We start from the raw sequence: 68388 nt of genomic DNA on the forward strand, positions 1-68388 counted from the left end.
CATTTTAAATTCTTATAAATGCAACTATTGTACTCCTGATAAATGCCAAACAGGGGGACTTAAATTGTGATGTATTGTCCAGCACAAACACGTAATATTTACATTAATCAAGAATTCAAACTTACACTTTCCGTGCACGCGCGCACACACACACACACACACACACACACACACACACACACACACACACACACACACACACACTGTCTCACATTCCCAGCGGTGTGACAGATGGAGGGAGGGGTGGGAGGAAGGGGAGAGGGGTGCCTCCGTTGTGCAGGAGGTGCGCTGTAAGTTTATCCTCTACTAATTGCCATAGTCGTTCAAACACAAAGTCTCCCTCTGAAATCCAAACCCTGCCGCCGTTGTACAGTGAGTAACGTTCACAATGTGTAACATTTTCTACCCCCCCGGCAAGAAAACGGACAAAACATGGCTGATGGAGGACGAGGGGGGGGGAGGAGGGGGGATTGGTGTGTGTAAAAAGTGCAGAGAAACAGAGGAAGGTGTGGAGTAGAGCCGGCGACATGGAAGAAGTAACTGTAAATAGATCATTCTGTATTTAGGCTGCAGGTCTAACCTGCGGGGTGGAGGGTGGGGGGCGATGAAAGCGTAGCCGCCTTAGGTGGATGGAGTCCCGTAAAGGGACACCGAGGAGTCGCCGCAGAGAAGGAGACAAGGAGGAGTGATTGAGAGGTGATCCGGGACGAGAGAGAGGGAAGTGTGCTGTAAGAGGAGGAGAGGGACCAGACGATGTAAACAAGACGAGCAGAGAGGGGGTTGGGGGGGGGGGGCGTGCACGGCACGTCTCCATACACCGACAGTGACCCGGCATGTAACACGCGTAAAAAAATAAATAACCCCTGAACAGGCAGACTGTGGACGCGGGGTGAGGGGGATGGAGGAGGGGTGGTGGTGGTGGTGGGGGGAGGGGGGAGGGCGGAGGGGGGGGTCGGCTACGTAACGCAGCGCCAGTCTGCGTTTTTTTTTCTGTTGCACCCATTTGAACCTGTTTCTAATTACGCATCAAACTGAATCGCCAGAACGAGTTTCTCCTTTAATGAGACGGAGGTCGACATTCCACACGCTCACTTTCAGGCAGGAAAGACTTGTAGCCGCATGTGTTGTTTGTTTGTGTCGGTATGGAAAGGTAAATGTGTGCGTGCGTGTGTGTGTGTGTGTGTGTGTGTGGCGTGTGGCCTCCAGCTCCTGTCACTCATCACCTTTGACGCTGAAAAGTTTTATTTCAGGTCTTGTGTTGCTTTTTTGTCCTCCTCAATCCTCCACCTGTGCCAGATATGTAGATATGTCGCTGGGGAAGTTGGACAGGAGGTGAGTATCATCAGAGAGTCTGACCCCCCCCCCACCTCCCTTCACCCACCCCTCTGAATGACCTCACCTTTGACCTGTTACCTCCTCGGTGACGGGGGGAGGGGGGGGGGGGGGCTTTTCCAGGAGGCTTTTGGGGCTAATTGGGTCAGATTGCGGAGAAAAGAGGATTACGCCTGAAAATTGGAAACATATGCGGAATGTATGTGTGTGGTCATGGTGGCAATGGAGGGGAGGGTTTATAGGGGGGAGGGGGAGGAGGAGGAGGAGATGATGAAGGGAGGAGGAGGTGGGAGAGGAGGAGGAGGAGATGATGAATGATGGGGGAGGAGGATGAGATGGAGATGATGAAGGGAGGAGAAGGAGAAGGAGGAGGAGATGATGAAGGGAGGAGCAGGAGAAGAGAAGGAGGAGGAGGAGATGATGAAGGGAGGAGGAGATGAAGGGAGGAGAGGGAGAAGGAGGAGGAGATGATGACTGAAGGAAGGAGAAGGAGGAGGAGGAGGAGATGATGACTGAAGGGAGGAGAAGAGAAGGAGGAGGAGGAGGAGGAGGAGGAGGCGATGATGACTGAAGGGAGGAGAAGAGAAGGAGGAGGAGGAGGAGATGATGAAGGGAGGAGAAGGAGGAGAAGAGGAGGAGGAGGAGATGATGAAGGGAGGAGAAGGAGGAGGAGGAGATGATGACTGAAGGGAGGAGAAGAGGAGGAGCAGGAGGAGGAGATGATGACTGAAGGGAGGAGAAGAGGAGGAGCAGGAGGAGAAGATGAAGGGAGGAGGAGGAGGAGGAGAAGGAGATGATGAAGGGAGGAGAAGGAGGAGGAGGAGGAGATGATGAAGGTGTGACAGCAGTGTGTTGGCGTCTCCTCGTCCTGACAGCTCGGCTATTTGCTGTAATGAGCGTAATAACTTTCCTCCAATTAGATCAGAACACAGCTGGACATGAAGGAGACGAGTTGATGAGATCAGAGAGGCCGAAGGAAGTGAAAGTGACATCTGGAAACTTCAGACTGACTGTGTGTGTGTGTGTGTGTGTGTGTGTGTGTGTGTGTGTGTGTGTGTGTGTGTGTGTGTGTGTGTGTGTGTAAGAGAGCAAGATCTAAAGCAAACGCCTCCCTGCTCATCTTTGTTTGACCGCCACTTCGTCCACACTCACTTTCCCTCCCTCTCTCCTCTCCCTCCCTCCCTCCCCCTCCTCTCCTCTCCTCTCCTCCCCTCCTCTCTGAAACTCTCCCTGATGTGCAGCCCTGAAGGCTGAAATGTCTAAATGCACGCAGGACAAGTTGAGACAAAGAAGGAGAGAATGGTGGGAGGGTTGTGGGGATTTAAAGTGACTGACAGTAAATGCAAAGAGGGAGGAATGCCACCATGGAGAGAGTGCGTGGTGTGTGTGTGTGTGTGTGTGTGTGTGTGTGTGTGTGTGTGTGTGTGTGTGTGTGTGTGTGTGTGTGTGTGTGTGTGTGTGTGTGTGTTGGGCAATTGCTGCTAAAGTGGTACAAGCGGAAGATTCCCTGAAATCTACTTGTCGTGCTTCTACTGTACAGGTGGATCAGACAGGGTGTGTGTGTGTGTGTGTGTGTGTGTGTGTGTGTGTGTGTGTGTGTGTGTGTGTGTGTGTGTGTGTGTGTGTGTGCGTGTGCGCCAGTCAGTGGGTGCATGTCCACGGTTGCTGCCGGGACGTCTGAGGGTCCCGACGGTGTTAAATGAGTGAAGACTCTCAGACTGCCTCTCTGTACAGAAGTGACCCGTTTTAGCAGCTTGGGAGTTTAAAAAAAACAAAAAAAAAACCTCTTTTCATCCCCCCCCTCCCCCCCTCCCCTCCTTTCCGCCCCCTCTCCTTTCGCCTGCCTGTCTCTTTCTGTGACTCCTCTCCGGTCCCTATCTGTCCCATCCCCTGAAACAGCTTTCATGGGCAGTCTCCCAGGGCAGGGTGGCTGTAACACAACCTGACGCCTTTTGTCTCCATTCTTTTTCTTATCCTTTCATCTTTTTAAACGTTCGGGGGGGGGGGGGGGGGGGACGATGGAAACCAACCAACTTGGTAAAGGAAAGAAAGAGATAGCATGTGAGAGAGCGAGAGAGGTGGTGGTGGTGGTGGTGGTGGGAGGCAGAGTCCCCCCCCACCCCTTCCTCCACCATCCCCACCTCATCCACCAATTTATGGTCCTCCTTTTCAACAAGGCCATTGAAGGCGGGTCTGTATGGGGGGAGACTTATCTGTCTGTGTGTCCTCCATAGACCTCCATTGTGTGTGTCGTCGTCGCCCCCCCCCCCCCCCCCCCTCCGGAAGACCTGAGAGCGGACAGAGCGTTCAGTGACCGAGCTCCCGTTTCAAGCCGAACCTCGTGGATATTATGCATAAAATTATTATTATTATTTTTTTAAACGCCGCAGCTTCAAACCACGACGGCTGTCGATGGAAACATCTGCGATTTCTCCGTAATTCAAGTGTTCATGAAAATTTTCAGGTTTGGAAGCAAATAGCCACAATTAACTTTTACAGCCAAACAATGGGAGCGTCTCTGTTGACGCAAGATAAACGATGCGATGAAATATGCTGACAGCTCAATAAAAAAATTAAAAAAAACGTCCGAGTGTAACGTTTTATACGTATCAGCGACTTGTGATCGTGACTCACCGGTGCGGAGGAAATGCGAGGATTATACGACCATTATATGGTGAAAGCTACCGAAGCACGATCCAACCCGCAGGTAAATAAACACAGGTAGAAAACATACCTGCAATCCAGACGGGAGGGAGGAGGTGGGGGTGGCAGACTAACCACTGCCCAGGGCCCTCGAATCAGTAGGTCCACCCCTGCAAAAAATAAATAAATAAATAAACATGTTGGATTATATTGTGCAGTAATGCCTATTTATTGTAACCAAAATAATATGTGCATGTGCGTGCGTGTAATATATGAAAGCACAAACTAACCTGTGACCTATGACCTATGACCTGAGACAAACACTGGAAAAAAAAAAAAAAAAAAAGAGACAGCAAGCTGGCACCAGCTGACAGGAAGCAGTCTGACAGCAGAGTCGGTAACATGAGGTCACATCCTCAGGTCGGTTTGAGTCAAACCGGATCACGTTGCACTTTTAAACTCTACAAGACTGGCAACAGCTTGTTTTGTAATAATTTGCACCGGTACCAGCCTATAATTAACCCCCACATGGACCCGCCCCGGCACCGCTCATTTACCAAACTGTCTTCTTGGGAAATATAAGGCCAATAAAAATAAATAAATCAATTAATAAAAAAAAAAAAAGGGGGAAAGGTAACGGTAACTACATCTCAGTCACGCACGTTCATTTGAAAGCGTCAAATCGAGCTCGCGAGGGAATGTGACCGGTTTTTTGTGTTTTTTTTGCCGACTTAATCCTGAAATACTGTTTTATATTAAATGTATTTGAGAGGCGGTTCTTTTGATCCATCTGCTCTCGCAGATGTTACTAGTTTCATTTTTTTTTTTTTTTTTTTTTTTAAAAACCTCTTTTCAATTTACTAACCTCCTAAAGAAAAGAATAAAAAGAAGAAAGAAAAAAAAAAAAAAAAAAAAGTTTCGCCTCGTCTCTGCGCTTCTCGTGAGAAACCGGAGTCGCTAGCTGCGTCGAGCTAACAGCTGCTAGCGAGGAGCTCGCGCCGGAAGTAGCCGGGTTTGCCCCGAAAAGTAAAAAGCGTTCCGGCGCCCGCGACGTTCTGTCACGACGCAGGTTTCCCGAAGGGGGCTTTTATTTTGAAAGAGACAACCGGAAGTCGCATTCCCAGCTCGCGCTAGGTTCAACCGGCCGTCCCGACTTCGACTTCAACGCGTTTCAGGCGGAGTTGAGATCTTAAAAACTTCTCCACCGCTCCACTTCGTCCTTCACGTTTGGAGCTGACAGATCTCTCTCAGCGGAGGAAGCTCACCGCTCACGGAACATGTCGATTTGGGAGGCGCGGAGACGTTTCTGACACCATTTGTTTTGGTTTTTTTTGGTCCTCCGTAGTGGAAGAAGCGCTCCTCGGACGGGACTCTCTCTTCTGCTTTACTTTAAAACTTAACTTTTTTTTTGTTCTTTTCTTTTTTTTTTGGGGGGGGGTGGTGGTGGTGGTGGTGGTGGTGGGTGGTGGGAGGGTGAGGAGGGGGGGGTGGTGCAGACACATGCGATGTCACGGACTATTAAAAGAAGAAGGACCGTTTTTGTGATTAGTTTTGTCTTTAATTTAGGGGATATTTTTTGAACCAGTTTGAGCGACTGGATTTGATAATCAATGCGGTGTCAGCTGGAGGGACGCGGGGTCCGGATCTCACCTCAACGGTACGGACCTCCCACTCTCAACACCCCTTCCAGGATTACACAAGGATTAATTAATACACACATATTTATGGGTTTATGAAGGTTTTCAGTCACTTCAGACAGACTTCTAGTTACATAATGAGAGCAGCGACCACAGAGTTATTTAATTAGGGCAGTTCATGCAAAAAAAAAATTGATTTATTGACGTGTTTATCAGCTAATCACTTTAATTCATGCATGTACAGTTTAAAAAAAAAAAACATTACATCTTTTTTTTTTTACTATTATTATTATTATTATTTTTTTAATCTTTATGATTTCACCTCTTCTCTCAGTTCAAAGCACTTCACTCAGTCCTGTATGACGCTGCGTGCTTCTGCACTTGTAGGATATATTTTACATTTAGTTTTCGTTGGCAGTCACTCAGGTGTGTTAGGAGCTACCGAGACACGATCCCAACCCCGCAGGTAGATCACGCGGGCTAGAAAACATAACTGCGGCTCATCCTTTTAATTCCTCCCTGTCGACCCCGTGGGCGGGTTTTTTTTTTTTTTTGTGTGTGTGTGGTTTGGTTGAAAGTGCAAGTGAGACGATCACAGAAGGAGAATATGAATTCATTCATCGCATTCTTTATACAAACTGAACCTGGAGTCAGATTTCACGCGCTGCGTGTTTGGTCACGTCACCAAACCAGGTTTAAAAGAAAAAGGGTTGTCGGGATCCTTAGTGTCATCTCAGGTGTGTTTTTCTGTTTAAGAAACAGAGCTGGGAGAGTTGGAGCCCTTCATAGGGAGTCATGGTTACAGGGAGGAGGTGGAGGTGTGTGTGTGTGTGGTGAGGGTGGTGGTGGTGGAGGAGGGGGGGGGTCCTTCCTGCAGGCCGAGCATGCTGCCAAACAATCACAGACCTGGAATTAATGGGTTTGTTTGCAGTGGGACAGCAGGGCAATGTAAATGAGCACACATGTGAGGCTTTTAGTTTACTCTCTCTCGCTCACGCACACACACGCACACACACACACACACACACACACACACACACACACACACACACACAGAGAGAGAGAGGGAGGACCAACATTTACCTGCCTGTCGGTGTCACAGCCACTCCTGTTGTTTCTGATGCATATCAGAGGACTTAGTCAGACAGATGTGATGAAAGAAAACTGTTTACAGGGTAAAATTTTCCAAAATCAGATTACTCTGGTAGCCCAGTAGCTGCTGCCAGGTGCCCCCCCTCCCTCCATCCCCTCCCACCACACACACATACGCACACACACACACACACACACACACACCCCGGGTTCACACTGGCAGCCCTCCAAACAGGAGTCAGACCATTTTGCCAGGCGCCAGATTTACTTTCATAAAACGCTTTCCTTTATTGTTTAAACTGTGTCTCTGCACAGCAACGGGTGGGGAGGTGGGGTGGGGGGGGGGGGGGGGTTGGGTTTATGGCTTTAAGCATTATATATTAACACAATTTTTAATGTTGTCGATTATATTGCAATCGATTGCCAAACATTCAAGCAACTTCTTGCATCTCTTCAGAACATTTTTCTGGCTTTAAGCCGGTCGGTGGAGCAAAATGAGAAAAGTGATGACATTTCACAGTTTTATAGATCTAATATTTACCTTAATGATAATAATAATAAAAAGAACCAGCAGATGCCAGGAAAATTAAAATCAAACATCAGCAGCCTATTTTGGAGTCCAAAATGCAGCTCAAAGTCCTGTTTATGATGACAAGAAGAAACAAACCCCGGATATGATTAAGATAAAAAAAAATAAACAATAAAATAGCTGAAAACAACGTGACGTTTCAAAGTGACGTCTTCTGGGAAACGCGTTGCCACAGTTTCAGGAAAACGAGCTTCTTCTGACGGTGTTTGTGAACACGCGATAAGACGCGCGGAGGATCCGAGCGAGCGTTAACGAGAAGGCCTCTGAGAGTCGAGTGTGTTTATTCTGGGATGTTTGCTGGATGAGCTGTTCGGTTTCCTTTCTTTTCGCTCCTTCGGGGCTGCGGAGATGATGAACATCGGCGTGGCGTTGAGCTGTCTTACTGTACTAGAGAGGGAGGAGGGAGAGGGGGGAGGGAGGCTGAGAGTGCTTGGGTCTGGTCCAGAGAGGGGCGGGGGAGGGAGGGAGGGGGAGGGAGGGAGGGGGGTTGTCTGCGGGCCTCGCTGGAGCCCAAACGATGCGTGCCATTGTGGCAGATGGAGCGTCGCCACCGCTGCTGTTTTACATAAACTCAGTCAGACGGCCGCTCGGCTGCCGAAGTCCCGAGGAACAAACCGGTAACTCGCACAGAACAAACGGTTCCCCTGTGGCTCCGCCTCTCTCCGCCTCGCTCCGCCTCTCTCCCGCTGCGTTGACCTCAGATGAAACACTTGTTGGCTTTGTTTCTGGTCTGGAGCGGACCCTTTCGAAGGGCGTGTTGAACACTCTGATTTACCGTTTTAATAAAAAAATAAACACAAAATAAAACCCCGCGGCAGGAACCGGTGCACGGATCGGATCGGATCGGATCGGATCGCCTGAGCTGTGGTGGCTCTTTTGATGTGATTTATCGTCGGCATGACAAAGCAGGTCCCGTCAGAGCGCCTCGGGGCGACCACGAACCCGGTCGGCTCCTTTGGCGGGCTCAGCATTGTGTCCAGGGTGTGGCGCCCCCCCCCCCTCCCCTTCTCACTCCTCCTCCCCCGGCTGACTACAGGTCCTGTCACAGGAAGGATCTTGTTTTGTCACTTGCTGATGGCCGCTGCTGACACACACACACACACACACACACACACACACACACACACACACACACACACACACACACACACACACACACACACACACACACACCTACCTCACACACACACACACACACACCTCACACACACCTACCTCACACACAACACACACACACACACACACACACACACACACACACACACACACACACACACACACACACACACACACACACCTCTCCGTGTTACCCTGCGTGTTTTCTTCATCATCTTCTTCTTCTTCGCCCTGAGGACACCGTGAAGGTGCATTACTGCATTCTGATCATTCCTCCCGGTTTAACTCTTTCCAGGTGACCTTCCTCCCTCCTCCTCCCCCCTCCTCCTCCTCCCTCCCAGACAGGTAGCTGAGTGCTCCTGGTCTGTACCTGCTCCACATGGACGGAGGGTGACTGCAACACTTGAGCTCGTTAGTCACTCTGAAACACGTGTGAATCACCTCCCGCTTGACTCAGCTACTTTTTTTTTTTTTTTTTGGTGTTGTTTTTGTTAACTGAAGCCGGACGAATAACGAAGCAGAAAAAGTCGTCCGCGTGCCGTTTTGTTATCATAATGACTCCGCGGTTCATCACGACTCACCAAACAAAAGAGAAAGAATGACTCAACGAGCGAGAGATCACGGACCGCAGGTGAAACGGCACCAACGGACTCCTTTAACTTTCATTATTTCAATTCATTTTTACAGAATCAGGCTGCGACTTCAAAAAAAATGAGATTTCTTTCAATCAATTAACAGTTCGGCCATTTGAAACAGAAACACCGTTAAAGAAAAGAGAGGAAAAAAAAAAGGTCTATATCTCATTTTAAAGTGCCTTGTTTTGTCCGATTATCAGTCCAAAACCCAAAGACGCACATTTTTACATATATTATGACTCATAAGACGAAGAATCACATCAGATATTTACTATATTAAATTTTTTTTTTTTTTTCGCTTGCCGAAAATTGCTGCCGACTTATTTTCTTGTGGGTCAACTAATCAATAATTAATAGCTGCGGCTCCAAAATACACTTTTAATAACATTAACCTGCTGTTTCTTTGCTCCTTTGGGAGGATTTCTGTGCGTTTTGTTCCGCAAATTTTATTTTGCGGCGTCCAGGACGAGGAGCCGAACGTAAAAAGTTCAGCTGGTGCCGGATGTTTTTCCTGAGCCGTCTCGTCCGGGGGTCGCCAGGTTGGTTCCCCTCAGGTGTGTGCAGGGACGCCACCCGAGGTTAAATCCTCTCGGAGGCGAAGGCACTCTTCGGATCTGAGAAAAGCTTTTAGCGGCGCTCGGGTCTGTTTCCTTTCGGTCTCCAGAACCTGCGAGCTCGGCTCCGCCGCCAAGAAAAACGGAGGGTCGACCCCGCTCGTGTTCGTTTCACCGCTTTTCCGCGAGATCCGCTGAGATCTCGAAGCCGCACGTCGGCCGTTTAGACGTCGTAAAAAGCCGCCAGTAAAACCTCCACTGGTCCGTTTATTTTTTTTGTAAAACTGTGTCTTGATTGAACCGTATGGGAGCGTTGTATGAAGTAACTCTGTCTTACCCTCCCTCCCTCCCCACCCCCCCTTTTTTTTTTCTGACCGCCAGCTGATACGTCCTGGGAGTGATGCACTGGCTTCCCCTGGTTGCCATGGTGATTGCCTCGGCCCTGCCCTTCCCTCACAACCCCGCGTCCAGGATTGCAGCCGCCGCCGCCCGCGGAGCGCAGCGTCATGAGCCAGCGGCGCGCCTCGACGCGGCCGCCGCACCGACCCGGCGCCGCCCTCGGGACCGCGAGGATTGCCCCACGTCCTCCCGCGCGGAGAATCAAGGAACGCACCGATCGGACGGCGACTCGGCCGGCGACGAGCGAAGCAGCGTCGGGTCGGACGTTCCCGTGGGAGGACGAACCTTCAGGACCGAGGACGTTCCCCGGGACGCTTCCCCACCGAAGGACTACGCGCCCGACGGCGGCCGGCGACATCGCTCCGGCGCCGCGGACTTTTCCCAGAAGGACGCCGCTCAGGAGTCCAAACGCAGACCGGCGCAGGTTTCCGTTGCCACGCCGACGGCTCCTTCGGGGAGCCGGCGGACGGGAGGAGGTCTGACGGAGGCGGGTCCGGGTCTGGACGGCCTCCTCGGAGGGGACGAGATGTTCCTGGACGCGCATCCCCGAGTCCTGTTCTCGCCGTCGCCGTCGCCGCCGGACGTCCCGCCCCTCCTGCTGCTGCTGGAGACCGGCCCGCCGGAGGACGACGGCGACGGGGAGGAGCGGGAGGACGCGGACGGACGCGTCGAGGGCCACGGCGACCGCGCCACCGACAGGAGCGCCGCGCCGCGCCGGGCCGGCTCGTCCGGGGCGGCCGGCGAGGCGGCCCGGCCCGTCAAAAGGGACAAACGCTCGCACCTGGGCGACAAGAGGAGGGGGGAGAAGTCGGTGTGCGAGGCGGAGAGCGTTTGGATCACGAACAAGACGACGGCCACCGACTCCCACGGACAGAAGGTCACCATCCTGCAGGAGATCCAGACTCAGACGGGACCGCTCAAACAGTACTTCTACGAGACACGATGCCGCCAGGCCGAGCCTCCGAGCGGGGCGAGGGGCGGCGGCACGGCGGCGAGGTCCGCGGGGACGGGCGTGGACGGCGCCGGGTGCCTCGGCGTGGATAAGAAACAGTGGCGGAGCGAGTGCAAGGCCAAGCAGTCGTACGTGCGAGCGCTCACCAAGGACGCCAACAACCGGGTCGGCTGGAGGTGGATCCGGATCGACTCGTCCTGCGTCTGCGTGCTGCTGTCCAGGACGAGTCAGCCGGCGGGGAGGGAGGTCTTGACGGGGAAGGGGCGGGGCTAAGAAAGAGAGCGAGAGAGAGAGAGAGAGAGAGAGAGGAAGTAGTTGTCTCTCTCTCTCGCTTTTTTTTTTTTTTCTTCCCTCCAACACGACTTTAAAAAAACAAAAAACAAGAAGACCTCATGTTTAGATTTTTAGGGAAAATTGTCCCATATAGATTTCACTGTAAGATGTTTTTGTATGATTTATCTTTCATAATCTAAGTTATTGTCGACTAGTACGTAAGCATGTGTATGTCTTTGATATTAATATATTCCTTTTTATATATATACACATACATATATATATATATACATATATATATATATATGTATGTGTACGAGATGTGTATGTACGAGATGACACCAGTATACCTTTATGTATGAAGCTCTGTATATCTGTGTGTATTTATAGAAGAAGTCTCTCCAGTGTCTGATGATAATTCCAGCCTCCGGTTCTGCTCTGGAGTTGTAAAGAGGGAAGCAGCGCCACCTACTGAGGCTCCGCGTCACTGCTCCGACCTCTGAATGTGTCAAGCAGAGAGTCGTTCAGACAGTCCGACATCGTAATAAAGGATCTTTGTACTCAGTATTTTTTTTTTTGTATTTTACAAATTTGAATTTGTAAATTTCATGTTTTTTACCGGTAAGAAGCAGGTTTTTTTTTTTTTTCCGAAGAAGTGTTATAGTTATTATTTGCCGTAATTTATAATTCCTCCAGTAAAAGTTGTGCATATTTTCTGTGAAAAATCAGCTGTCGGCTGTAAGAAAAAAAACACACAAAAAACCCCACAATATTTGCCTCAGAAATGAATAAAAAATTGTATATAAAGTAACGTAAAATTGTAATAATTAAGTATAAAGCTGTAAATTATGATTAATAATAGTTTTTGAGTAAAAATGGACAAAAACAGTTTTCAATGATCAGCAGATCCACCTGGACCGCTTTATTATTCTTTTATTTTACATCACCATTTTCATTATCGTCATCATTACTCTTAATTTTCCAGATGATATTTTTCAATTTGTATTACTATCACTTTTTTTTTTTTTTTTTTTTTTTTTAATCATGAGAAAATCTGTTAAATTGTTGCACAATTTGTTCTCAAAATGTACACATACAGTACGGGTAGCGTATTTGAATGTTGTTTCATATTTACTTTTTAAAACTAGTTCAAATGAAGCCAAGAAGGAACGGAACGTGTACGTACATTTATCCAATACATACCTAAAGAAAATAAATAGTTATCGTAAAAAAAGCAAAAATACAACTGAAAAAAATACACACATTTTACAAATTGATCCCCCAGGCTGCCCCCCCTCCCCCCTCCCCCGTAGGTTTATCATACAGATATATATTTTTATTTTTTTTGAACGACACCTCATATCATCTTCACTACCAAAAAAATGTTTGTAGGTCGTTGTCGTTTATTGGACATGCATCGTAAACACAGAGGCTAAAGGTTTTGTTTCCCGGGGTTTCCTCGGCCTGTCCCCCCCCCCCCCCGGCCACTTTCTGAATCCCCACCCCCCCACCCCCCCTCCCTAGAGAGCTCTTAGTTTCTGTTATGGCTTGTGTGTGCAGTAAAATGACCGGCTTCTGTCTGTCCCCCTTTTTTTTAAATTTTTTTTTAATTTCGGTATCTTTCCATCTTGAGTTGCTGTTTGGTCTCTTTGTCGCCTCTCCTGTCATCGTCATGGTAACCCGGTAGGACATCGAGCTGATGGTTTACGAGTCACGAAGCGCCCGGTGACGCCGTTGATTTTCAGACTTAGGGTACCACTTTCTAGTCAGGCACGTGTCATAAAAGGGCTTTTATTTTGAAATGATCTGTGTTATTTTTTTTCCTGTTTAAGATAAACAACAACAATAGTTTAGAGGCCAGTAAAAGCTGCTGTCTCACTAACTTTATAACTTCTGGGTTGCCATGTTGTAAAAAAAAAAAAAAAAAAAATCCACTTTTCTGGTCTGGTCTCTTCCAGACTTTTTCTTTTAATCTCACCAGAAAGATTTTCTTAATTTATTAACATTTAAAATTCCACACAGGATGAATTACTGCAGTGAAAGAAGTCTTTATTCTTATTGACTAAAACGACACTTTTCCACCACAGAATTAATGTTTATTTGCAAGTCAGAAAATGTTTTGCTTGAAATAGCTCAGCTACCAAGTCTGCAGTTATGAATATTTTTCACTTATTGATAAGTGTTGTATTCGTGTAACTGTTTAAACAGTCGATTGCCAAAGAAGGATTTTTTTTTTCCTACAACATGGGGAATGTGCTGAATCATTCATAACATGATTAGAGATTAAAAAAAAAATTTAAAAAAAAATGATATCGTAGTAACGGCACTACGTTTACTACTATGTGTAACTTAGCAACAAGCCACGCCCCTATAAAGAACAGGAATCTCGTTACTGTCTACGAACTAAAGACCTGAGAGATAACTTTACTTTTTTACTGAATATTTGATGTCAAACTAAAACTAATTGTGACATTTTTCAGTATTTTGTTAAGAACATCGTAATCGTCGCCAGAACTGAACAATAAAGCTCACATGACGTACGTCAAACAGTTGCTCTCAAGCTATTTCGTATTAGTTCGTGGTCAAATCGGAGGCAACTGTATCCCGACTCTACGTCTCCAGTTTGGATTTCCTGCCACTGACATCATGAAATTGTGGGACGCAATGAGGACCCCCCCCCTTCCCCCAACCCCACCCCTTGAACCTGGCCCCGCCCCCCTTGACCTGGCTCCGCCTTCCGGCTTTTAAGGTGCTAACGGACAACGTGTGAGGACCTGTGATGTAATCCGAGCTAAACGGCGGTCCGGGACGTGTTTTACAGACGGCGACGGCCCGACACCGGACGCCGTTTAGTTTCTGATATCGTTTGTCGTTTCCCGCCGGCGCTGTTGGAAATCCCGACTCGGCGAGGCGGACGTCCGTTATCGGCTGTAAGGCGACGTGTCGAGCTGTTTTCGGACGGTTGAGTGGCAGCGAGTTGTTTCCCTCTGAAGGGAGGAAGGAAAAAAAAAAAAAAAAGAAAGAAGGAGCTCTGATTACGGAGGAGAGTCTGCAGAGAGCGAGCCGGACCGACACCGGCGAGAGGAAGAGACAGAGAGACAAACAGCTGATCCCGTTCAACCCTTCCTTGTCTGCTGGGAAAATATATTCATACATTCTTCATGTCCTTTTCCCTCCTTCGCACTTCCTTTTTGCTTCTGTTATTGCAGAACGGTCGGACCGAGAGGTTTTTTTTTTTCTTATTTGAAGTTAAGTGGTTAAATTCATTGCTTCTTTCTTCATTGATTCGTCCCCGATCCCGTCCGTCCGTCCGTCCGTCAGTCAGTCAGTCGGCACCCTGAGGGGAAAGAAGAAAAGAAAAAAAAAAAACGCCGTTGGCCCCGACTCGACTCCCACCGACCCCCCCGCCAAAAAAAACCCCCCAAAACGACCACTTTAAAAGAAGCCGAGAGGAACTACAGACACGAAGAAAGAAAAAGCAGACGAGCTTCAGAGAAGTCGTGGGACGAGACAAAAACAACGCCGACGCTTCAAGTGTCAATGGACTCACCTCGGGGAGGGGGAGGGGGGGCCCTCAGCAGGAGTACGTCCTCACCGAAGTAGACTCGCCCCGGGCCCCGGAGCTGGCTGAGAGAGCAGACGGAGGGGGGGGGGGGGGGTTATCATCCTAACTCCAGAGGGATAATACAGCGTTTCTTTAAACTACTCAACAGTTAAAAAAAAAAAAAAAATCCACTGGCGACTTGACAGCAGCGAGAAAACAACAACTGGTGATTGTGGTTTGTGGTGGTGGTGGTGGTGGAGGTGGGGGGGGGGGTGCTCACCGTCGCTCTGGACCTTTCTCAGGGTCACGGAGGGCGTGGCGATGGCTGAGGCACGGAAGTTGGCAGGCAGGGTCTCGGCGGAGTCGGAGGTGACGCCCCGGAGGTCCTTTTCCCGGAACATCTTCCTCCAGGAGGGCGAGCGGCTGAACGTCTTCGTCCCGTCCTGCCCCCCCCCAAAAAAATAAATACAAATAAAATAAAACGTGAAAAACACGCCGTCAAACCTGCGTTCGTCGTTTTTTTTTAAATTTAATTGCTGTCGTTGTCGTTGTTGTTGTTTTTCCGCGTGCTGACCTCATCGGGTCGTCTCTCGGTTCCCATGGAGATGAGGGAGTTGTACTCTTGATCCAGGAGCTGCCGGGCCTGCGGGACAGGAAGGAGGTGACGGAGAGCTTTAATGAGAGCCCCTTCAAAATAAAAGGAATAACCGTTGCGAGACGTTGACTCGCGCTGACTTGAAATCATCTTCCAGTGAAAACAAACGTGTTTTTCGTGTCGTTTGAAAAAAAAAAATCTCTCCCGTCTTTTTCTTTTAAATCTCATTTCATCGGTTCCACTTAAATTCACATCAGGGTTTTTTGTTTTTTTTTGTAACGAAGGAGACATCTGGTCACAGAGAAGAAAAAGCATCATATTAATCAATACAGCCCGTCATATTAACGCAAATGTTCATTTTAGGCCCGGCGCCAATTACGTACGTTAGATTCTGGATGCGCTTTCAAGTACTTTAAACCAGTTAACTGGACTTTTTGGTGAAAGAAAAAAAAAAAAAAAAAAAGTCATTTTATTTGTGGTAAAAACACATCTGGAGCAGTTTACGATTCAGAACCACGTGAAGCGGTGTTATTTAGCGGTGAGAGACGGACGGCTCTCGCCGAACCCGGTCCGGTACCTGCGTGTTCTGGTTGGGGATCTGCAGCAGCAGCGCCAGGTCGGTGTAGTCGAAGGTGTCGTCTAAAGCCAGCAGAGCTCCGTGGACGCCGCTCTCCCGCAGGTTGTCTCCGTACTCCTTCAGCCCGATCGTCTGCACCCAGCACATCACGCGCTCGTTGGACCACACCATCACATCTGTTCGGGGGTGGTGGGGGGGGGAGGTGGAGGGGTCGAGAGCATAAACACAGCAGGTCTGCTCAGCTTTTATTTTGAAAGGATTCCATCAGCTGCTCAGAAATGTAAAAGTTTTTTGTTTTTTTCGGACGGAGTGTAAATGGACGCCGTGCGACCGCCGGCGCCGAGACGCGGGTTCGTTTTAACGACCCGACTTGTTGACATTTATGGAACCGCGACCCAGCCGACGAGAACGCTGCGGCCCGTAATGTCTTCCGAGTTTCTAAAAAAACACAACCAAAACTAACAATAAGCGACGGGTGGTCCGAGGAAATCAAAGGAAATGTTGGCTTTAGTTTCAACTTTATTTGACATGGGAAAAGCTGATGTCAGAAAGTACTTTGGAACTTTTTCTTTTTCTCTTTTTATGGCGACTTGATTTGAAGAGATTTTGTTTAAAGGCAAACGCAGTAAACCGACTTCCTTTATTAAATTAAAGACGACAGGACCAACAGTGTTCCCTAGTTGATTTATACCAAAGTGAAAATGATCCTCAGGAGAGGCTTAATTGGGTTTGAAAAAGTTTTACCTTCAGTCCCGGTTTAAAGTTTCCGTCTCATCCAGGCCGATATAAATATTAAGATAAACCGTTAATCAGAGTATTCATGTTTTAGCGATCAGTGTCAGCTGGAAAATACATTGATATTATATTGATATCGTCCCATAACGTCCCTGAAACGGTGTTTCACTCGTGTTGTCAGAGAACCGGGGTTACCTCTGTAACCTAAAGTTTTACAGTGACGTCATATTTTAAGGTTATTTACTTTATTTACTTGAATTTCGTCATTGTTTCCACTTTACTGATGATTATTTATCCAAAATGCGGTTGTTGTAAATATTTAGCGAAACGATAGTGAGGCATCGGAAAACAATGTCATGTTTTATTTCGTCCTTTTGCAGTAGATCTTATTCTGCTCTATTATTCTTATTTATAGCAGACGAAGACTAATTGGGAGGTTTTGTTGTTGTTGTATTTCCACATAACCAGGAAAAAAAAAGAAAAAAGAAAAAGGGCAGGCGACAGGAACAACCTTTTGTATTTTATTATAAAAGGTTTGACTCAGGAGTTCGTGATGATTTAAACGTTTGTTTTGCTGTTTTTAAACGTGGCGTCTGCGGCTCAGATGGCAGAGAACGGTTTTGGCCTCTTAATCGTCAGGTTGGCGGTTCGATCCCGGGCTCCTCCCGACTACGTGGCCGCACGCTGAACTCGGTGGAAAGCAATACAAAAGTGCTCAAGAAACTCCTGAAGTTAACAAAACGCAGATTATTTAACTGAATAATGTGAGAAAAATCAGGTCTGCACCTGAAACCTGAACAATAAATGTGAGTTACACCTTTATATAGTAATTACTGAGGTATGCTTTGAACAGGGACAACAGCTCGGACTAACGAGCTGGGGGGGACGGAGGGGACGGGGTCACCTTTGTTATGGTGGACGCTCTCCTCTCGCCTCCTCTCCAGCTCCTTGCGATCGTAGTTCAGACGCTTCAGGCACATGATGCCGTAGTGCAAGCTGACCCTGGGAGAGGTCAAAGGTCAAATCAAGGGCGTGTTGGCACTTTTCACGTGTCCTCAGAGCAGCGTGAACGATCCAGCCAACAACACACCCGCACGCACGCACACACACACACACACACACACACACACACACACACACACACACACACACACACACACACACACACACACACAGGGAGTCAGAGGTGACGACAGAGTTATTCAGGAAATCCTAATAATAATTAAACGCAAACTCAAACACGTTTTTTTGGAAAATTTACGCTATTTTTCCGCAAAAAAAAGGTCGTTAAAAGAAGCTTTGTCTTTTTGAAACCAAAACTTTCTTTACTAAGACAAATAACTCCTCACAACCCCCCCCCCCTCCCTCCCACAGCCGCGTGCCTGACGTCTAACCTGTGGAAGCTGTCCACCATCTTGAGCTGCCCTCTCAGCTCCTTCTTGGTCAGGTGGTCCAGCATGCGGGCGTCCACCAGCGACTCCATGAAGTAGCTGCGGTACTGCGGCAGGCCCAGGCTGGGCAGCCAGTCGTTGCCCACCCACTCGTGGTTCATGTCGCCGTAGGCCAGTATCTGGAGGGGGGAGGAGGGTGTGAGGGAGGGGGATGGGGGGGGGGGGGTTTGGAGATGACTCACCTCCGTCAAGGCCTCCGCTCGACACGAAATCACTGGCAGAGATATGTTGCGTTTAAGTCCGACTTTCTTACCTGATCCCAGCTGAACTCCTTCAGCTCCTGCAGAGGAGAGGCGGACAGGGAAGGGAGGTGGAGGTGGCGGAGGGGGTGGGGGGGGGGAGCAGGATGGATGGAGAGATGGACGGATGATGGAGGAGAAGCAAGAGGAGGAGGAGGGGGAAGAGGAGGAGGAGGAGGAGGAAGAGGAGGGAGCAGCAGCAGGAAAGGAGGACAAGAAAGGGAGGAACAGTGTGTTAGTGAACGGGTAATTAGTCGGAAGCAGTTCACACTGAAACAGAGACCACAGGGAGAGAAGAAGATGCTCGACACTACGGCCCACCAGAGAGGAGTACAAAAAGAAATACAGAGGAGGAGGGGGAGGAGGAGGAGAAGGAGGAGGAGGAAGGGAAGGAGGAGGAAGAGGAGAAGGAGAGGAGGAGGAAGGGGAGAGACTCATCAACGTGATTCAGACCAGACGAAACGTTAAAGTAAATAAACAATCATAAAAAGCGGGAGGTGGGGGGGCAGAGACCGGAAAGGGGGGGGGGGGGCACTAACCGGAGGCTTGGTGGCGGCGTTCAGTGACTCCATCTCCGCGTGGGTCATCCACACGTTACTGGTGGACTGAAATCAGGAGAACAAAAGAGAGGGGAAGCTGTGAGAAATATAATACAGATATATATATATAAATATATATATATATATATATATATTTATATATATATATATATTTATATACTGCCATGTCTGTGTGTGTCGGGTGCTGAGTCAGCGCTGGTAGATTTCCACCGTGCGGCCATAAAAAGCCACAATAAAGAAGAACGGCTCGCTTTCTCGTTGCCGTGGCGATTTCAACGAAGAACAACAACAACAAAAAAGTGTCCGAGCGTGAACTGATGTTTGATAAATCTGTCGGGCAGGATTGATTGATTGATTGATTGATCGATCGATTAATCGATCGCTCCACATCCCGTCGACGATATTCGTCCTGTAAAGAAACAAACCGAGATCCTGCGTTTGTTCGGACCGCCGAGTCGCTTCAGACTTTATCTTGAAACGTGCGTGCGATCCTTTTACGACTTTACTCGACATCTGGTTTTGTCCTTTTTCGCCACGTTTGGAAAAAAAAAAGTGGGTTCTGGTTTCCAGCTCTGATCTCCAGGCAGAACTTTTATCAGCTTTCACTCATCACGTCTGACTTTTATCATGTTCCTCGTTTTCTTCCTCCCGGTAACTTTAAACTTCTGCTCTCGTTCTTTTCTGCTTTTCCCGCCTTTTTATTTCAACGTCATCACTCTCGCAATTACGTTTTGCTTACTTACTTACTGAATTTGTGTATTTTAAGCATGAAGAATATTCATATTAATGCGTAAATCAACATTAAAAAAAAACAAAAAAACTGTTTAATCTGTTTTTCTGGACTGATGAAGAATCCGAATTTTAAAACCATTTGATTTGGTTTTTATTTATACGTGCAGCCGTCACAGTCACTGTGTAATTTGTTGTTTTATTTTGGCGGGGTCCACGTTGGCGTCGCTGCTTCCTGTCGTGTTTCACAGCCGATCAGAAGAAGACGGACAGTTGACGGTATTTTTATAGTTTCTGCTGAAAAAGCAGATTCCAATTAACCCTTTGAACCAATTTGACGACCTTCACGTCTGAGCTCACGTCGTGGTCTTCATGGTGGTGGTGGTGGGTGGGGTGGGGGAGGGGGGTGTCTCACCGAGCGAGTGCTGGCCGGGGCGGACGGGCTGGTGAGCGACACCATCTCCTGGATGGCCAGACGCAGCTTGAGGCGGTGCAGCGGGTTGCTGATGCCGATCTCCCTCTGGATCTCCGTGTCGGACAGGTTGGCCATGATGGCGCCGCTCTTCACGTTGGCGCGGCAGGCGGCGACGTACCAGGCCGGCATGCCCACCCACAGCTGCAACAGGAACAAAAGTATAAATGAAGTGAAGGTTAAAAAAAAAAAAAAAAAAAAAATGTGACGCGCGTCCGGGTTTCAGTTCCGCGGTTATTCATCTCCGAACCTCCAACCAGGACACGACCGTCGGCCCGTCCCAGGATGCGAAGGGAAGTCCTTGGCGACACGCCTCCTCCAGCAGCTCGTGCCTAGGCGAGGAGAACGGACGGTTTACAGGGGGCGGTGGGGGGGGGGGGGCGCCGTGGAAACGACAGATCAGAATATGGAAAACGCAACACGTCTCACGTACTTCTTCTTGCTGCGCCGGTCTTTGTCCGCAGGGCCGAGCGTTCCCGTCTTATTCATCCCCATCGGGTCTCCGGAGGCCAGGTCTTCGGAGGGGGTGGAGGCTGGGGAGAAAGAAACTACAGGTGTCAATTTGCTCGGCGTCAGCATTATATCCACCTCACCCCCCCCCTCTCCCCCGCCCCCCCCCTTTCTCTCTCCTCCCTCCTCCCCCCTCCTCACCGAGAGACGCCGACCCGTCCCGCCCCGGCTGTCCCATCCTCCCCTTCTCCTTCTTCCCGAAAAGCCGCCCGATGGAGGACTTGATGCTCTTCTTCTTGCTGGACTTGTGGAGGGAGTCCTGGCTGCTGTTGGAGCTGCTGCCGTCCGCCGACAGGCTGGAGGAGGACGGCAAAAGGGAGAGTCGCCGATTTGGTTTTTTTTGGGGGTGGCCGCGAAGGATGCCCCCCGACCCCCCCGAACGAGCGGCGGGGGAAGGCGCGACGCCGGAACTCACCTGCGGAAGTCGCGGGGGTCGTCGAGCATCGCCCCCGGGTGGGTGAGCGCCATCCTGTCCAGCCGCAGCGCGCGAGGAGTCGGAGGAGGCGTGGAGTCGAGCAGAGCGAGCGACCGGTCGTCGTCTTTGCTGTTCTGGAATATGACACGCGGGGCATTTAGTCGGACGGACGCTAAGCCCCGCCCACCTCCAGCAGAAATCACATCCATAAAAAAAAAAAAAAACAGACACCCCAAACATCACTCAGGTATTGGGAACAAGAGTTGTACTCTATATGGAGCGGGAAGGTTTGGCGGAGCCCCCTGGTGGCCATCGGCGGTGCTACGCTTCAACTGCACTTCAGACTTTCGGGAGTGCGATTATCCCGACGAGCACATTAACAGCTCAATTGATTGATTAATTATTTTCATGCAAAATGATAACAATACGGTAATAAGTAATGGTTTAATATTATATTTACATAACGTGGGAAAATCCGAAGTTACGAAGACAAAACTCTGCATTACATCCGCTGAACATCCAACGAAAAAAATGAGCTTCCACGACCTCTGACCTTCCTGTAAAACGTCAGCAATCGACTCGTGAACTGTGAACACGGAGGTGAACCGATAATAACACGTCCCGGCAGGTACCTGGCGATCGGTCTCGCGGGCCGGGGAGTGAGGCAGACGAGGGGTGGAGTGTCCGGAGCTGGGCGGAGAGGGCGAGGCCAGCGTGGAGGACGTGATGGACGAGGGGATGAAGCCCCGCCCGCCGCCGTCCCTCCCCAGGGTGGAGGGGGGGAGGGGCGGGCTGTCCAGCGCCACGCTGACCCGGCTCTCGATCTCCTCGGCCCGCAGCTCCGTGTTCTCCTTCTCCTCCTGGATCAGTCTGGAGAGAGAAAAAAAACACACAAAAAAGAGTGGGGGAGGAGATGAAAATCCACCTACAGGCTCCTTCAAAGCTCTCAAATATACTTTGTTATACTTTGCTTGTTTATTCCATACAACAACAACAACAACAACAAATGTTGTGCTTCGGCGGTGCTTACGGACACCCTGTGATGACGTCACCGTCGTACCAGCAGCGGCGTTAAATCACCCTCCGGTGCAACGAGTCGCCGTCTCAACACGACGCGTAATCTGAATGTTTTCATGTTGCGGCGGCAGTTCACTCCCTAAATATAAAACTTTCTTTGTTCCTGTCATCTCCGTTTCCACGGCAACACGCGGGGTACGACCGACAAACTGGAAAGACAACGAGTGAGACCCTTATGTAACGTGCGCAATGTTTACTACTCCGGGAAGTAGTCCGACCCTTGGCAACCACCCTAGCAACAGAGAGGATTTCTCGTCTCCGACCGAATAAATGCACAAATGATACTAATTAACCCTCCTGTTGTCCTCGGGTCAAAATGACCCGCAGCTGTGTTCAATCAAGTTCTATTTTATTTCTATATTTTTATATTTTTTGGGATCTTTGGTCATCATTCTTTAAAGAAACCCTCACAGCCCAAAAAATATGGAAATAAAATAGAACTTGGTTGAACACAGCTGCGGATCATTTTGAACCGAGGACAACGGGAGAGTTAAGAAAAAAAAAATCTCTTCCTGTTAAGCATCTCAGGACCCCTCGGATTGATCTTGCGACTCCTCGGAGGGCGCCGAGCCATGGATTGGGCACCGCTGCACTAAGCTGTATATAAAGTAGTTAAAACGAGCTCCACCTGAAGCACTTTCGACTCTTGACTTACATATTAAAGCATCAGTATTAACAACACTGCCTCCCCCCTCTGCTTCCCCCCTCTCCCTCCCCCCGCCCCTCCAGCGTCCTTACTTGATCTCCTTGTTGATGGCCTCCAGCTGTTCCTGCAGCATGATGGCCAGGGTCTGCACGTCCGTCTGTCCGCTGGGGGACAGAAGCTCGGAGCCGAAGCGGTGATCTCCATCGTCCTCGTCGTCGGAGCAGCCCACGTCCAGGGCCGGATCGAACCCGGTCCCCAGCAGAGTCCCGCTCTCCCAGTCCGGGTACTGCAACACAGAGCAAGACTCACTGCCACCGGATCCCGTTACTCAAACACTCATCTCGCTTTCAACTCTAAATCCGGTTTCTGTGTCTTTATTATGCAAAAAAAAAAAAAAAAAAAAAAAAAGTTTTGGAGGCAAATCTCATGTTAACATCATTGAGCCATTAAATTAATACCAGATAACGAAGCGTATATTTGTGGGGTGCTTTTTCTCGTCATGACAGTAGATCATTTTTTTAAGTGGTGACGTTTTAATGTGCGCAGTGCCGACTGGGTTGTGATAAAAAATAAATAAAAGCGGCCTGTAGAAGACTTTTATTGATCGCGGTAGCGCTTAGAAGCTTTTAATTTGAAATATTTGTGACTAATAAGCAACTTTTTAAACAAACTGCAGACACACTGCAGCGAAGCTACTTTGGTGATTTCCCACGAAAAGATCCAAACTACCAATAAATAGATGACAATAACATTATCGTCTGTTTTGAGCTCATTCCTTCGTGCTGTCGAGCTTCATTGTTTTCAAAATAAAAAAATAAAAAAACATCGCCGACGTCATCAATCAAACGGCCTCTGACATGGTTTCGCATATATTTTCTGTAATAAGGGAACAAACATTTCTGAAGTAGGCCGCGGGTGTGTTTGGATTCCCCCCCCCTCCTCCTCCCCCCCTTCCCCCACCTTGGTGGAATCCTCCCGGGCGGAGCTCCAGCGGGCCCGGTGACTCCACCTGACCACGCCCCCGGCCGAGGCGTTGCTGAAGGGATCCAGATGAGTGGTGGAGCCGACCGGGAGGGACCCGCCTCCGTGGGAATACCTCAGCTCCAGAGCGCTGCCGGGCAGAGAGCGACTGGGGAGATAGAAAAAAAAACAAAACAAAAAAAACACCAGATAAAGATGGGGAAAAAAACTAAAAAACACGTTCCTGCGAGGTGAGTCAGACTTTGGCGACGACAGACGAACCACAAAGATGAAACAGGGAGGGGGGGGGTCTCATTCCTACTAACAGGTGAACAGAGAAATTTCCCTTTGGGGATTAATAAAGTAAGTATCTATCTATCTATCTATCTATCTATCTATCTATCTATCTATCTATCTATCTATCTGTCTGTCTGTCTGTCTGTCTATCTGTCTGTCTGTCTGTCTGTCTGTCTGTCTGTCTGTCTGTCTGTCTGTCTGTCTGTCTGTCTGTCTGTCTGTCTGTCTGTCTGTCTGTCTATCTATCTATAAAAGTTGGTGTCAAGACGATGAGAGCGAGCAGCGGCAGATCATGCGTGTGTTTGTGCAGCGAGCGAGCATGTATGTGTGTGTGTGTGTGTGTGTGTGTGTGTGTGTGTGTGTGTGTGTGTGTGTGTGTGTGTGTGTGTGTGTGTGTGTGTGTGTGTGTGTGTGTGTGTGTGTGAACGCAGACCTGGAGTAGGAGCCCCCGGGCCTCGCCCTTAGCTGATCCAACTCCAGCTGAAGTCTTTCCAGCTCCGCTATCAGCTGGTCCTGGAAGTGGGGGAAAAAATTAAAATAGAAGGTGGTTAAAAAAAGAAAAAAAAAAGGGGGGAACATATGTCTTCAGAGAGGAATGAAGCCTGGAGGAGGATGCGGCCACCTTGTTGGCCAGTAGATCATCCTGGAGCTTCTTCATGTTGGACAGCTCCTCCGACAGCGCGTTCTGCAGAGAGAAGAACCGCAGAGGCTTTATTATTGGAAAATGTAACGAGTCAGCAAACTGTCAAACTGCCCATGTGAGGACGGTTTTAAACCACGAAATTCAGAAAGCACACAATAAATAATAAAAGTTACCTGCAAAATGTATCAAAGGTAATTTAAAGAGTACATGAAAAGAAATTTAAACTTCACTTGCGCAGCGATGTCAACGTGAAGCTACAAAAACTACTTTTCACGTTGCAGAAATCGGAAAATAATCGCAGCAGGTCACGATGCCGCCTGGTAAGAAAACGCTTTCGGTAAAAGAAAGTAGAGAAGAAAATAGGAGGAAGGCATAAATAAAGTGCTGATTGTGCATCTAAGAAAGTAAGTTACAAAAAATAATACACTGTAAAGGGATTTATGTGCTGATTAACTTCCATTAATTAGAGTTTTGTACACAATATAATAACTCCCCTCTGGCGAAATCCATCCTACATCAATAAGACGATGACCTGTTGTTTAGTTTAGTCTAGTTTAGTTCAATTTAATATCATTTTATTTTTATTTGGATGGAAATTGTGTATAATGTGCATTTAAAATGTTTTTTATATTAATATTTTTACTATCGCTATTACATATTCTGTCATTTATTCTTTAAATTTTTTTATTTGTCCTCTACATACTTTATCTGTATCTATCTATCTATCTATCTATCTATCTATCTATCTATCTATCTATCTATCTATCTATCTATGTAGAAGAAATAGTTGTTGTGGAAATAACAAAAGAGATATGTGACTCTCGTTTTCAGGTTTAAACCGGTGACTTCCTGGACGGGTGGGCGATTCGGAGTGATTTTCAAAATAAGAGCGGGACTCGCGGTCACCTTCTCTTCCAGCGCCGCCATCCTCTCCTTCAGATGGAGCTGCAGCCGCTCGTTGGACTCCGACAGCAGCTTGTCCACCGTGTCGGAGAGACGCTTGTTGTGTTCGTCGTTCATCCTCTCCCGCTGCCTCGCCTGAAGCCACAGAGACGAGAGACAGATTCGCAAAAAAACAAAACAACAACACATCAGTGGGAGGAGGGGGCGGAGCTTCACCGAGAGACAGAAGATTTCTATCTGAAAGGTCAAATTGAGTTGTTGGGTTTGGGGGGGGGGATCAGTGCGCTTTTGTGCGCCGACAAAAGGGGAAAGACATGAAAGAAGAAAGGCGGTGTGTGTGTGTGTGTGTGTGTGTGTGTGTGTGTGTGTGTGTGTGTGTGTGTGTGTGTGTGTGTTTTTTCTCACACACACACACACAAAAAAAAAGAGAAAGAGCGTGACTCACTCTCTGGAGCTCCTGGTTCTTCTCCTCCAGTTGCGCCTCCATCTGTCGCAGTCGCTCCTCGAAGTTGCCGTGACGCTCCTCGGCCTGGAGAAAGAAAAAAAAAAAACACGGTGTTGCAACACCGATTACAAACGCACCGCAGACGGAAACAGCTTGTTGACTTGAGTTTATACCAATTAGTTTCTGCTCAGATCACAGGATCCGTTACAGGAGGAGACTTTAGTTTGCTTACTAATCTTCTCCTGCCCGGACATGTGAGAGGAGACTGCAGCGGTTTTGGACGGGAAACAATGAAGGAGGCCGAATGCAGATTTTTGTTGGCGTGTGCTTAAAAAAAACAAAAAACAAAACGTATTTACTGGAACGACAGATTTTTTTTTTTTTTTTTTTAAATGTGTGCTCAATTAAATTGTGCAGCGAAGTAGAATTTGTGCGGTAAGTGCAGTTCCCGACTTGTCGATCGCCCGAAGGATCAAACAGCTCGCCGTGACTTTCATCGGTCCATTTGTTTTTCTGGTGAATTGTTGGCACGGCTTGACGACCAAAAATATTCCATATTCATCTTTTTTTTTTTTTTTTTTTTTGAGGGGGGGGGGGAGGAATGGGGATGGGGGGTTGCTTATTACATGAATGCACACAAACTTTCACCTGCACAGGAGGCGGAGCTTCATGGGACAAAAAAAATAAATAAAAGGCAGCAGCAGTCACGCAGTCACACACACACGCACACGCACGCACACACACACACACACACACACACACACACACACACACACACACACACACACACACACACACCTTGTTGAGCGCTGCCACCCTCTGGGCGAGCTGCGCTTCGATCTCCGGCAGCGTCTCGGCCCTCTGCAGGGTCTGCTGCAGCTTCTGCTTGGCGTCGTCCAGGCGCTCCTGAAGCTGCCGGTTCTTCTCCTCGCTCTGCGTGGAAGGGGGGGGGGGGGGGGGGGGGGGGGGGAGGAGGAGGGGGTTGGAGGGTGAAACTCAGCGTCAATCAGAAACACCACGGAAACGCACGCGGGGATGAAACAGAAACTTGTCCCACCTGTCGGTACAGAGATTCCTTGCTGGCCAACTCGTTCTCCAGTTTGTCTTTGATGTCGTGGAGCGACGTCGCCTCCCGCTGGGCGCTCAGGTACCTGCAGACCGCAGCAGCGACGACAGTTCAAGGAAACCGTCTCGGGGAAAAATAAACCTTGAGAGTTCACGGTGGGGAGGGGAGGAGGGGGGGAGGTGGGGGAGGACGACGACGACGACAACAAACAACCAACCTGCGCTCCAACGTGGTGATTCTCTCCTCCATGTCTTCCCTCTGACAGAGCGCCTTCAGGAGGGAACAGAAGAGAGGACGAATGTTTACGTGTTCGGAGGGTTTGTTCACCGGAGGATAGAGATTTCAGATTGGTTCTTTGGTAGCGGGGCGGAGAGGCTTCGTTACCATAGCGACAACCTGATAGGGATATATATATATATTTTTTTTCTCCGTCTCACCTCCTTCACGTCCCGCTGCAGCTTCTGGTTGGCCTCCTCCGACCGGGCCAGCTCCCTCCTCGCGGACGTCAGCTGCTCCTCGATCTCCCCGACCTGACAGGAAGTGAAAGAGAGAGAGGTGTTTTTTTTGTTTGTTTGTTTGTTTGGGGGGGGGTTGGAGAGCCACCGGACCCGTCTGAGCGTCTCCGGGCCGACTTACCTGTCTGCACATGAGCGCCAGCCGCTCCTTCAGCTGACCCAGCTCCGACCGCTGGCGCTCGATCTCGCCCTCTCGCTGCCGGTCGACCTCGCCGTCGTCCAAGATGGAGGACGGTCCGTTGGGAAGGCGCTGAGGGAAGAGAAAAGATTTATAAAATGTGTAGAGATGAAAGTTTGGGGTTTTAGGATTTCAGAAGGTTTTTTTGTCTATATTTTATTTTGGAGGAACTCTAACGATCTCAGAGTATTTTAATCCGGTGCTACTTTCTACTGTAACGCCTCATAATTTTAACATAAATACATTTATTTACAGTAACTGGTTGCTTTCTGAATAAAAAAAAATTGACATACAGAAGATGCATCCCTACAAATAAAAAGACATTAATATAGGAGTGTATTTTACTCACAGTATTTTTAAATTAAGGACTTTTATGCCAAAAGTAATCTCAGTTACTTTATTGCTACTTTTACCTGTCAATCAAACAGACACGCCCCCAAAAACAGGTCTTTTTTAATCTTATTTTCTAATAAATGAGGGATTATTTTCAGATGGACCTCCAGAAAACTAATAAGGAGTGACTTTAGCTAACAACACCGAGATAACTGCTGGAGACATTTTATTGACTTTGTATTTGATGAGAGAAGTTGAATGGGAGTCTATGGAGCCGGAGGCTTTTTTTGGAGCCGACCTCTAGTGGCGCTCGGTGGTATTGCAGCTTCAGGCACTTCTGCATCGGGACCATTTTTCAGACCAGGAAGCTACGAACACTTTTATATCCAGTAGAGTCTACGATGGACAGTTAAAGGACGTTGCGTTAGCTCCGCCCACCTCTCTCTCCGGATGAACAGTCTCTGCTCGGAGATGGAAAAAAAAACGCATCACTTACCCGGGAATCAAAAAAAAAAAATGGTCGAGATCATAACTTTTAAGCAAAGGAGGTGAATAAATAACCGAGAGAAGAGGACGCCGGGTAGAAAAGCAAAGACTTCGCTGACTGCAGGAAGTTTCCACTAAAGTCGACAGAACAGAAGTGGAGAGTGGAGTCCTGTGACTGATGGCTGCCGGCCACATGGCAACAACAACGCTGATCTGCTGCAACAGCTCCTGGCAAATCAGCGGCTCCTGATCAGCACTTCAGCTGCTGATGGAGGGACCAAATTACGCAGCAGTTTTTTGGTTTTTTTTTTTTTTTTTTTTTACATGTGTCGGAGGAAGAAAGGATCAAACTGCTTTAGCGATCCTGTTTTTTCTTTTCCATTTATTTCATTTATGGTTTTCGGTGAAAACCGACTGCCGTGAAACCTTATCTTAATGCTGGCTGTAAAATATCAGCTTTAATAAGCTTTCTGATGATGGTCGGTGCTTTTAACTTGACTTCGTATTTTCAGGTTTCCGAATGTAGAAAATAAATATTGGTTGCCGATGGAGACGAATGTCAGCAGTAACAAGAAAAGGATTTTTCATGGTAATGTATTACATCTAAAAAAAATTAAAAATGTTTTTTATTAATCTGGATGGACGGCTGTGGGCTAAAAATACAGGTTTGTTATTTTATTTCATTAAAATGTGAAATATTTTACAGAAAAATACAAAATAAAACATTATAATTATTAAAACGCTCCTGTTTAATCTGATTTATATTAAATGTATAAGGAGGATAAGGAGGCCAAGGAGAAGAAGGAGGACAAGGAGAAGAAGGAGCATAAGGAGAAGGAGGAGAAGGAGAAGAAGGAGCATAAGGAGGAGAAGGAGCATAAGGAGGAGAAGGAGGAGAAGGAGGAGAAAGAGGAGAAGGAGGATAAGGAGGACAAGGAGAAGAAGGAGGATAAGGAGAAGAAGGAGCATAAGGAGGATAAGGAGGATAAGGAGAATAAGGAGGATAAGGAGAAGAAGGAGGATGAGGAGGAGAAGGAGGAAAAGGAAAAGAAGGAGGACAAGGAGAAGAAGGAGGATAAGGAGAAGAAGGAGGATAAGGAGGATAAGGAAAAGAAGGAGGACAAGGAGAAGAAGGAGGATAAGGAGGATCTGAAATCAGCTGCTTTCCTCGTCTCTACCGGAGAACCTGGACTTGTCTGCGTTTGCGTTCAGGAGTCGGTTTCCTCTCTGAAAGACCTGCGTCTCGTTTCTCGTTACCTCTTTGCCGTTGTCGAGTCCCTGCTGCCGTCGTTTGATTTGTTCCCTCAGAGATCCGACCTGCGGCAGAGAGAGAATCAGCTGTAGCTCTGTTTTGAACCCTCCGGAGGGGGGAGGGGGGGAAGATGGGGGATGAAACCTCACCTCTTGCGACGAGGACTGCAGCTCCTCCTCCAGGGCGGCGACGCGCTCCAGCGCCACCCGCAGCCTCTCACGCACCTTCTCGTCCAGAGCTTTGTGGTGCTCGAACAGGGACTTGAGGGCCTTGAGGACCTCCACCTCGCTGGAGACGCCGGCCGGGGACTGGGTCTGCCTCTTCACCACCGTCATCCTCAGGCTGCGTTCGTGGCGGGCCACCAGGCACTCCAGATGTTCGAGCAGCAGCTGACGGAGGTGGGGGGAAAACGCACAGTGAGAAAAAAAAAACTCGGAAAAGAGCGCGGCGGCGAGGACACGGTGACGCCCAAAAGCGTGCCACTGACTCGCGTGTTGTTCCTCTCGGCCTTCAGCTCGGCGATCTCCTCCTCCCTCTCCAGCAGCTGCTCCCGGCACAGGTTCAGCTCTTTGGTCAGCACCGCAAACTCCTGCAAGAGGGCACAAGAGGGCGCCGTTACCGCCCGAGAGACACCGTTACGCCGCGACGGTCGCCGCATTCAGGTTTATTTTGTAATGGAGCGCGTGGCCTTTCCCACGGTCCCTAAACAGGCCTCCACCGATTCATCTTCCGCCAGTTAACGAGGACAGAAAGTTTAGCGGGCGGAGGCGCTCGGGAGACCAAAGAAATCGAAGTCTGCTCTACATCCGAGCTTTACAGTCACGTGACGTTTGTACTTTTCCTGACGCTTCTTGATTTTTAAATGTCGCCGCGAAATCCAGGGAGAATCTGCTGCTTTTTTTTCTCAGAGGAACCCGAAGTCAAGAAATGACGTAAAAGTGAAAAGATCGATTAAACTTCTTATGAAACAAGACTGGAAACATTTGAAAATATCACAAAATAATACAAAAACACACACAATCTCCACTTTAAAGCAAATAAAAAAAAAAAAAAGCCTTTTGGTTTTCCGTTCACCTGTTTTCAATCGAAAATTCAAACACGTTCGTAGATGCAGGAAAAAGCAGCTTCGACTTTTTGTTGGCAACTTCCTTCGTTTCCCACAATCCCTTCAGAAACGTGCTTTAACGGGCTTATCGGTGCGTGAAATTTAATTTGTCCTGATAGTGAAAAAAACACTTATTTTATTTCCTGTAATGGATTTTTTTTTTTGTGTGTGACTGAAACCAACAAATGATGTCATAATTACAAAAGAACCCGTTGCCAAACTGGACCTGGAAACATCTCAGCGTGACGTCGCCGCTTCTGACTTTGGGAAATTATCCCAAATAACAAACAAAAAAAACAATAACAACATAATAACCAACAAAGAAAAGACTGTAAACGTTTACTGCCAACACTTTTTTTGTTCAACATCGGCGAACGATCGAGTCGTTAAACCTTCGACCTCACTGACTTTTACCTGCGTTAAGTTCACGTGAAAAAGTGAAAATGAAAAGTCGTCTACGTCCAACGTTCCCTGAACGCACCACGTCTGCTCCGACTTATCACTGACGATCTGCTTCATTTACAAGAAGGGAAAAAAAACAAACCAGCAGAGCCGGTTTAGTTTCAGCAGCGGAGCGACGGCTGCCAGAAAGAAGAAGTGTTAAAACCTGCATGTCATTATTTTCAATCCTCTTTCACCGGTTTCTCGCTAACGGCGGATCAACGTCGACGGAGAGGAGCTAAAAACGAAGCGAACGACCGAAGATTCAGACGCCAGACTTCACGTTAACATCCCCAGCTTTTCCAAACTCCAATTACCCCGAAAGAAAAAGAAAAAGAAAAACAGGCGCCGTTATTAACCGACTTTTACTGCCAGCAGGCGCGTTTAACAATTTTGACAAATCTTCTTTCATTAGCAAAATAACACAATTAGCCTGGAAGAGAAACGCAGAGCTCCAGTCGAACCTCCGCCAACGTCGCAGTTCAGCGAGTCCACGTGAAAAAAAAAAAAAACATCGAGCGAGCGGTCTTTACTGCACGCGTCGCACCTGAAGTTCAGTTTAACTGGCTGTAAAAAGCAATAAAAATAAAATAAAAAATTTAAAAAAAAAACCCGGCAGGTCAAAACGAGCACGAGAGGAGCGGATAGAAAATATTTTTATATGTTTTATGAATCGTCTGCGATTTCTCGTCGTCGCGAGTTGAGCTGCAGTTCACTTTTTGCCGCCTTCAGTCGGCAGCCGTGGCAACGGATCAAGGGAAGAGGGTGACGTCATCAGCTCACAGCGAAACGGTCACCACGTCGGTACTCGGTTACTTATAAGATTAAAGAAGTTCCCTTTGAAGTCATTCATAAAAAAAAAAAAAAAAAACTGTATGAGGGAACAGAAACACTCTCGTGTGTATTTGATAAATCTGATGAAATCCATATATGTGATTTTACAGGTGAGAAGCGACACGTTGACTCACTCAAATCCGCATCAGCTCGTTCACGTTCAAGACTTTTGCATAAATGTGTATTTTTACGGCGTTTCGATGAACTGTTCCGTTTTATTTCTACTTCTATGTTTGTATGATTTCAATAAAGAGTCCTTAAAAAAAATTTTAAAGAAAAAATGATGTAAGCAAAGTGTGCCATGACCGGCCGACCGTGCGCTGATCGTCCTCCTCGCGTGCGCGCGATGTGAAACACACGTGACGAAAACACGTGTGCGCCGAATCATGTGTTTAAAAAACAACAACAACAACAACAACTCAAGCAAACGAGCCGTGAAAGGGCAGCGATGCGCTGCTGCTCATCTCTGCTGTTCACGCTGGCGCTTTCACAGGCCGACGCCCCTTCAGAAGGACGCCGCGCTCAGGCTGATGGACTCGCAGGCGGACCGGACCGGACCGGACCGGACCGGGACGGGACGGGAGATGAGAGAGGGAGGATGTGAAGGGGAGAGACGGCTCGTTCTGGGATTAATTCATGTTTAAAAAAAAAAAAGAAAAAGAAAAAAAGTTGGGTAGGAGACGGACCGCCGGCACCAGACGCTCTTCCTCCTCGTCATCCTTCGCTCATGATTCAGGCCTCCCTCTCTCCCTCCTTCCCCACCCCCCGCGCTGGCATTCATTCAACTCCCCCCCCCCATCCCTCCCACTCCACCCCACCCCCGTCATGATCCACAACATCTAAAAACACTCTGGAAGCCACCTCATTTGCATGCAGCGATATGCAAATGAGCTCAGTTTGTTAGTCTGCATGTCTAGGTGTGTGTGTGTGTGTGTGTGTGTGTGTGTGTGTGTGTGTGTGTGTGTGTGTGTGTGTGTGTGTGTGTGTGTGTGTGTGTGTGTGTGTCATGCTGTCTCTCTCTCTCATCCCTCCCTCTCTCTCTCCTATTTTCCTCTCTTGGCAGCGTCGACACACACAGACAAACTCAGTGAACTCATCTACTGTAGAAACGCATCCATGTGTTCCTCAATCTGTGTATGTGCAGATGTGTGTGCAGATGTGTGTGTGTGTGTGTGTGTGTGTGTGTGTGTGTGTGTGTGTGTGTGTGTGTGTGTGTGTGTGTGTGTGTGTGTGTGTGTGTGTGTGTGTGTGTGTGTGTGTGTGTGTGTGTGTGTGTGTGTGTGTGCCGTATTGATCTCTTCCCAGTGAGGTAATGTGGCCCCTTTAATGTCCAGTCACTCTCCGTGAGAACGTGCAGCTACATCTGGTGTTTGGTTTTGATATTTCAGGAGGAGGAGGAAGAGGAGGAGGGAGGAAGAGGAAGAGGAGTTGTCACATGTCGTTATATGTCTATTTATGTTTTATATGTTTACATGTCTATTAATGTTTTATATTTCTGTTTGTATCTGTTTCTGTGTTTGAGAAAATTACAACCGAAACATAGCTGGCCAATAAAGCTGATTGCGATTGGACACCAGCAACGTCGTCATAGTTACTGAACGATCATTCAATCATCCCACATCATTTCATTTACTGCTATGTTACTTTAGTATTTCTGTTTTGAGAGATAAAAAAAAATTACATTTAACATGCAAAGAGATCATGAAATATAATAACGGCTATGATGTCAGGTTTTTACTTTGATGACGTCACTTCCTGATTTAAACTTCAGGGTTTTTATTAAGTATTGGATAATCAACCGAGAATAATCCATGAATGTTTTAGTCTTTATGGTGCTAGAAAATCATCTTAAATGATCATAAAAATATCCCAGAGGCCAAACAGGTTTCTGCAGATGTCTTATTTTATCCATGTAACAGTCAAAAATCTAAAAAATATTGTCATAAATATGTTATAAAACATAAGAGAGAAATGACAAAGAAATTTGCTTTTCAGCTTCTTCTTTTTTTTTTTGCTATAAAAAAACCTCAAACTAATGACTGATTATCCAAAATGTATTTTTTTATTAATTATAAATCAACTCATCAGTTATAATATATGTTATAGTTAAGTTTGATGTATTTTAAAGGTCAACAGTCGCGTTGGTTTAAACGTCATTCTGGTTCTGATGTAAATAAACATTTCATAGATAAATCAAATTCTTATTTTATACAAATAGAGACAGTCTGCGTCCTCCCCACCGATCCAACCGCCCCTCCACTGATGGGATGTCCATGCACATTTGATGTATGTAGTCTGTTTTATTTAAATTTTGCTCATGGATTTATTGTCTTATGAAAGGTGTGATATGATTTAATATAAATAAATGTGAGTCGAGTTGATTAAACAAACATTTCACCTTCACTTAAACCACATTTTACCAGTTTTAGTTTTATTTCAACTTCCTCCCAAACTCTGACTGCTAACAGCGAACAACTAAGACCTTGTTTCCTCCTCTGATAGATGCTCATCATATGAAGTCACATGAAGTCACATGAAGTCACATGATGTCACATGATGTCACATGATGTCACATGAAGTCACATGAAGTCACATGATGTCACATGAAGTCACATGAAGTCACATGATGTCACATGATGTCATATGAAGTCACATGAAGTCACATGAAGTCACATGAAGTCACATGAAGTCACATGACGTCATATGAAGTCACATGAAGTCATATAAAGTCACATGATGTCATATAAAGTCACATGATGTCATATGAAGTCACATGATGTCATATGAAGTCACATGAAGTCACATGATGTCACATGAAGTCATATGAAGTCACATGACGTCATATGAAGTCACATGATGTCACATGAAGTCATATAAAGTCACATGATGTCATATAAAGTCACATGATGTCATATGAAGTCACATGATGTCATATGAAGTCACATGACGTCACATGATGTCATATGAAGTCACATGATGTCACATGAAGTTATATAAAGTCACATGAAGTCACATGATGTCATATAAAGTCACATGATGTCATATGAAGTCACATGATGTCATATGAAGTCACATGACGTCACATGATGTCATATGATTTCACTTGAAGTCACATGATGTCACATGAAGTCATATGAAGTCACATGAAGTCACATGAAGTCAAATGATTTCACATGAAGTCATATGATGTCATATGAAGTTATATAAAGTTATATAAAGTCACATGATGTCACATGAAGTCACATGAAGTCATATAAAGTTATATAAAGTCACATGAAGTCCAGACTCCTTCGTGCTTCGTGCAGCGAGCTGCAAACGACGTACTTGTTCAAACCAACGCTGTCCGTACAGAAACACAAATTTAAAGCTGCACTATTTGCCCTGTCGGGACAGGAAGTGTCACCGACATCAGACAGAAGAAGGATAACCAACACTCTCCGGAGCAGCTTTGTGATGTCATAAACCCTCTGCGGTGTGTCATCAGGCCCCGCCCCCTCCCCCTCCTCCCCACGTACCTGCGGCAGGGCGATGGACAGCTGCCTCTGCAGCGACTCCTTCTCGTGTCCGAGGTCCCGCAGGCGGAGGTGCGCCGTCCCCAGGCTGTCCTGCGTCTCCCTCAGACTCTCCAGCAGCCTCTCGCGCTCCGTCAGCATGTTCACCATCAGAGACTCCAGGTTGCCCGTGCTCCCTCCTTCGTCGCTCCTCCTCCTCCTCCTCCTCCGCCGCCGCGGGGATCCCGGCCACCGTAGCCGCCGATGCCCGCTATCCCGCCGGACATCCCTCCTCCTCCGCCGCCCGCCGGGGAGGACGAGCCGCCTCCGCCGCTGCCGCGCCCGTCCTCCGAGATGGTGGGCATCACCTCGCACATCATCTTGAGGGCCGGGGTGGGCGGGGCCTTATCTGACTAGGACGCCTGAGCGGAGCGTCGGGTGAGCGGCTGGTCGGCCGGAGTCATGAAACGGCGACTTTATACGTATGATGTCTTTTTTTTTTTTTTCTTCTTCTCGGGCAAAATAAACAAGCGGCGGGGTGAAGTTTGGTGGAGGAGTGAGAGGAGTGAGGAGGAGGAGGAGGAGGAGGATGTACAGTTCCAGTGTTTGTGTTTGTGTTTGTGTTTGTGTGTGGGAGAGGAGGGGGGAACAGAGTGGGGGGTGGGAGGTGAGGTGGAGGGGTGCAGGGGTGAGAGGGAGAAGTGCAGGCGACCTCTGACCCCCCTCGGCCCAGGCTTCACTGGGATGCAACCTGGAAGAAGGAAGAGAAGAATAAAAAAATTTTTAGAGGAGTGATGAGATCAGCTGGAGGAGGAAGAGGAGGAGGAGGAGGAGGAGGATGAGGAAGAGGAAGAGGAGGAGGAAGGCCCCCATAACACATTCATGTGATCTCATGTCATCACTTCATCGTGCACCTTTTTCTCAAAGCGTCCCCCCCCAAAAAAAAAAAAAAAAAAAAAAAAAAGGAGAAGAAGAAGAAAGCTTTATATTTTTTTCTACATTTTTTTTTTTTTTTTTTTTTGCAGCACTGACTTCCATCAACGTCTCCGGACTCATCCATCCATCATGCGCGCGGGTCTCAGCCTCCCAACACTCATCATGGCCGTAATGAGCGCGCGCATGATTGAGCGGAAGATGAGTCGTGAACAGAAGCTTTTAACCGACAACAACAACAACAACAACAACAACAACAACAAAAAACAACAACCAAAAAAAGAAACGCAAACACACGAAGAAGTCTGAGGCCCGGGGAGAAGAGATGCGGCGCTGTTTCTAACGTTTATGTGTGTGTGTGTGTGTGTGTGTGTGTGTGTGTGTGTGTGTGTGTGTGTGTGTGTGTGTGTGTGTGTGTGTGTGTGTGTGTGTACGGGGAGGGGGGGGGGGGGAATAAAAAATAAAAAAGGGTGTCATCATGAATTGTAATTGCGGGCTGTATCCAGAAGGAAACAGACGTCGGTGGTGAATCAGGACGTTATTAACGCTGTTTCAAGGAAATAAATGCTCCTTAAATTGGAGGAGGTGGGGGGGGTGGTGGTGTGGGGGGGTGGTGGTGGTGGTGGTGGGGTGTTTTAGGTGGCGTTTATAAGGCTGCACAGGATGTAGCCTCGCACCGCTATCACATCATGGTGGGAGGTGCCAATCATCCGGTAAATGACGGAGGCCCTAATTAACCACGTTAAAACCGGAACGTGGCGCTCAGCTGGACGCGTTTCTTCGGTGCTATGATTCAACATGAATGTGTCTCGAGCGGTTTTTATTCCGTCTATTTGCCCATCAACACCCTACTGCCACCCCCCTCTCATCCTGTCTCCCCCCCCCCCCCACCCATAAAAACAGCTGGACGGTCTTTAACGCACGGCTCGATCTGTGCGCCGCCGGATTTTGGGTTTTTTTCATTTTTTTTTTTTTTTTTAATCCACCGAGGACAGTGCGAGTGTCTTACCGGCTCCATGGTCGACAGAGAACGGATATGAACGCGCATCGCCGCCCGGTTCACTCCGTCGGAGGCTGCAGGTTATCCCCGTTACAGCCCCGGTTACCAGCCTGCCCCCATCCCTCCCTCTCGCTCTCTCGCTGCTGTGGGAGCGACGGTTACGGCGCGGCCGCGGCGTCCAGTTACACGCGGGAAACGCGAGCGGCATCCGGTACGGACTTTCAGAATAAAAGCACCAAAAAAAGTCTGCTCGCGTGTCATTTATTTTCCATATTTAGGGCCCGAGCACCGACGGTGCGAAAGCCCCGCTGTTATTCAAGCGATTATAATTATTCTCCGTAAATAAACTGCATTTTTACACCATTTGCAGTGAATTTGAGTTAACTGATGAAAAACATAAAATAATAATAAACCCTTGAATCTTGTTGAAAATCTCAAATAAATGAGCAGCTCGGATATATTTAATAATTCTTTGGCGTAGTTTCACATTGAGCCATTATAAAAGTGTCTGGATGAGTCAGGACTTCTTTAGGATAAACCTAAACACAACACAAATCAGAGTTTCAACATTATTAAGATTAAAAAAAAAGCAAACAGTATTTCTGCTGTATATATTTTTTTGTGGGTTTATTGGTTTAATTTGATAAAAAAAAAAAAAAAAAAAAGTTTAATTGAGAATTACCTTTTAGTTTGACCCTTTTAAAAAACAATTCAAATGAAATAATATGAGAAGGGAACAGGTCACCCATTGCACAAGCGTGAAGACATATTGATATTGTTGTGGCTTTATCGTCAACACTATGTATTTTTTGTTTTTATTTTTTTAATCAATATGGATCCTCTTGTGATTCTGAAATACGGTTTGAACCGATTGGTGCAACTGACTGTGTTTAAACGCACAGAAACACATTTCAATTCCTTTTGAAAAATTCGTGCCTAACGAACTAAACGGCACCTGAATTTTATTTTGAAGGAGAATGTCGGTGCTTCCGCTTCTCTTCCCGATGGTTCTGCGCAGCTTGACACCCTCTCCTCGTTCTCTCTCCTCCTCGTGAAGATGCTGGGTCTTAAAGAAACACGCGTTTTTACCGGCTTTCTCGGAGCGAAACCTCCCATTTTCACCTTCACCTCCGGCTGCGTGATGCTGCTTCTCTCCCACTTTTCACCACAAAACCAAAACCAAACTCACAGCCGGGATGCGAAAATTACTTTCTTAATTTATTCTCAGTGTGATAAATAAAAGTTGCCGGCAGATTTAAGCAGTCGCACCCTCTAGCGTCTGAGATGGGGAACTGCAAGAGCACCGCTCCCATCAGGTTTAGGGCCAAACGTCTGGATTTTAGGCAGCTAACGTGATTAATTTTGAAAAAAAACAGGAAGCTTTTAAAAGGTCTCAATCAGCAATAAAGAAGATAAGATTTTGTATTTTGTACATTTATATGGAAGTCTGTCATTTGCAGCATGAATGAGGACCATTGTGGAGATTAAATAGTTTAATTCCAACTAATTAAATAAAATAAAAAATGAGACCATTTTTTTTTTTCTTTATGATGAGTCAGAAGACTTACAGAAATTCTTTGCCACCATCACCGGTCAGAGGTCAGAGGTTAGCACAGGCAAGGGTTTAAGTCCTCTGGTGAAAGGGGAGGAGGTGATAGCCCCTGGTGCATTAAAGGTAAATCTGCAAAAGTAGTTTTTAAGAGGTAGAGGAAGGAAGGAAGGAAGGAAGGAAGGATCTTTTAAGATTCCTTCAAATTTATCCAAATACTGAGACAATCGATCCACTTTTATAGGAAATATGTTCAGAAATATGTACAGTCCTAACAAATATGTCATTTTCCGTTAGACCTCACATTATTTTATAAGTAGGCCTCTTAATTTTGATTGAAAATAACTTCTGACAAACTTCTGTTTCTCCACACTGAACAAAGGGAAGCGGCAGCAGCAAAATTAACATTTTGAATACACGATAGATCTCATTTTGCTTTGATTCATTTTGCTTTAAAAGTTAGAGAAACAATTAGAACTCTACTTTTGTCGTCATCTCGCGATTATCTTCATAAATGATACAAATAATAATGAAAAGCGTTTAAAGAAGCATTTTAAAGTTGCTCCGAGGCTTTTATTAATTAACTTTAGTTGATAATATCCTTGAAACTTAATAACTGTTAAGGTTTGTGAAAGCGTGAACTGCATCGTAATAAACACTTGACCTCATGGTGCCGACAGATTTTTCTGAGACGTCTATATTTGTCTGACAGGACGGCGGTGACTGACAGGTGGCAGCTGCAGGGACACCCGGAGGGGGCGGGGCCCCGCGGGGTCACCGCAGGTCAGCTGGTTACAGGAATGCAGATAGGAATGTCCTCAGTGGCAAACTGATGAGAGGACAACAACAAGGACCAGCAGGGTCCCATGGGAGCCATGACAGTGGAGGAGGAGGGTGGGAGGAGGAGGAGGAAGAGGAGGAGGTCTACTTTATCTACTTCATTCTAAAATGTAAATTGCATAATGTAAACATGTTTAATAGTTTAGAAGTTTCCTGACTAAACACACATTTATTTTGTGTTTTTAAACTTTCTGCTCTTTTGACTCGTGGTTAAAAAAAATTTGAATGAATGTTTTATTTATTTTTTTAAATGCAAAATGTGTCTTTGTAAAACCTGAACTTTGCGATAAAAACGATTCTTTTTGGAGGAGTTCAATGTAACTTGTGTTTCCCTCCTTCGTCGGTGCCTCCCAAATAACCCGAGTTCAAGGCGTGCGTGTTTTTAAATTAAGACTTTATTTGAGGACGAGTTTGTGAGTTTACACTGAAGAACGAAAGCATTCCCTGAAACTGAAGATTTCTGAAAATTTAATAAAGGTACTGAATATCTGGTCGGTTTTGACGTCTTAAATCGAATGTAGACCACAGAAATGAACACACGAGTACAACATGTCCCTCCGAATTTACACAGTTCACATGATTCAGTTTGCAGAACCCATCTGGATATCTGTGTCAGTGCAAAACAAAGTGTGTGTGTGTGTGCGTGTGTGTGTGTGTGTGTGTGTGTGTGTGTGTGTGTGTGTGTGTGTGTGTGTGTGTGTGTTAAGGCTGTCCGAGCGCGTTAAGTGTGTGAAGGCAGATTCTGCGGAGGCTCTGCCGGCAGATTATTCTGGACTTCTGGAGCTTTCCCTTCTGTACGAGAGAGAAAAAAAGAAGAAGAGGAGGAATATTCACTTGATAAAAAATAAACAACAACTGATAAATCCGCACAAACGGGAAATAAATGCGTCTCACTCACGGTTCACCTTTATCTTCAGGTTTCTGTGTCTGTGGTTGAAACTGTAGCTCTCCGTTAGGACCCGCGGGAGGCTGCCCGTCCGCCGCCTGCTGCTGCTGCTGCTCTTTCTGTCTCTGAGACATTTCTAAGACCGCCTGAAGTTAAAGAAACACAATTTATTATATCTGTTATTACAGGCGGAAAAAAAAAAAAAAACCCAATCCCTTGTCGATTTCCCATGATCCATTTTTCTAGAGCGTTTTCGGGCGACGTGTCGGGACACGTACCTGCTGGTACTCTCTCCTCTGAGCCTCCAGGGCTTTGCCTCGCTCCCTCAGCAGGTCCTGCTCCTGGCGAAGAGTCTCCGCCCTCCTCTTAAGCTCCTCCTCTTTGTCCCGGAGTTCCACCTCGAATCCCTGGAGCTCCTCCTCCGTGTACGCCGGCTTGGTGTCCAGAGTCTGGAGAGAGAGAGAGAGAGAGAGACACACACACACACACACACACACACACACACACACACACACACACACACACACACACACACACACAATTGGTTGATGACACAATTTATACGATGAGCAGGCGGGAAGCGACGACCCAACGTTGCGTCATCACCGAGTTCGTCACGTGACCGCTGGTACCTGAACATCTGTGATGTCACCATCACGGGGGGAGGGGTTGCTTGTTGTCATGATGGGGAACCCTGTTGCCATGGCGCCACAGTTCAGGTGGTCTGCAGCGAATGTTTTCCCCTCAGAAGGGTCCCGGTGGAACTCGGTGTTGACGGTCCGACTCTGGACGGGGACGGGGACGAATTCACGGCGACGCAAAGAAAACTCACCGGGCGTCTCCTGACCCCGACGCGCCTTCTTTCGGGTCTTGGAACAAACGAAGTCCCGCCCCCTCTCAGAAACACCTCTCGTCACTTCATCGCCGTTGAGACTTTCTGAAAGCGTTTCGGGGGAGTCTCCGTTGACCGTTTACGGATGTTTGATCTAAAATCGAAAATGTTTCTCCGCTCCAGTTTCAGGTCCGTGACGACATCACGGATGTTGACGTAGCAGCGGTCGCGCTAACGTGAGGAACTCGGGTCGTAACTTGGAATATTTCCTCGTGAAGCAACAGAAACAATCTCCCATCCTATTGTGGTATATTTTATATATTGTTTTATATATATATATTATATATTGACATCCTCCCTCAGTTTATCCCCTCGGGTCGTCCTGGGACCCGAACCACAGCGTCTCCAACCAGCCGCCCACTTCCACATCCACCTTCAGCCCCCCCCCACCTCTCGAAGCTCCTTACCTCCCACTCCTTGGGGTTATTGAACTCCTTCTTCTCTGTGGATTTGAGGAACTCCTCCAGGCTGACGAGCCGGTCTCTGTTTGCATCCACCTTTTCACACAGGAAGGAGAGAGAGACAGAGAGAGAGAGGCGTCAGTCTCGGAGTCGAGACGGAGCAGCGAGACACAAGGGAAAGAGTTCAGACTCACGTTCTTCATGATGTGCTCCCTCATCCTCAGCCGCTCCTCCTCCATCTCCGTCATGTCGTCCTCCTCGTTCTTCGGGTCGTAGACTTTCTCCAGCTGGAGGAGGAGAAGAAAAGTCAGCAGATGTCAGCGGCTGCTAAAAAAAAAAAAAAAAAAAAGTTTTCCTTTATATATACATAAAAAAAAAAAAAAAAAAAAAAAAAAAAGCCTGCAGGAAATGAGGAGCGCAGACAAAACAGCTGTATTTTGAAACAGATGTTCATCCATCCAGGAGTTTAAAAGATTCAACTGAATAAAACCTAAACAGGATGTTTGTTTTGTTTACCTCCTTTGTGAAGAGCGCCTCCAGCTCCTGCTCGTCTAAAACGCCGTCTTCATTCGTATCTGAATGAATCAAGAGCAGAAATGAGGACCTTTGTTTTTTTTTACTTTTACATTTCAAGGTAAAAACAAAAAGAGGTTTTGTTCCCCCCCCTCCCCCCTCCCCCACCGTGCAGTTTGAAGAAGGTTTTGGGGTTGAACTCTTGGGGGTCGAGTCCGTCCGTCTCCTCCCAGACCTCCCGCAGCTGAGCGACGCTTCCCTGAGCGGCAAAACACAACGAAGAAATTGAGAGACGGCCGTCGCCGCGCAGCGTTTCTGATTTAAATCCGTCGTTCGGCCTACCGGAGCGTTGACTTTGGGGTGCTGGCGGTGCTTCTCCTTCAACTCCTGCAGCCTCTTCTCCTCCTTCTCCCTCTTCTCCTGGTCCAGGCCCTTCAGGTACTCGCGCCTCTCGTGCTCCTTCAGCATCTCGTAGCGCTTGAACTCCTCGTGTCTCTCGGCGTCGTAGTTCTCCAGGTCCTTCGTGGCCTGGAAGCAACGAGACGGCGAGCGGGTCGGAAACGGGTCGGAAACGAGCCGACTTCCGTTTTTTGTTTTGTGTGTGTGTGTGTGTGTGTGTGTGTGTCGGCGGCGGCGCGTTACCGTGGAGATGAGCAGCTCCAGGTCTTTGGCCTCGAAGGTGTTTTGATTGTGAGGATCCAGATGTTCGAACTGCTTGAGCAGGGAGACGTGATCCATCTGAACACCTGCGCAGTCAAATCTGACATTTTAAAAAGTCCAAAACGTGAACTTGCACACGTGCCGCTCTCTTTTCTCGTTTGTGCGTCTTCTACCGCTGCGTTTATCAACGTACATTTTCTACGATAACCCAATTCTCATATGTGTAAAGACAAATATGGACTGCAGACAGTGAAATGAAATGAACAGCCCTTTGTCAAAATGTCCTCAAGCAGGTGGTCTAAAAGTCAAACTGGTCCTCGCAAGGATAGCTGTACAAGTACACACACACACACATACATTCTCGTTTAACCATCCACATGGGGACACACTTTAAAACACAATGCATCTCTCCCTTCCTGCACCCGTGTGGACCTTCGTTCATTCATGACCCTCCCTCCCCCCTCCCCCTCCTCCTCCCCGAGTTCGTGAGCATTTAGGTTCAAGTCCCCACATGGATATAAAAACAAACACAAACACACACACACGGTTCAGCGCCGACTCACTCTGGGTGTTGGTGCTGTCCAGTTTGGCCTTCAGCAGCATCCTGAGACGGGAGACCTCCTGGCGCTTCAGCTCGTCCAGGCGGGTCCTGACGTGGTGACTGACCAGGTCCAGCTCTTTACTGAGACGCCCGTTCTGCCGGACAACAACGAGACAGTCGGCGTCAAACAAAAGTAAACCCGCGAGCTACGAGGGACAGACAAGACGAGGAAGAGAGACGCTAAACCTTGATGTCCTCCGTGTTCGCCGTCTGCAGCTTCTCCCTGAAGTGAGGGTCCGTCTCCAGAACCTCGATCACCTCTCGGAGGTACCGGTCGTAGTACAGTCCGGTGTCCTGCGACAGGTGATGGACAGAAGACGGAACAAACTGAATCTCAGAACATGGAAACGTGTCAAACAGTAGCAGAGACCCGAGGCCGGTACCATGCTCTCCTCCTGCACCTCCTCTTTGGGCTCCTGGTTGGCTCCCCCATTGCGGTCGATGGGCACCGACCAGACGCCGGCGGCGATGGACAGAAGCAGCAGCAGCGGCGGCCGGGTGGGTTTCAGGTTCATCCTCCTTCAATGTGAAGACACAACGTCAAAAAAAAACATCATAGTTCACACCGGGTCTCTTCTCTGTTAAATACCAGTTACTGTACACCAGACTTCATTCAAACGTCGGCTTGTTTTTAAAAACTTTTATTCACCGCTGTACTTGTACATGTACATGACACACCTCCCAGCCTACACCGGCCCACGCAAATATATTCAAACGCAAGACTGTACAGCAAAACATGTCTCCATAATGTGTTACTGATGACGTCAGCAGGACGGGATGAGCAACCCCGAGCAAAACAGTCCCATGACACGACACTTGTCGGTCCCAGTATTTGGGTTTTGGTTGGTGGCTGGTGTGTAACACCATAATGCCGAATTCACTAGTAGACTATAGGAAAATACAAAAAAAGGTCTAACACTGTTTTTTTCTTTCTTTTCGGTGGATTTGTCGACGAGACAACAGAAATATGACATTTCTTAAGTGGAGTCTGGCGGAGCGATTCATTTCTTGAGCCTCTTTTCGAGTTGAAATAACGCGATAATTGTACAAAAAAAAAATAATAATAAAAAAAAGCGCGACTTGATTGAATATAAAAACCAGATGTTAATGAGACAGCTGGTATTTTATGTTGTTCCGTGTCTGTAGCTCGAGCTAAAAAAAAGAAAAGGTGAACACGGATGCGGAAAAAGGTATTTCAGCACAAAAGCGCGTCTTTCCGTCGGTGTAATCACCTGTAAATCACCTGTAAACGGAGAGCCGCGGTATTCTTAAAGCCGTGGAAGATTCGTACCTCATTTCAGACGTTATTTATTCTTTAAATTTGATTTCCCAGGTGATATAACAGGTACCCACACGACCCTCTCGCGTTGTTCTCCTTTTTTTTTTTTATCTCGCGGGTTTCCCCCCCCCTCCCTCCCTCCTCCCCTCTTAATCCTTTCACTCGGTCTTTCTCGCCATTGAAACAACAATCAAAATGTGTTATGAAGCTCACAAAATCACCTGTAAACAACTCGTGTCTTACCGCGCTGTTTTAATATCTGCTCCGAGCTGCGCTCCGTGTTTGCGTCGGACAAAATTGACGTCACGACAATGCAGCGCTGGCCCAGTATGCCGCCTTCAGGTAACCTCGGACATAATGAATCGCGTCGTTTGTTTACGAATTTTTTTAAAAAAAACAAAAAAAAAAAAAAACGGTGGCATTATAATTACATTGTTGTCACGTTGCAGTGATGAAAGTAACTTCTGACAACAAACGTGAGACAAATCAGCTTTTTAAGTATTGTAGTCGGTTGTTTTCTGGTTTTGTGCACGTTATCAGAAAATTGGTCTTGAAATTACTTTTTTTTTTTTTTTTTAAATAGAATTCAATTCGCTATCTTTAGAGAAAAAGATCAACAGCACATGAACTGAAGATTTCTGTTGGAAACAGCGAAAAAGTAAAAACAATTAACTCAAGCTTGCAGTTTTACACGTACTATGATTAGCACCTGAACGCATCATCACTGTAAAACATACATCAAACTATGTACAAACAGTTTTTCTTTTAATAGCTTTGAAAAATAGATTTATATTCAATTCAATGAACAAACACAAAGTTATAATAAATTGAAATAAATTAACATTAAAAGACGCAACGATTGCACGTGATAATAAATTATATTAAAAAAAAAGTATAAATATTAAGCATCAAAATAACACGTCAAGCCTACAATAAAATTAATAGAAGTAGATAATCAGATATGGCAAATGGAAAACACACTGTTCACAAATAAATAAAGCCAAAAATAAATTAACAGTCACTCAATGAAGACATTTAAAAAATATATAAAGAACATATCAGAGCATTTTGAGGTCTATTTATATCAGTTTGACTGATGAAGGGCTTTGATTGATTCAGTGTTCAGAAATCGATCTCTCTCATGTCAGTGGGCGTCCCGGGCCTCTCGCTCTCCACCCCGTCGTCCTTCTCCGCGGGGGACTGCTGGACGCCGCTGCTGAGCCGCTGACGGAGGCCGAACTCCACCATCTCGCTGTAGCACTGCAGCACGGCCTGCAGGGCAAGACGGAGAAAAACCTTCAGTTAGACGTGAAAGCGGCTTCTTCTATTTGACACGAGTGTAAAAACAAAGTCTTTTTTTTGTCAAGTCTGCAGTCTTAAAAAAAAAAAAATCTCCTTTCATGATAAAACACAGAGCCTCGTTTAGGCTGAATAAAAGAGGAGGAGGCCTCACCAGGTCCGTCTGGCACAGCTCGGCCAGGGCCTCGCCCGCGAGCGCCAGCTGAGCGGGCCCCCGGCCCCCCAGCCCCCGCAGGGCGCAGTTCAGCGACGCCGCGGCGACCAGCGAAGGCGGAGCTCCCAGGAAGCGCGAGTCGCACACGCACATGGCGGCCAGCGTGTCGCTGTGCCGCCGCAGCGTGGACGGCAGCGCCTCCTCCTCATCCTCCTCCTCCTCCTCCGAGTCGCCGAGCTCCTCCACGCAGGCGAGGAAATGCGGGAGGAAGTCCTGCGGGGTCACGGCGGCCGTGTCCCACCGCAGGGCGGCGAGGACGACGCGCTCCATCTCCTGACGGGAGGAACGCGGAAAGATGTCAGTTGTAGTTCCGCCTCGACGGGAAAGGAAAAGTCGGAAGCGGGTTGATATTCGGTGTCGAGTTTGTCTTTCGACAACAGACACGAAATCAGATTGATTTTCATTTATTTGGATCTTTTTCACCTCGTGGTGTTCGTGGATGCCGTGAAACAAACTCACCCGCAGGTCGGAGGGCTGCAGGCTGTATTCGGCGGCCGCGCACAGCGCGTCGGCGGCGACGTTGTCGCACTCGGCGAGTTTGGAGGCGATGAGGATGCAGCCGGCGGCGAGGCAGTACGGCGAGACGGGCAGGGACAGGGACGCGGACAGGAACCTGTCCATCAGGGAGACGGACAGGGGGAAGACGGCCTCGTCGCAGCCGCACTCGCAGCACACCTGGGAGAGGGAGGACGAACAGAGACGGGGAGACATCAGCATCGCGGTTGCCACGACGACGTCGGGACCAGGAGGAGAACCCCGGCGCTCCCCTCCCCTCCCCTCCCCTCCCCCCCTACCTCTAGGGCCCACTTGGCGAGCTCCTCGCGGCGCTCCGGGTCGCGCTGGATGAGGGTGACGTAGAGCACGGAGGGCATGTACCTCTCCTCCACGTGGAGCAGCCTCTGGATGACCCGGTGCCCCGACACCGTGGGGTCCCAGGGGGCCCGCAGCTGAGACGAGCCCCCTCCCGCTCGCCCGTGGGGTCGCGTGTCGTCCCGGACCCGACTCTGGTCGTCCTCCGCCTCCTCGCACCACAGAGACACAGACATGCCTCCGTCCATCTGGGGTAAAAATGGGAACTCCGAAAACGGGAGCTAAAAGTCAAGAGCTTCTGTCCCTTCTGTCCCTCGGCTGAATCTCTCTCCTCAACCGTCCTCTCGGAGTTTTATACCCAGCAGGGGGAGAGAGCCGGGCAGAGAGGGGAGTGTCCCGCGGAGGGAAGGGGAACCGGCACCGAGAGGGGCGTGGACCCCCGTGAGTGACACGAAATGATACGAACGGGGCCCAACAATGAGGCCCGGCTCAACAATTGCTTCCAACAGGTGGGGAGAGCGCGAGAGAGAGGAGAGAGAAGGGAGGGAGGGAGGGAGGGAGGGAGGGAGCGGAGAGGAGCAGACAAGGGAGGGAGTGGCCCGCAGGGACCCGGCAACAGCTTGTCTTCGACAGTGAAAAGAGAGAAGGGAGGACGAGGGGAAAGGCGACGAGGGGCGAGAGGAGCGGAGAGGTCACCTCCAGACTCTGACAATGGGCGTGGATGACAAAAGGAGGAGGGTGTTTGTTTACGGCGCCGGCGCCGGAGGAAACGCGTCGAGCGGCTGATGGACGGACGTTTAAAAAAAAAAAAAAAAAACCCACGTCCTGCTGTCGGACCGAATATCCTCGAGTTGTGATATTTTATCCATCGCCCCAAATATTCGCCAAACTTTTTTGGTTTCCTTTAAAAAAAAAAAAAAAACGTCACCACGACTTTTTATATCCGACAGAAACGAGCACGTTTTCAGAGGGCGAACCTTCAGCGTCCCAACGTTCGGGTCGCACGGCGAACCTGAAGGGTCACGAGATGATTGACAGATGAGAAAATATGAACCGAATTTCTGCCACAAGACACAAGATTTTTGTATTTTGTCTTTTTTCACGCTAAATACTGGACATTTTTATTCTGATAAAATAATCTGAAAAAAAACTGTAATTAACTGATAATTCTTTTGACAAAAGAATAAACAGTAACAGTTTTTATATTAAGATTTTTTTTGAAGCAAAATAAAAAAATTTTTTTTTAAAAAGCCCCAAATTTGCAGGTGTCCGCATCTTAAATGTTAAAATTAAAATTGAATTAAAAAATTTCCCCTCAGGGATTAATAAAGTAACTACCTAACCTAACCTAAAAGTTTTTTGTTTTTTTCACTCTTCCATTTCTTTATGTAAATCAAATATTTTTGGGTTATTAGGATACTTTTCTAAACAAAATGTAGTACTTTAGGGCATCGACCACCCTTATAAAAAAAAAACACATGAACTTCACGTGCAAAAAAAACTCGTGATCACATGACATGTGATTTGTGCACGCGTGGTACTGGAACATCTTCACGGTGTAACGTGTGAAGCTCATTGTGAAAACTTTTTCCCCATATTTTCCCCACGTTATCACAAGTTGCAACACGTGGTAAACATGCATAAAAAAAATTAGATTACACACGTTTTCACTATTTCTGACTTTTCATAAAGCAAAATTTTCCAAAAACGTCCACAAAACGACCCGTAAACGCAAAAAAAATACTCGACGCAAAACAAACTTATGACCGTTTACGGAGGAAACAATCGACGAGGTTAATCGGCGGTGAGCGTCATATTTATTGGCCGCCTTGCTCTTAAGTTTAGCAGCCAACAAACATGCGATTTAGGGCAAGACAAACCATTTCTTCAGCATCCTAAAAAAAAAATTAAAAAAAAGACGAATTTAAGTGGAAACATTAAATCTAATAAATCTTAATATTTCTCACCTTTTATTATTAATTCGTCACTGAGAGACGAGCTAAAGGTAAACAAATAAAAAAAATAGCTTGTTAAAGTTTTGTCTCTGTGTGTCTCTTTTTTTCTCAGAGGGATTCTCATTGTCAAAGCAACCTGTGTCCCGTGGACGCCCCCTCCCCTCCCCTCCCCTCTAACCTCCCCTCCCCTCCAACCTCCATCTCCACCCTCCCCTGCAGCCTGCAGCAATCTGCTGCTCCTGTTTAAAGAGCAGCGGAGCCACCGGGGAGGGCGGGCGAGGTATGTGCAACAGACAGTGGAGCCGGGCAGGTCAATGAGCCGTATTGTCTCCCTTTACAAATCAGTGTCAGACAACGGGCCCTGGCCTTCTGCCTGCTGCTGCTGCTGCTGCTGGCACACACACACACACACACACACACACACTTCACACTTCACAGGGGTAGACACACTTTTCACACACTCCCCCGGGAGTCCTCTGATGGTCACAAAGGGGTCGACACTTCAACCAGTGGAGAATACAGATTGTATTTGACACGCTCATTACAGGTGGCTTTTCACACACGTGAGGCTTCATGTTTCTGATGGGAGTTAAATGGCCGAGCCGACACCATCAATAATTCATCCCCCATCCACCCGAAAAAGAGGAAGATTCAGTTTCTTAGACAAACACGTTTTGAAGTAGAACTTGGGAAAAAAACCCAAAAAAAACAACTATTATGAGACAATAAATTTGGTGTCTGAGCTGTGCCTTTTTTTTTTTTTTTTACGAGGAGGAAAGACATGAAATCAATTAGCTAAATTTCTTTTCTTCAACTCAAACAGACGTCAGATTTATTGTTGTGAAGGAACAATTCAGATCCTTTACTTATAAAAAGTGGTAATACTGATGTAAAAAAAAAACTGTCCTGCACTGAAAATGTAATTTTGCTAAAAATATGAACATATTTTAATTGCAAAATGTACTCAAAGTATCAAAAGATCAATTACTTTAGTGGGTTATTATTATTATATTGTGTTAATATTAACAATATACAGTATAATGCAGGAATATCGTATTGGTCATGTTAAATTATTTTATATTCTGCTGGGCCAAAATAACTCATTATATTTTTTTTAATCTGAATTTGTGAATCTGATTTGATCTGATTGGAAACCCGACGGTACTACATCCCGTGGGCCTGTCAATCAAACAGACACGCCCCCAAAAACAGGTCTTCTTGAAGCTTATTTTCTAATGAATGAGGGATTATTTTCAGATGGACCTCCAGAAAACTAATAAGAAGGAGTGACTTTAGCGAACAACACCGAGATAACTGATGGAGACATTTTATTGACTTTGTATTTGATGAGAGAAGTTGAATGGGAGTCTATGGAGCCGGAGGCTTTTTGGAGCCGACCTCTAGTGGCGCTCGGTGGTATTGCAGCTTAAGACACTTCCGCATCGGACTCATTTCACAGACCAGGAACTCTTTTATATCTTTTATATCAGTGCAACTCACTCTATAGGGAATTTGTACTTTTTGCCCTGAAGTGTTGGTATGTATCAGAAGGAATTATGTTTAATTTCGCCAGCCTTAAATATAAAATTTATGAACCTTTATCGACACAATATTCCAACGTTTCCCCTTTAAAATACTCATAAAGTTGTAAATTTGTCCGAAAGGACAAAAAAAAAACTTTGAGTGAAACTTTAGGAAAATAAAAGCTAGATTTCAAAAGCAAACAGCTGAGAGTAGATCTCCGTCCGCATTATCTGCTGCGCACGGCAGCTTTTCCCGAGACGTTCGGCATAATGACGACATGAAGACGCGATAATCCTCCGATTGAAGCATTAGTGAGAGAATATTGGGTCTAAAGCTGTCGACGAGCTCCGGCTTATAGAAGGAGCTGAAAGCAGATTGAGTTTGAATGAAGGCCCGAGTAAGTTTGTCTCTGTCAAGTCAAGTGAGGTCAGGTTGGGGTGGACGGAGGGAGGGAGGGGGAGGCGGGTGATGAGGTGGGGTGGGGGGGCGACACAGATCGCCCGGCCTGTTTAAGCGCCCCGTTAAATTCATACGTCGCAGCTGTATTCAAACAACAAGGATGGGGGTCGGGGGGTAAGGGGGAGGGCAGCGGGGCCTGAGAAGGAGGTGTGGCGGCCCCGCCCCTCATTTTCCAGCTCATTTCCCGGGACAGTGGAGAACAGAGGTCCTATTTTACCCTCCGCCATTCACCTCACACAGACACCTGCTGGCTGCGAGGAGGAGGGGGGAGGAGGCGGAGGAGGAGGGGGGGGGGGGTCAGAGTTTAACCAGTTCACAAGTTAAGATCAGACACATAAACAAATATTTGTTTTAGTTATTGTGTAACAATCCGAACTTCCTTCCGCCGCCTCTCTTCTATCAGCCGCTGACAAACGATTATCTCGCTTTCAATCATATTTAAATCTGGTTTGAGTCTTAATATGAAAGTTCTCACAAACTCAGTTTACTTAAATTCAAGTATTATTTTACTTCTAGTATTTCTATTTTTAAAAAAAAAATTTTTACAGTGGTTTGAAGTTTGCATGCCTTCTAAAAGTACTAATACTGTCTTAAAAGTAGACATTAAAATGAAATTATAACAAGTACCCGGGACAGTGGGTGCCCGATGTGATTTGAATAAATCACATTATATTATTGGTTTGCAGTTATTGATGTATTAATATGGATGTTTTTAAAGGTTTTACAAGGTTATTTTTTTTACTTTATAAACTGCTGGTAGCTTGTAATTTTTAACAAGGCATCAAGTCTTATGTTATACATAATATTATATCATAACGGCTTCATTTACATATAATTATTCATTTCAATTTGAAAAGTAACAAATAACTAAAGATAAATGTAATGATTATATTAGATATATTATTTAACATATTGTACTTTGAACTCTGCAGTTATTTTACAGATTATAGGAAACGTGTAAAAATGTGGCACAATTATTACTCTTAATAAAAATACTAATAATGTGAAAAATACTCTCTACTGAGGTTTTACTGAAGTAAAACTACATGTAGTTACAAAATGTACGTAAAGTACTTGAAATTTAAACACGTTAATGATAAATAATTAATTACATTATTAAATGTTGTTAACAATGATGCGTCAATGTCGTAGCTGCTGGAGGTGGAGTTGGTTTTAGGGTTCGGTCCAGTGGTTCCCAACCTGTGGGTCGGGCCCCTGCAAAAGGTCACAGAATAAATCTGAGGGGTCGTGAGAAGATTAAAAAACAACTTTCTACTGCAGGGATACGGACACGTTTTTTTTCCGACTGTTCCTGTAATTTCTGCTTTTTGTTGTGAAACATTGGCGAATATGAAACATCTGGACGGGAAATGTCTCAAAAACATTTAGTTACATCAATATTGCGATTTAAAAAAAAAAAAAAAAAAAAAAAAAATGTTGTATTTAATGGAGTAAATGTACCTTTCCACCACTGAAAATGCATCAGAAAAAGTCCAGTTTCAAAACCGCCTGCTTTGTTAATATTCAACCATTTATTTGATAATAATCGTCAGATGAAAAGGGCACGACATGATACATGACACAAGACGATGAACTCGAAGGGCATAAAATATGGCCGCGCAGCAACGTGACCGCTATAAGGCGTGCAAAAAACCCTTTGCATTGGGCTGGAATGACGTCGCGCAGCACTAACCAGGTGCAATCCTTCATCTTCTTCCCTTTTCAGGAGCCGTAGAGGGCGGACAGTGAGATAAAATTAAATTAAAAAAATACACAAAGTAGGACGCGAGGTGAGAAAGAGATGTTAAGACGAGGCGTGAAACCAGCGGCGTCAGACGGAGGACGGAGAGGAGAAAGACGTGGACACACAGAGAGAGAAGAGGAGGACCAATACGTACGATGAGGAAAACGGCTCTGCAACGACGGCTGTAGTGTTCGAACTTGGTGGATTGTAAAAGAAAGAAGCCTCGACGCTGCCCCCTGCCTGCCACGGCGCGCAACAACAGTCTTCATCATTGGATCCACTTCATATATATAAATATATGGGCGGCTGTCTGTCCAGCAGCTGACCTGCAGGTTTTAAGGATAAGAGGGACCGGGAGCCGAGTGGGAGGAGGCAGCAGCTCCGGCCTGCGATTGGCCGAGGAGGCGCTGCGTCTCGCCGTCCGCGGGGCTGTCCTCCTCGGAGCTGGGTGGGGCGTAGAGACCCAGAACCTGCAGCACCTTCAGAGGGAGCTCCTGGTGGACGGAGGAGGAGGAAGAGGAAGAGGGAGGAGAAGATGTCACATTCAGACGTGTGATGAAGTGTTTTCACCTCCTGAGATTTTTAAGAACTCTTCTCGTTTGTGCTTTTTACAGTTCGAAGCTTATCGGTGTTTTTATGCAAAATCTTTGATGTAGAACAACTGCAAAGTACAAGTACCTCAAATTGTACTGTAGTTAACATCGTTTGGCAACACAAATATATTGCAGGTATGTAGTAGATATATATATATATATATTTATAGTATTTGGACACAGTGGGAGAGTTTCCTGACACACGTCTCACCTTACACTGAACCAGCTGCAGGTAGATGGCCTCGGCGCCGCACACCACGGTCAGCAGGTCCAACTTCATCGTCAGCTCGTTGATGTGCTGCCGACCAATCAGAGGGGAGGGTGGGGGGGGGGGTAAATAAGCCTGCAAAGATACTGTAATCTGTGATCACACGCACACACACACACACCTTCAGGATGGTGTTGAAGTCGTGGTCGGAGCCGATCAGCTCTCCTCTCTGGGACTGCAGGATGGAGCAGGCGATCAGCAGGTGGAAGTTGTCACAAGGGAGACGAGTCCAGAGGACCTGAGGGAAGAAAACGGGACGTCGATGATAAAGGTCCGGCCCGAGGAAACGACACGAACTCCCCGACGGCCGAGAAGGTTCAAGTTTCGTGTTGGAAAGTTCGGTTGAGATGACGTGACGCTGCGCTCACCTCCCACAGAGTGAGGATGTCCTCGAAGGAGAACTCCCTCTTGAACCAGATGAGCAGCCAGCGGAAGCAGAAGCAGAGCGAGCCGCTGTCCTGAGAGTCTGAAGGAAGAGGACAGAGGTTCAAATTCACAGACGACCAAAAAAAAACCAACAAAAACCACGCGCTGACTGTTTATGTACGTCGTGAATAATAATTATCGTGTCAAATCAAAAGGTCGCACTCATAACTCGCTGCTATAAGTTCCCAGCGTCGTCTCCGGGCTTCTTCGAGATAATTTGATTACCATTCAGTCTGAATACCAGCCGACCGATCAGACATGTCATCTTCCCGAAAAAAAACAACCTAAAAAACCATGCCACAGGTCTTTTAGTTGCAAAGCAGCTTATTCACAGCCACAGTTAGGATCTGAAACGAAGCGCCCTCTAGTGGTCGTACAGAGAACGGCAGTCTGGTGACGCGGTTCAGATGATGTCTGCATAATGCGGGCGTGTCTCCTTGTAAGGTAGGAGGCAGGTCGGGCGGGCGGACGGTGTTGCAAAACGGCTTTGACTGTTGCCATGACGACGGACTTTCAAGTTCAACTGGTCCTTTGAACACAAAAATATAATTTGTGCGTGCGCCTGAACCCGATTCGGGGAAACGATCCTCCATGGGGCGGAAACAATCGATCTATACGAGTGTACGTTTTTTTTGTTTTGGAGGACTGGTCGGTACTGACCCAGGAAGTCGCAGAGCTCCGGGTCCAGAGCTTTCAGCAGGACGCTGAGCTGAAGCAGCTGCTTCTTCATGGCCTCCTGAGACTCCTCAAAGTTCTGGTGCTGCAGAGGAAAACATAAAAAAAAATAAAACGTGTTCAGTCAGTCAGACACATGAAGTGTGAAGTTTCCTGACCTGCTGCAGGTTTGTGACAGATACTGAGATGTTGTTTTTTGTTTTTGTTTTTTTTTACTGACCAGCAGCTCCATGAAGCCCGTCAGACACCAGAAGGACTCCACCTCGTTCTGGGTGACGAAGAGGATGGGAGCGAGGAGGTCGCTCATCCCCTGGACGTAACCTGGAGACAAACACAGGATGTCTGCGTCCAGCTGAAGAAACCTTTAGCTGCAGTTAGTTTGAATTTGAATTTGACTTCAGGCTCTCTGATGAGATGTGAAGCTTTTGGGTCATCAAAATAAACGAAACTACTTTTTGTCTTTGTGCTTTTTAAAATGTTGTTTATTTATCATCGGCTCTAGCTTCTTTTTTGTCTTTTTTTTTAAAAAAAAAACCACAGATTTGGTCGTATTAATGGTTCAAAATGATGTCAAATTGCATGTTTTTAATTGAAAAAGAAAACAAAAAACTTAATTTTGGAGGGCTGGGGGGGCGGGGAGGTCCTCTCACCAATTTACGTGCATAAGTCTTCCACAAGACTTTTTTTTTTTTTTTTTTTAACTTGTAAAGCTCTCATTTAAACAAGTTCCTTACAACTAAACTTATCATTTTATGATTGAAATGTCCCCGAAAATCATTTTATTACCGCTAAAAAAAAAAAAATCTTCTTAATAATAATGCGATATATTTAAAAGACAGCGTACTGGACTGCGTACTGCGGCTCAGGTTTCTTACCGTCGCTCCTCATTTGATTTCTTTATTTAAATGATCAAGCAGCAGACACGTTTTTCGTCGCTGCAGCGAAGCGGGCCGGACGCTCGAAGACGTGCTCTTACTGCGGCCCGGCTGCCGTTCAATACGCACCCAGGTCGAAGTTGTACATGCAGTAGGTCATCAGCACGTCGTGCAGCAGCGCCAGGCCCGGGTTGTCGCTCCCGGAGAAGAAGGTGTTCTGTCGGTCCGTCCTGCTGACGTCCCGCTCTGTCACAACACACAACAAAGACGGTTTTCAGCTCCGGCGCGTCCACCCGGCCGCTCCGACTCAAAGTGCGCGCTCCTGCCCCGACCTATCAGGCTTCTGTATCCTCTGAGGAGGGAGTTCCTCATCTCCTGCTCCTCGCTGACCGACTTCCACTGCACCTTCATCCTGAAGTACTCGTCCCTGCGGACACACGGAGGGGAGGCGCGGCGCTTTAAAAAGGAAAACGTTCCCAACGGTTTAACTGCGTTTCTGCGGCGGAGGGGGAGATGTGGCGCTCACGTCTTGGCCCGAACGATGTCCTCCCTTTCCTTGGCGGTGCTGCGCCACGGATAGAAACCCAGGAGGAACTTCCACACCTCCTTCCTCAGCGACGGCTTGACGCCCTGGAGACAGAAGAGCGTCGTCAAGATCTGCTGAAACGGGGAGCCGGAGATCCACCGTGACCCGGTTCACCGTCCTACCCCTCGGAACACCAGCTCTTTGACCCTGTCTGGGTTCCTCACGCGGCCCTCGGAGTCCAGAAACTCCTCCCACCGGTCCAGAGCCGGTCCCCTGGTCACGTCGGGTCTGGGGCCGAGCTCCACGCCCTGAACAGGGGAGAAAAACAAAAACAAAACAAAAAAAAACAACGTTTACATTTCGATCCGTAACCCGCGAACGTCACGACTCCAATTGCTGTTTCTTCTCCTCACACAGGTGATGAGCTCGAATCCGGGCTCTTCGTCGGACTGGGAGGGCAAACTGGGATCCTGAGGACCACGCGGGTGGGCGGGGGAGTCCGGAGGCCGAAGCGCCGCCCGGAAGAAATTTGTGACTTTGGAGAATCCACCGAATGTGGTGGCGTACGGGTCCTGGATGAACCTCTGATTAAGGGGGGGGGGGGAGAAGAAGCAGAATCACGAAGAGAAGATTTCTCCATTCGAAACATATTTAACATTTTCTGATTTGAGTTTTTACAGCATTAATGTCTCCTCGTGTATAATTGCAGGTGTTGTTTTGGCTTAAAATAGTTTTGAATTATTCCCTTTAGTTTAATTTTTATTGCTAACCGGGTTTCAATTTGGTTAACGTACGTTGTATTTATACGCACTTTAAAAATAAACTGGCTCATGTTTTTGTCGCCGATAGAAAGACTTATTTGACAAAATAAGACAGACTTCATATAGACTTTTGTTTCAAACTGATCGAGGATTAAAAAAAAAATTCACAACTGAGCTTATTTCCATCGTGTTCCTGTGATGAGTTCATTCACTCCGGCTGCTACTTTTGGTTTAACAGCGAGACGTTTGACTTCAATTACCGAGAAGTTAAACATCGGGCGAGAGACTTTCGGTGATATAAAAAAAAAAAAAAGAAAAACATCAGCTGGAATTACCGAGACGAGATCGGAGCCGTCGTCGAGGAGATGCAGCTTGTCGAAGGACTGAGAGAGAGCGCCCGAGTCGTGGGGGTAGGCGAGGAACAGCCGCCCGTCCACCGGTGACCTGACCACAACCACAGAAACCACGTGAGGTTAATATTTATCTTGCCCCCCCCCCCCCCCTCCACCCTCCATGCGATATGTTGGATGAGATGACTCACTGGTCCAGGATGATGTAGCGGTGCAGCGCCCGCAGCAGCTCCCTGGTTCCCCCTCGGTGGAAGTGCAGAGGAGGCAGCGGGTGGCCGCCCCGGCTCGTCAGCACCAGGAAGTTTCGGCCCAGGGAGAAGCGGGCCCTCCGAAGGGAGTAGAGCTCGCAGAGAGGCAGCGAGAAGGCCCACTGACCTGCGGGGGAGGGGAGAGGGGAGGATAGGAGGAGGGTGGAGGGGAGGGGAGGGTGGGGGGGGTACAAGGAGGATATTCGTTGGTCCGAAAACCCGGTTTCTCAAAAGTCGAGCTGGCGGCGGCGGCGGACCGCACCTGACTCTCTGACCGGGACGTGCTCCCGATCCTTCTTCACCGTGCTGATGACGGCCCAGTCGGGCTCGTACCCGGGGTCGAAGTTCGTGTCCTCCTCCCCTCCTTCTCCGTCCTGATCGGGGGAAGGAAATTATCGGAGAGATAAATATCGGCGACCGCCTTTTGACGTGTCGGCGCGCAGTATCGATCGATCAGACGGCCGCTGACCTTTCTGGAGTAGAGTACGGCGGGGGCGCAGCGACCTTCGTCCCCCAGGGGGCTCCACTCCAAAGCCGGCACGCCGGCCTGAGAAAACAAGGACACGGTCAGCCGTCTCGGCGGGGTGTTTTTTTCCCCCCTCGCCTCTTTCGAGGGTACCTGAAGTAGACTCGGCTCAACCCAGATCTGCTTACTCGCTCCACGACGCGGATGAAGCCCGGGATGCTCGTGTCCTGGTTGCTCTTCTTGGCGTTGGTGTGCAGGTACACGCCCTCCTTCTCGAATATCAGCTGAGGAAAAAGAAGAAAAAAAAAGTCCAAAAAAAGTGAATACACATTTGTGGGTCAGAAACTTTGTCCTGTTGTCTCTGGATTTTAAAGTAGTTCAAACCGGCTCCCAAACACTAGAAATAATCTCATGACGTCACATATAAAAAACTAACCAGTCAAACCAGGACTTTAACTTTCACAGTTGGACTCTGTTGGTACTTTAAATGCCAGTAAAATGAGCTGAATATTTCTTCAGGTAAAAAAAAAACAAAAAAAACAACAATGCATGACACATACATGTCACATGACTGAAGAGATTCCTCAGGGCTTACAAACTCGGGGAGACTTTACTGTGATAAAACTACAGTCCAGCAGGGTTCACTGGTCTGATCACATATTTTTGATTTGGATTTTTATCGACACGTTATTGGGAAACCGATCGCTAGCTCCCGAGTGTTAACGTCCTGCTAACTCCCAACGAGTAACTCCGCCGAAAAGGTGTAAACACGGCGGGGCTGAAATAAACTGCCCGTGAAAAACAATACAAACGAAACAACAACAACAACAACAACAAAAACCTTGGAAATGTACCTTGTAATCTTCAACGTTGGGCTCCATGTTTTTGTTTTGCTGCCGTTCATCCAAAACAAACCCTTACGTCACACTGCCACACTTCCTGCTGACGTAAAAGTCGGGCTGTGATGTCACGTGACACAAGTAGCCAATCAGACGGCACTATATATATATATATATATATATATATACCTAAAATGCTTTACAATATATATATATTGTAAAGCATTGACTCTAATGCAGCTGATACTCGACTGACGTGTAAAGAAACGAGATGTATGCATGTTTCTAAATAGAGTTTAAAAAGAAAATAATGCCATTGACTGTATATAAAAGATACACTGCTCCAGTTTACGTTATTTTGAAGGGCATATAAACGCACTTTTATGTCAGGTAGTAATATTAGTTTCTGGTTATTTTGAATAATATATTTTAAAATATATTTTTAATGTATGAACTGGAGGTGTTGGTTTTTTTTTAATTGAAAATCTGAGCACAATAGCGATGCATATTTCTGCAAGGGGCACATACACTATATAAAGACAAGATAGACTGAGGCTCATAAAATATATATATATATATATATATATATATATACTGTGCATTTTATATTTAATATTTTTTACTGTTATTTTATTGCTTTTTATTATTTTATTATTATTTTATTGCTTTCCTGTATGCTGCTGCAGCGAAAAAAATGTCCCCTTGGGGATTAATAAAGTAACTACCTAACCTAACCTAACCTAACCTAACCTAACCTAACCTAACCTAACCTAACCTAACCTAACCTAACCTAACCTAACCTAACCTAAAAGATGTTACAATATATTTTTTTTATTATTATTGTGACCAAGGACAATAAAATGATCAAATGAATGGGTGGTTGGTGAAGATAGGAGTTTGTAACGGCTGTGGAAAAAAAAAAAAAAAGTCTATTGTGGTAGTTTGGTGACGCTCAGGAGGCAGATAGCTCCATCAGGAGTTGGTGGAGACCAAACCAGAGCACAAAGGGGAATACTTATTTACCAGTTTGCAGGTTTCTGCTGCCCCCAAGTGGCCAAAAACGTGTAATTACGATATGTTCAAAAACCGCGTCCGGGACAGTGAATACCCCAGAAATCTTCATTGAAACGGTCATTTTCCACCAGCAGACACGTCTGGTGTTGCAGTTTCTCAAAATGACCACTAGACGACAGTAAATCCTCAATTTTAAACACGTTTGGGTCAAGAATCAACTGGAGAAACATGCTGGCGAAGGTACTTTTATTATTATTATTATTATTATTATTATTATTATTATTATTATTATTATTATGACATTCTGTCCACTGCCACGTGATAATATGACATATTGTTTTGGTCTGAAATGAGCAGTTGAAAACATAGGTGTGATGGATTTTCACAATAAAGACACGACAACCGTGTGTGACTTGCAAAATCTTTCAAAATAAGGCGAGCACGTGCAAGTCCACAGGGCTGTTTATTTAGTTGTTAGAATAAATTACATATTTCCTGGCCTCATGTTATTTGTTAACAACATGTATTCAATGAATTTAGATATGTATTAATACGAGCAAGGTGGTTATGTCTTATTATAATTAGTATTAGTATTATATATTATATTTTATCGTTGCACCCCTCCAGTTTGTTGTGCTCCGTTTCATTTGGATTAAAGCTGCAGCGACTTGTTGATCTTCGGTCTTCTTGACTGGAGAAACGTGAAACTTTCAAGCAGCTGTTAGGTGGGTGAAGGTGAGGGGGAGTCGGTGCACGTGCACGAGGACGCGGCGAGGACGAGCCCGCCCACAGACCTTGGTCACGTGTGCAACGTGCGTTCGATTGAAAGTCAGTAAACAGGCGACGTCACAGCCGCGTCAAGTTAGCCAGAGCTAAAACCGGAAATGAGCCAAAGTTAACTCTGAAATTAAAAACGTCACTTGAGTACATTTGTCCATGTCGGCAAAGGTTGTTTTTTTTTTTTGTTTTTTTATACATTAAACTAAACGTTTATCTAAAAAAAAATAATAATAATAAAAAATTCCTATAACGTAGAATTCTTTATGATATTGACTGCAGATGATCAATATTTCAAACTGATAAAAAAATAATTGGCAAGCACTTTACAGATCGAAATTTTCAACAAGAAAAAAGAATCCTTAAATAACGATTTAATTTGGAAATGATTATTTGGACTGTTTTGATAGAAAATATTTCTTTCAGTGTGCATAGGAAACTTTATCTTTTTTATTTTTACATTTTTAGGAATACTGTATATATTGTACTTTAATTATTGGGCAACGGCGATGTTTAAAATATACTTGACATGAATATATTTGAAGTCTATTGGACCCCAATTTTTCGTTGGTAATTACAAGAAAACGTTTTCTGGAAAATACATTTTAAAAATCACTGATCTCTTAACTACTGTTTGTTTATGTCGCTGTGGTTACAAACAAACAAACAAACAAACAAACAAACAAAAAACGTTATTCGTAATAAGATACCAAAAATGTCCTTTTACATTTTTATTTAAACAACACAAAAGAGGAGAGAGAGAAAAAAATAAAATAAATTAAAAAAATAAAATCACGTCCGGCTTTTATTTTGAAATGTGTAAAAGGATTAAAATAGGCTCGATGTTCGCTGGCTTGCTTGCCGCTGGTGGAGAGCCTAGCTAGGGGAGAGAAACCGTGGGAGAGGGCTGCAGACGTGCGATTAAAGAGAAGTTTAAGCTCGATAAACATCCGGCAACGTGGAAGAAAGAAAGCGAACAGGTAGGTGGACGACTCCCCTCCTCCCTGTCAGCTGCACCTCCGAGGCTCGGCTCCCGCTGGAGCCCGAAAAATGGAGGTGAAATATATGTGGGTCTGTCATGAGGAGGCTGCACAGAAGGCTGACACAAACAAGATCAACAACAACAACAACAACAACAACAAAAAAAAGCAGCAGCAGCAGCTTAGGGCGGTGTGAGTGGAGACATGACGGCTGCAGAGGATTTACAAAGAGCTAACGGGGCAGTAGCTCCTGGAGTTAGCATTGGTTGGTGTCATGCAGCTGACCGAGGTGGGGGAGGTGGGGGGAGGAGGTGAGGGGGGGGGAGTGGGGGGGCAGGCCAGGCCGCGACAATCCCAGCGCACATTATTCACGCAGGGAGATTATACCTGCACATATGCTGCATAAACCTGCAGCAGCTTCATAACCACGTTTTCTAAAGATAACTTGTATTTTTTTTTTTTTTAAATTGATGTTTTCCCAGGAATCACCAGCAACGTGGCAACATCTCTTCTCTTCTCTCCCCTGGCTCTCCGGACACTCCACCGCCCCCCTCCCCCCTACTCCGGCCCCCCCCTCCCGCCCCTCTACCAAGTCCAACATATCTCACCCAGTGCCTCTTCACCCACTCTGCATCCCCATCAGTGGGAAACTATCTGGACGCCGGCGAGACGCACGCGCACGGCAACCAAAAAGCGAAGCGTCGGCCCCCCCCCAATCGTTCATCGGCGTCCCGTCTCTTCCAGCCACGAGTTCAGCACCGCCATGGCCTCCATCACTCGGTCCACCGAGCCCGACATCCCGGACAACCACAGGGAGAGCTGGCTGGCGCTGCTCTCCGCCGCCGAGGCGTACTGCCAGAAGTCCGGCTGCGACCTGGCCGTCCTCACGGCCTGCAAGAAGTTCCGGTCGTCGACGGGGGAAGGAGACGGCGGCAGGAAGCGGGGCGGCGGCGGCGGCGGCGGCGTCTTCCCGAGGGATTGCGGCTTCTCCTACAGCGTGTGGGGTCAGGGCTTCCTGGCCGAGTCGGCGCGCCGCTACGTGGACGACATCGGCGTGCTGCACTCCACCACCATGCTGACGGCCCAGAAGCACACGCGCCAGAGCGGCGGGGGGGAGGGCGGAGCCAAGCCGGCGGTGGACCTGACCTCTGACCCCGGACACAGGGGGGTGAGTAGGACTCGTTTTGCGCCGCACCGGTTTCGGTCCCAAAAAAAAAAAAAAATCGTCCGTGGCGCGCGTGCGCGCGTGACTCCCGTGTTTTGTCGCCGCAGAGCTTTACCGGTGACGGCGGGGTGGGCGGAGTCAGTCCCAACGGCCGACTGTACTCGCAGAGCTACCCGTCCATCTACAGCTCGGGGGCGGCGAGCGCGCAGCAGGCCGGCGGGGAGCGGGAGGAGGAGCGGACGCTGGAGGCGGACCGGGACCGCCGGAAGGCCGGGATCGTGGAACTGGAGGAAGAGTGTGAGGAGGAGGAGGAAGAGGAAGAAGAGGAGGAGGAAGAGGAGGAGGACATGGACGAGAGACGACCTTACGGGAATGAAAGTGCAGGTGAGGAACGACTCGGGGAGTCGAAATAAAAAAATTAAAAAAGATTTCAGACGACAAAAAATGCTGATTCGCTTTCCGTCGGGCGACCTCCGAAGTTTGTGATTGACAATGTCGCGTCATCGCGGTGAATATTTCACGTCTGCGCTCCAGGTGTCTTCTCCATGGACGAGGACTCGCTGTCCCGCGACTGCGAGCCGTTCTTCGAGTCCGACGGCGAGGAGGAGAGCACCGACGGTGAGTTGTTGTTGTTGTTGTTTTTTTTTTTTTTTTGGGAGATCCGCTCGCGTGTTCGATGCACGCGTTTTGTTGAACGCCTCCTCTTTCCTCTGTCTGCGTCAGGCTCCCTGAGCGAGGACGCCCCTCCTCCTCCTCTTCATCATCCTCCTCCTCCTGCGACCCGCGGCATGGCCATGGGACAGGCGTACTCGTCCCGCCAGGCTCACTCCATGGCTCTGGCCCGCTCGCTGCCCGTGTCGGTGCCGGTGTGGGCCTGCAGAGGGAGCCGGGCCGCTCCGGGCGACAGCGGCAGCGGAGAGCGGGTGATATACTCTCTTTTCTGGTTTTTCCGTTCACCCTCCTGACCGTCCCTGTATCGTCATGGTAACCTGTGTGTGTGTCTCTCTCTCTCAGGTGGGCTGCGCCGACCTGGAGCACATCGCTGCCAGTATGAAGGCCCTGCGGGACCCCGGAGCCACCGACGGCACCGAGATGTTCGGGGAGCTGCCGCGACCGCGCCTCAACACCGGCGACTTCTCCCTCAAACACTGAGCGAGAGAGAAAGAGAGAGAGAGAGAGAGGAAACGTGGGGAGATGGGTCGTCGTGGTGACGGAGGAACCCCCCCCCCTCCACCTCCTCTCCCACCCTCCTTCCCCGGGATGTGAAGCAGTGTAAAAGCTAGAACCTCCATTTATTTCTCACTAACCAAAATTAACGGCACGAATGCTTTGAGGAGTAACTGCTGTTAGGAACATTAGTACGCATTCTCAACACTACAACCACACTCCCCCCCCCCCTCCACGCCCCCCACATACACACCACAACACTACATCACTACAACACTACATGAGGATTGGATGTGTGTGTGTGTGTGTGTGTGTGTGTGTGTGGTCCACGGATCACAGTGAAGCGGATGCTGGTCAGATTACCTGCAAAGTAATGAGATCACGGGGTGGGGGGGGGGATGTGGGGGGGGGGGGGGTTATCTTAGTTTAGCATAAAGACTGAAAGAACATGTAAATTTACGTCTAAAGCTCACGTTCCTCTCATGACATTAATTAAACCCCAAAAACTCACTGGTGTTCATGAGAATTTCATATTTAGAAGAAGAAGGAAAAAAAAAAAATAAATAAAAAAATCCTCTAATGTCTTAAATTAGCTGTAACTTGGGTGTCAGTGTTAACCGCTTATCTCACTCATGACATGTCTTGGAGGACGTAAACACATGGACATGCTAACAAGCTATAAAAAAACTTTGGCAGGGGATCTTTAAAATGTTCTTTCGAGCTTGTTGAAACTCTGCACAACCAGTAGAGGGCGCCAACCCCGTAATAGTTCATCCACCCATACAGCGCCTCGAAGAAATTCCAGTGCGATTACATCATTTCAACTAAAACTTGAATCAGCTACTTTTGTGAAATTACTGACAATTTAATTTAAACCGGAAATAAATAAACCGTCCGGCTCCTTTTTGGATGTACTTTAAAGGAGCAGTCTGTAGGATTTTTTTTGGGGCGATCTAAAGGCAGATGAGGGGGAATTTAGTATTCACAATTATGTTTTCATTAGCGTATAATCACCTGAAACTAAGAATCATGTTGCTTTCGTTAAAATTAGCCCGTCGTGTCTACATGGGGAGTGGGCGGGGCCTCTTCCACCATGTTTCCCTTGCACGTGTTTTTTTTCACAAGTTTTGCGAGGGGCTGTTCGGTTGGTCGCCACTAGGGGGCACTAAATCCTGCACCCTGCTCCTTTTAAAGGCTTTCTAGAAAACGGTTTGTTGACGCTGCCGTCGTGAAATGGGAGACGTTGCTGCCCCCCCCCTCCCCACCAAAAAAAAAAAAAAAAAATTACGATATCTCCAACTGTGAATTACCTATTGAATAAGAGCCTGACGTGAATTTAATTACGACCCGAAATGAAATGACGTAAACGTTGGTGCTCTGTAACGTCACAAAATTGACAAAATCCCACCTTTTTAAGTGTTGCTTTTAATCGCTCTGTGATTTAGATTAAACATAAATAAGCTTTTAAAGGCGTTTCAGAGTTGACACGGTTGTATTTCCTGTCTTTATGTTGAGCTTGTTGAGTTTCCATCTTTTTTTTTTTTTTTTTTAAATCTGTCGCTCGGGGAAAAAAAGCGGATGAAAATATTTCCCCAAAATGTTTCTTAAAAGTTTGAAGCTATATCAGGGAGAGTCTAGATTTTACAAGCAGACGATATCGTTCCGTTATCAGTGGCGTTAAAATACCAAAAAAAAAAAAAAACTGTTTCACATCCGTCGGCCGTTTTAGCTCTCGTCACGAAGAGGTCCGCTTCGGCTGTCGGCTCGTGTTTCCTCTGTCTGCTCATCGTCATCGAGCGGGTTAGATGACCAACAGGACTGTTGTCGTCGTACCACCCCACCCCGACACCCCCCGCCCCGCCCCACTTCCCATAAGAAACCAGTCTATTCCTGTAAGGGCGTAGAAACCAGAGGAACAGTTGACTTAACATGAAGCTGTGGCTCTTTTCCAAGACGCGAGCAGAGGACACCAGCACCTCCTCATGACATGCCTCTTTTTTACTTTTAGCCAATGAATGACTGACTGATAGAATGATTGTAAATCAATACTAAGTTTTAGAGGGATGGTATTGTGGGGGGGGTTTTTTGTTTAGTTTTTTTTTTTTTTTTTTTTGCTCCAGATATCTTGTTGAAAATGAATGAATGAATGAGAAAGTGACCATGTGAGAGAAAGAAAGAGAGAGAGGTTGTTGTTTTGAAAGCAAAAAAAAAAAAAAAAGTCTGACATCCGTGACATTTCCAAAAAGAAATGTTCTGTTCAATACTTTTATGTTTCCATTAAAGGAGCAACACCAAGACAACGACTCGCTGTGTGATTCCTTTTTGTGTGTGTGTGTGTGTGTGTGTGTGTGAGCGGATGTTCAGGGTGCAGTATTATTGTTGGCCTCTAGAGGGGGTCAGCGTCGCTCACGTAATAGATGACGTCACGGGTTATTTACACAATAGTAGAATTTATTGACTTACATTCAGCACATAAAAAAAGGAAAAAAATAGATACAGACTCTAGCTCATGCAAAAAAAAAAAAACACGGTGTAGTAAAAACCTCCCAAACTATTGTCTAAGTTGAATAAAATACAGAAATAGATACACAATATGAAGTAAAATATGAAATCCATTAGCTTTCTTCATGCATCAGAGAAAGCAGAAACAACCTACGAAGGTGTCACGGTTCTGCTCCGACTCCCAAAACTTGTTCCTCAAACGCACCCCTCCCTTCCCACCACCACCACCACCACCACCACCACCACCCACCCACACACACACACCTCTCATCCAATCACTGATCCTTTTTCCGGAGGAGGCAGAAGGAATTGGTGCCGACCCAGAGCGCAGGAAAAACCTGCTCCCCGATGCTGGCTTTGAACTTGTGGATCAGCCGCACCTCCTTCTCGCCGTCGACGTCCTCCACCAGCAGGAACTTGATGATGCCGGCGGGCTGGTCCACGTACACGCCCATGGTGGGGATGGCGGGCAGCTCGACGTCCACGTGCTCGCTGTTGTGCCACACCTGGTAGCAGGAGCTCGACCAGCCGGCGCCCCAGGAGCCGGGGTTCTCCCCGAGGCCGCAGGGCCCGTCCTGGCTCTTCCGGGGCGCGCTCTCGCAGACGACCCCGACCACCACCCAGCCGCCGTAGTCCACCTCCCAGTACCCTCGGTAGCCCTGCAGCCCCTCCTTACACAGCACCTGGTGGGTGGGGTGGAAGGGGGGAGGAGGGGGGGGCACACGAAAGTCAGCATGTTGAAACGATGTTGAGATATTACCTCAGTGGGGTACATTTTTCTTTTTGTGCCGACGACGAGTCGTTCATTTAAAAAAAATTTTTTTTTATCACTACTGAAAACAAATTGAAGCACAATGATGAATGAAGGTAATTAAACGTGTCTTTTGACACATGAACGTCACAGTCTGGAAGCTTATAATCAGGATTTTTCCGATATTTTACGGCGAAAAAAAGAAAAAGTTGTTAAAATAATCGGCACATTAGTCTCTGATGGAAATAATATTTAGTTGCGGCCCAACTCAGACCCGGGGAACCTGCAGAACTGTTGGAGGAAGTACTGCCTCTTCTTTGTGGGCACTGATTGGTCGAACTCATGAGCCAATTAAACATCGGTGCGAATGGAAACAGAAAAAAAAAGCACTTAGATGTCTGTAGTTCTGGTGAATATATATATATAGCTTACTCTGTCATTTGTACCTCAGTAACATCTATATTACGCAGTCGGTCGCAATGTGCATGCCTCACCACCAGGTGTCACCAAATCCTACACACTGCTCCTTTAACTCCCGGCGTCCGGCCGCGTACCTGCGGGGAGTGCTCGTATCTCTCGGGCCTGTTGGGATACGGACACACGGCGTCCGACGTGCGCGCCACCTTCATGCTGCCCTCCGAGATCCACAGCAGCTTCTGGGCGGTTTTATCATCCAGAGAGAGCGAGATCCAGTCTGAGGAGCCAAGGAGGGACGAATAAGAGCA

At 47.1% G+C, this 68388-nt stretch overlaps 7 protein-coding genes across 10 annotated transcripts in view; 2 read left to right on the forward strand and 5 right to left on the reverse strand.

Annotated features, from left to right (window-relative positions):
* The first annotated feature begins 5461 nt into the window (after positions 1-5461).
* On the forward strand, positions 5462-11349 carry LOC138627078 (uncharacterized). Its single transcript, XM_069709163.1, has 2 exons — positions 5462-5632; positions 9980-11349. Exon 2 carries the CDS (start codon positions 9999-10001, stop codon positions 11220-11222), a length of 1224 nt encoding a protein of 407 aa, XP_069565264.1. The 5' UTR covers positions 5462-5632; positions 9980-9998; the 3' UTR covers positions 11223-11349.
* A 1386-nt stretch (positions 11350-12735) lies between these two features.
* Positions 12736-37796, reverse strand: ppfia3 (PTPRF interacting protein alpha 3). Its single transcript, XM_069709160.1, is given in 32 exon segments — positions 12736-14559; positions 14773-14849; positions 15047-15209; positions 15341-15409; positions 15939-16114; positions 17578-17675; positions 18068-18243; positions 18378-18404; positions 18903-18968; positions 20068-20268; positions 20375-20456; positions 20558-20657; positions 20776-20930; positions 21050-21183; positions 21682-21919; positions 22865-23058; positions 23733-23901; positions 24463-24542; positions 24652-24714; positions 25579-25710; positions 26021-26104; positions 26819-26953; positions 27078-27171; positions 27304-27356; positions 27524-27616; positions 27723-27851; positions 29856-29915; positions 30000-30239; positions 30338-30439; positions 35746-35930; positions 35933-36472; positions 37664-37796. Coding segments are annotated over 30 exon segments (3720 nt in total). The 5' UTR covers positions 36102-36472; positions 37664-37796; the 3' UTR covers positions 12736-14559; positions 14773-14796.
* A 2624-nt stretch (positions 37797-40420) lies between these two features.
* nucb1 (nucleobindin 1) lies at positions 40421-45653 on the reverse strand. 4 transcript variants are annotated; one of them, XM_069708976.1, is made up of 13 exons: positions 45497-45653; positions 44398-44515; positions 44183-44290; positions 43959-44091; positions 43378-43481; positions 43078-43263; positions 42904-42994; positions 42739-42797; positions 42417-42509; positions 42229-42318; positions 41208-41378; positions 40949-41075; positions 40421-40835 (listed from the first exon to the last, which is right to left on the reverse strand). In XM_069708976.1, exons 2-13 carry the CDS (start codon positions 44509-44511, stop codon positions 40765-40767), a joined length of 1347 nt encoding a protein of 448 aa, XP_069565077.1. In that variant the 5' UTR covers positions 44512-44515; positions 45497-45653; the 3' UTR covers positions 40421-40764. The 4 variants fall into 4 exon arrangements, with proteins under 4 accessions (XP_069565077.1, XP_069565074.1, XP_069565078.1 ...); XM_069708973.1 differs by having other exon boundaries at positions 44380-44515; positions 45497-45600; XM_069708977.1 differs by having other exon boundaries at positions 40942-41075; positions 44380-44515; positions 45497-45600.
* A 713-nt stretch (positions 45654-46366) lies between these two features.
* Positions 46367-47846, reverse strand: ccndx (cyclin Dx). The gene is made up of 4 exons (XM_069709060.1): positions 47583-47846; positions 47248-47463; positions 46729-47061; positions 46367-46547 (listed from the first exon to the last, which is right to left on the reverse strand). The coding sequence occupies exons 1-4, from the start codon at positions 47844-47846 to the stop codon at positions 46398-46400; spliced, it is 963 nt and encodes a 320-aa protein (XP_069565161.1). The 3' UTR covers positions 46367-46397.
* A 5202-nt stretch (positions 47847-53048) lies between these two features.
* Positions 53049-59411, reverse strand: tbc1d17 (TBC1 domain family, member 17). Its single transcript, XM_069709045.1, has 17 exons — positions 59323-59411; positions 58657-58752; positions 58472-58549; positions 58265-58376; positions 57946-58129; positions 57740-57848; positions 57057-57227; positions 56826-56951; positions 56644-56747; positions 56450-56544; positions 56247-56363; positions 55463-55563; positions 55228-55327; positions 54510-54607; positions 54263-54379; positions 54085-54171; positions 53049-53774 (listed from the first exon to the last, which is right to left on the reverse strand). Exons 1-17 carry the CDS (start codon positions 59347-59349, stop codon positions 53616-53618), a joined length of 1881 nt encoding a protein of 626 aa, XP_069565146.1. The 5' UTR covers positions 59350-59411; the 3' UTR covers positions 53049-53615.
* Positions 59412-61944: 2533 nt separating this feature from the next.
* Positions 61945-66710, forward strand: akt1s1 (AKT1 substrate 1 (proline-rich)). The gene is made up of 6 exons (XM_069709028.1): positions 61945-62078; positions 62561-63246; positions 63351-63627; positions 63778-63861; positions 63967-64166; positions 64258-66710. The coding sequence occupies exons 2-6, from the start codon at positions 62842-62844 to the stop codon at positions 64393-64395; spliced, it is 1104 nt and encodes a 367-aa protein (XP_069565129.1). The 5' UTR covers positions 61945-62078; positions 62561-62841; the 3' UTR covers positions 64396-66710.
* Positions 66711-66749: 39 nt separating this feature from the next.
* LOC138627011 (tripartite motif-containing protein 16) overlaps positions 66750-68388 on the reverse strand; it is a 6730-nt gene continuing 5091 nt past the window's right edge. The window contains exons 4-5 of the mRNA XM_069709052.1: positions 68218-68357; positions 66750-67595 (exon numbers count right to left, since the gene is read on the reverse strand). Of these exons, the coding sequence (XP_069565153.1) occupies positions 67188-67595; positions 68218-68357 (548 nt within the window). The 3' untranslated portion in view covers positions 66750-67187. The remainder of the gene's footprint in view (positions 67596-68217; positions 68358-68388) is intronic.

This window comes from Brachyistius frenatus, unplaced genomic scaffold (genome assembly GCF_029030835.1).
Source record: "Brachyistius frenatus isolate BFR_SWC_R1_liver_20210118 unplaced genomic scaffold, ASM2903083v1 Contig_80, whole genome shotgun sequence".
Taxonomy (NCBI): Eukaryota; Metazoa; Chordata; class Actinopteri; family Embiotocidae; genus Brachyistius; species Brachyistius frenatus.

Excerpts from the sequence above, each read along its gene's own strand:
- LOC138627078 (XM_069709163.1), top strand. The coding sequence starts at position 9,999 with ATGCACTGGCTTCCCCTGGTTGCCATGGTGATTGCCTCGGCCCTGCCC.
- nucb1 (XM_069708973.1), bottom strand. The coding sequence starts at position 44,511 with ATGAACCTGAAACCCACCCGGCCGCCGCTGCTGCTGCTTCTGTCCATC. Across the intron at positions 42,319-42,416 it reads GGGAGCACATCATGAAGAAC|GTGGATGCAAACAGAGACCG; the intron begins GTGAGTCTGAAC and ends CTGTGTGAAAAG. Across the intron at positions 41,076-41,207 it reads AGAGGAGAGAGTACCAGCAG|GCGGTCTTAGAAATGTCTCA; the intron begins GTACGTGTCCCG and ends CTTTAACTTCAG.
- ccndx (XM_069709060.1), bottom strand. The coding sequence starts at position 47,846 with ATGGACGGAGGCATGTCTGTGTCTCTGTGGTGCGAGGAGGCGGAGGAC. Across the intron at positions 47,062-47,247 it reads TGCAGCCCTCCGACCTGCGG|GAGATGGAGCGCGTCGTCCT; the intron begins GTGAGTTTGTTT and ends TCCTCCCGTCAG. Across the intron at positions 46,548-46,728 it reads AGCTGTGCCAGACGGACCTG|GCCGTGCTGCAGTGCTACAG; the intron begins GTGAGGCCTCCT and ends CTTGCCCTGCAG.
- tbc1d17 (XM_069709045.1), bottom strand. The coding sequence starts at position 59,349 with ATGGAGCCCAACGTTGAAGATTACAAG. Across the intron at positions 56,364-56,449 it reads AGGATACAGAAGCCTGATAG|AGCGGGACGTCAGCAGGACG; the intron begins GTCGGGGCAGGA and ends GTGTTGTGACAG. Across the intron at positions 55,328-55,462 it reads CGGGCTTCATGGAGCTGCTG|CACCAGAACTTTGAGGAGTC; the intron begins GTCAGTAAAAAA and ends TTTCCTCTGCAG.
- akt1s1 (XM_069709028.1), top strand. The coding sequence starts at position 62,842 with ATGGCCTCCATCACTCGGTCCACCGAGCCCGACATCCCGGACAACCAC. Across the intron at positions 63,247-63,350 it reads CTGACCCCGGACACAGGGGG|AGCTTTACCGGTGACGGCGG; the intron begins GTGAGTAGGACT and ends TTGTCGCCGCAG. Across the intron at positions 63,628-63,777 it reads TTACGGGAATGAAAGTGCAG|GTGTCTTCTCCATGGACGAG; the intron begins GTGAGGAACGAC and ends TCTGCGCTCCAG.